The 72,089-nt window shown below is 39.2% G+C and overlaps 2 long non-coding RNA genes across 3 annotated transcripts; both read left to right on the top strand.

The window, feature by feature from the left end:
* Nucleotides 1–25,670: 25,670 nt before the first annotated feature.
* LOC140506391 (uncharacterized) lies at nucleotides 25,671–51,201 on the top strand. Of its 2 annotated transcripts, XR_011967911.1 has the most exons (5): nucleotides 25,671–27,225; nucleotides 34,223–34,349; nucleotides 43,276–43,309; nucleotides 44,115–44,841; nucleotides 47,723–51,196. It is a non-coding gene; the product is annotated as an uncharacterized lncRNA (long non-coding RNA). The 2 variants fall into 2 exon arrangements; XR_011967910.1 differs by having other exon boundaries at nucleotides 44,115–51,201.
* A 2,362-nt stretch (nucleotides 51,202–53,563) lies between these two features.
* LOC140506390 (uncharacterized) lies at nucleotides 53,564–61,912 on the top strand. The gene is made up of 3 exons (XR_011967909.1): nucleotides 53,564–54,091; nucleotides 55,998–56,071; nucleotides 56,868–61,912. It is a non-coding gene; the product is annotated as an uncharacterized lncRNA (long non-coding RNA).
* The last annotated feature ends 10,177 nt before the right edge of the window (nucleotides 61,913–72,089 follow it).

Genomic DNA, 72,089 nt, shown 5'->3' with positions numbered 1-72,089 from the left:
GGTCTTGCTTCATTATATAACTTGAAATATCATTATATTAGTCCTAAGTTTTTTCTTTATTCTTTATATTCTTGACCTTTTGTCATTCCATATGAATTTTATTATTTTATCTAATTTTATTAAGTATCTCCTTAGTAATTTGATTAGAATGGTGTTAAATCTCTACGTTAATTTAGGCAGACTCATAATTTTAATTATTTTGGTGTGTTCTAGCCATGAACATCTTCCTTATTATTTAGATTTTCTTTTATTCCATGGAAATTATTTTATAATTGTATTTATATGTCTTCTCTGTGTCTTGGTAAGTTAAAACTCAAATATTCAATGTATTTTTGTTATTATTTTAAACAGAATATCTCTTTCTAGCTCTTCTATCTTTTGTTATACTAAAATGCTGATGATTTTTGTGGATTTATCTTCCCATCTTACTACTTTTTGGAAGTTAGGGTTTCAATTCTCTTTTTGTTGGGGCTCTCAGATTTTTAAAATAAGACACTACATTTTATGCAGATAGAAATATTTTTTCTCTTTGCCAATACTTATTTCCCTTAGTATCTGTGCATGTATGTGTGTGAGCTTATAGCTATAGCCAGCTCTTCTGATATTACGTCAAAAAATTGTGCAGACATTAGTCATCCTTGTAACATCCCTATAAAGTTTGGTAAAGTTTTCACTCTTTCTCCATTACAAATAATACTAGTCTTGGTTTTAAATAAATATTTTTATCACATGTAGTAAAGATTCACTTGTTCTTATGCTTCTTATGTTCTTATGGCTTTTTTCATTTTGTTTTTATTTTGTTTTCTTTTATGAATTTTTAACATAAATGAGTGTTGTAACTTATGTTAAGAGATTTTCTCCATCAGGGATCAAATGAAGAGGTCTCACAGAATAGTGCTTAGAGAGGTCTCAGAGTCATAGAAACCAGGACAGAAAGACTGTTTCTGATGCAGATTCATTGCATGACTCTGGGTAAGTCATTTAATCTAGCTCCCTCAATAATTCTCTAAGATTATTAGTTGTATTTGAAAGGTTTGAGAATTCTAATCGACATAACGATTTACCACAATTCTAGAGGACTTAAGATCGAGGCTCTAGATGGAGACATATACTTTTTTGGATATCGCCAATGCAGGAATTTATTTACTTGAATGTTTATATTTCTTACAAGAGTTTTGTTTTTTCTTTTCCCTGCGGGAGGGGGGAAAGAAAGGAGGGAGGGTCTATTTTGTTCATTGGTTAAAAAAATTTTTTTAAGACTATGTATTGTAGGGTAGTTACCAAACTGTATTGGTAATGGAGTTTTCTCACAAAGATATTCTTATACCAAAGAAATTATAGGTCTGGAAAAAAAACAAACAAACAAACAACCACTTTTTAAAAAAACATTATCACACCAATAGTTTTGTCATTAATACAATCAGTCATGCTAATACTTTGTAATATTGAAGTATTTTTGCATTCTTGGTATGAATTAATCCTGGTTCAGATGAATAATATTTGTATATATTACTACAACATCTTTGATTCTATTTTAGTTAACATTACCATAAATACATATTAGTAACATTGATCTAAATCTATCCCTCTGTTTTAAACTACTGACCATATTTTCTTCTCAGGAATATGATGATTCCCTCTCCTCAGCCTTCCTTTTTTTTTTCTTCTATTTTTAAGAAACCTTATGTAGTATAGAGGTTATTTGTTCTTTAAATGTTGGACAGAATTCCACTGTAAATCCTTGTGGACTAGGATTTTTTTTCTTTTGGAGTTCTTTTATAGCTTGTACAATTCCTCTCTCTGGGGTCTGGCTCTTTAAGATTCGTTATTTCCTGTTTTGCTAACCTGAATCTTCAGATCCATTTCATTTTTTGTTGGCAATTAATTGAGTACAATAATTTTTGATAATTTGCTTTTTGCATTTCCTTCCTATTCGTTTTTATCTTTGTAACTTGTTATGTGTATATCTGTCAAATTAACTAATGTTTTTATTAATTTTGTTAGCCTTTTCAAAACAGAGATTTATTTTATCAGTTTAATTGTGTTTTTATTGTACTTATTTCTCCTTGTTTCTTTTTTGTGAAATCAAATGAGATAATATTCATTTATTTATGAAATAAAATAAGCAGTTTCATAACACGGTATAATAAGAAGGATGATTACATATGAAAGTTCAAATCTATTTCATATAACTCACCATATAATAAAGTTATCATGTCAATTTCTTTTTTTTCTTTCTCTCTCTCTCCCTTCTCTAGAGATAGCCACCATTAGACACAAATAGGTACGTATATGTAAATTTAGTCTATATACACTTCTATTTATCACTTTTTTCCTCTGGATGGAGATGGTATCTTTCTTCATATGTCCTTACAGTTAATTTAAGTATTTATAATAGTCAAAATGTCTTATTCACCCAAAGTCATTCTTAAAACAATCTTAAAGCTCACTGTATACACTGTTCTTTTGGTTCTGCACATTTTGCTCTTTACTATTTTGTGCAAATCTATCCATGACTTTCTAAGATCATTGAATTCATCATTTATTATAGTACCATAATGTTCCATCAAAATCATATACTACAGCTTTGGTTTTTAAATTTTCATTTTTTAAATCTCTGCTTTGTTTTGGGATTGCTAATGCTTTCTAATATTTTTGATTACATCATCCTCTTTTGAGTATTTTTATTGCTAGAAAGCTTTTCATTACCTAAAGGTTAAATTTGCCTTGTGCAGTTTCTTCTTCTTCTTATTAGTTCTCACACCAAACAGAAAAACATTAATTTCTTTTCCAAGTGACAACTCTTCATATGCATGAACATAGCCATCCTCTATCCCCTCAATGCTATCTTCTACATAACTTCCTTCTTTATCTTTTTTCAATGTCTAGAGAAGACACACTAAAAAAAACTTAAAATGATTAACTTAATGTCTAGGACCTTTCTATTTCTGCTAGCTTCTCCTTAAAGCATTTCATACTCTGATTTATTAGATATGTATGGATACGTACATATATACATGGAGAGAAATATTGTTTCATCACTGATAGTGTCTATAAGTGCAATGTAGGCTTCTTTCATTGGTCAACAAACATTTATTAAGCATCTATTGTATGCCAGGTACTCTGCTGGATATTGGGGGTATAAAAACAACAGCAAAAAGATAATTTCTGCCCTTAAGGACTTTAGATTCTGTTTGCAGTATCTATACAGGGAAGTAAATACAAAACATATACAATGTCATTTAAGGGGAAGCATACTAGTGCCTGAGGAAATTAGGCTAAGTTTGCTGTTGAAGGTGGCCTTGGTTTGAGATTTCAAGGAAACTTGAGATTCAATAAGGAAGATATGAGGAAGAAGATTCCAGGCTTTCACACCTGCTCATGTCAATCACAGATCTGGACCATGGAATGTAATCTACAGGGGATATATTTCTTTAGAGGATCTATTTTTATTATTGCTTCATTTGAAATTGTAAGTACTATTCCCAATTATTTTTATCTAGCTCAAACATTTTAGTTCCTCACTTTAATTCTACATATCATAGGTATGTTTCTTTTATGTGGAAAATTCTGGTTGTCTGTTTTGGAATACATTTTACCACTTTTTTTTTTTCCATTTTGTGGGCAAGTTTATTTAACATTCAATCTATTTTTTCTGTTTTCTCCATAAAATCCTAGGAGTTTTTTTTAAATCAGAACTAAATATATGGGATTTTTTTCTAGAAACCATATTACTCCAGACTCTATGGTACATGCTAACATCACCTTCTTTCCCTCCCCAGTCCAGACTCAGATGTTTGAATTCTACTGGTATATATATATTTTTTTATATTTTCCTCAACAAGCCCAGATAAAAGCAGAGTTCAAGAATTCACCCTCTCCTCTTCCTGCTCTGAACTCTCCACCCTCTGTTTGAATGACTTCCACCTGTGGAGGCCTAATTTTATAAAATAGTAATTAAAATTTCCCCATGTTCTATCCAACTTTCACATAGGATACCTTTTTCCCCAATCATCCTGAATGGGAATATCCCACAGCTGTACTTTTGTTGTGCCCTCAATGACTGTCAGACCAGATGAGACTTCTAAGAAATAGATTTGTCTCTTTGCAGCATGTAAATAAAAATTCTCACCTTATTAGCCTTTTCATTTTGTATAGATTCAGTTTTCTTTATTAAGTTTCTTTTAGTTTGTTTTGTCTTCATTAATTTCTGTTTTTAAAGTCCTATTCACCTTTTTTTGAAGGAAAAAATTTAAATTTGTTAACCTGTCAAAAAGTTTATGTTTTTTTCATATGGAAGTTTTCATTGGTTTTGCTGTATATACTACTTTAGGATGCAAGTCTATTTCCTTTACTTTTCAGTATGTGATATTTCAAGATTTTCTTTCTCTTCTTATCTTCAGTAAATGGTCTCATGTAATTTGAACTAGCTTTCCTCAATATAAAAGATGTGTGGCTGCTTACAAAATTCTCTCTTAGAAACTGAAGTTCTGGAATTCTGTTGATTACATTTGTGGATCAATTAAATTTGAGATTCACCTATGAAAAGATTCTATGTATTCCCTCAATCTCTGTGTATTTTGCATCCCCTCCCTTCACTGCTTCCAAGGAATGTTATGCACGGTTTCTCACAATATGTAATTTAGGGTCTTTGTTTTTTCCTATTTTTTTTCTAAAAGAATAATAATTTTCATACTGTTTTGTCATCTTTGATGTGTGGATACTACAAGTATTCTTCCAAAATTGCTCTTTAATTTTTTTAAATGTTCTGTTTGTTGCATCTCTGTATCTAATTCTCTCTATCATTTTCATTTTCAGATTGTCTACTGCTTTAAAAAAGTTTTTTACCATCTGTTCCAAACTATTGATTCTCTTGTCTTTTCTCATTTTTCTTTAAGAACTTTAGTTTCCTTCCCTCTTCATTTATTTATTCTATCTGGTTTCTGACCCCATTCTGGAAGATCTTCAGGCTTCTCGGTTTTCATATCTAGTACTTTTTCATTGTAGTAAGACCTCTTTTGTATTAGGACTCTTATCCATCTTTTCCCCTAATTGAATGCAATAAACCTAAGGACTCATGTGGATGAAACTCTAGTAATGGGATTAAGTGGTGGAGACAGAAGCCGCAATAGCTTCAGGTCAAAAGCCAGGGACGGTAAGGGGACCTGGAAACTTGTCAGGAAAAGACTACAGGACACCCCTGTGCTAACACTAGATGCAGGATCAAACGCTGTTTGTCAATTCCATTGCCTACACCCAATTCTGGGTCATAACTCAAAGGAAGAGAGGAGCCGGAAGAGTCAAGATGGAGCAGTAACCCTAAGGGGCAGTACCACTTTCTGTCAGAAGAGAGGAAGACCTCTCAGAGCAGTATTGATTGAAATCTCAAGGGATCGGGTGCCATTCCTGGGTTAGGACCAGAGTGATGATTAAGAAAGCAGTGACCACACCTTTCCCCAAATCACATCACCTTGGAAGCACCAAAAACTTCCAAATATTGAGAACTAGCTCCGAAAACAGCAGTACAAAAAAGCCTGAAATTTGAGAAAGTATAGGGAGCCCCCTGTACCATAGCAGAAACAGAACCCAATATTAACATAAAGTTCAAAATCAAGAAATGGGGTGCAAAGTGATCAAACAACAAAAAAAGAACCTGACAATAAATAGCTATCCTGGTGATAGGGAAGATCAAGACATAAACTCAGAAGAAGATAATTAAGTCAAAACAGCTATAAGCAAAGCCTCAGAGAAATATATATACATAAATACATATATATACATATATGCATATGTGTATTATGCATGTGTGTGTGTGTGTGTGTATGTGTGTTGTACGAATTGGAAACAAGGCCAAAAAAAAATTCCTAGAAGAGTTAAAATTATTTTCAAAATCAAATAAGAGAGGTAGAGGGAAAAAAACTTTAAAAATGAAAGCAAAGGAAGAAAATTATGAACAGACATTCAACAACTTGGTAAAAGAAGAGCAAAAAATATTGAATAAAATATCACTTTAAAAAAACAGAATTGGGGTGGAGCCAAGATGGGAGAGTAACAGCCTGGACTTTCTAGAGCACTCCCCCCAAACTCAGTCAAATACCTGTAAAAAAATGGCTCTAAACAAATTTTGGAGCAGCAGAACCCGCAGAATGATGGAGTGAAGCAAAGCTGCAGCCCAAGAGAGCCTGGAAGGTTGGCGGGAAGAGTCTATCATGCTATGCTGAGAGCAGAGCACAGTTCAGTGTGGGCCACACCAGCACAGACAGGACCTGAGCAGGACTTTGGAGGACTGACTCTCTCACACCTATGGTGGTTTCCAGACTTTACAACCCCAAAATCTTGAGGTCAGATAAGAAGGTTAGTGGAAAAAACCTATCAGAACTCTGTGAGAGAGTAGAGTGGTCGGGCCCTAGCTCCAAGGTGGCAGAGGGGGTTGGGTATGGAGGAACCCTCACAGCCACAGCAGCAGCAGGGGCAGGGGCAATGGTAGCCACTGTTTCTAGAGCTCTAGGTCCATAGACTGTGAGGGGATCGAGTGGCTGACCCCCAATGGAAGCAGAGAACTACCAAAGAGCTCAAAAGTCAAGTAAATGGCTGGGGAAATGAGCAAAAAACAAAAAAAGAATCAGACTATAGAATCTTACTTTGGTGACAAGGAAGACCAAAACATGCAAACAGAAGACAGCAAAGTCAAAGCTCCTCCATCCAAAGCCTCCAAGAAAAATATAAATTGGTTTCAGGCCATGGAAGAGTTGAAAAAGAATTTTGAAAATCAAGTAAGAGATGTAGAGCAAAAATTGGGAAGAGAAATAAGGATGCAAGAAAATCATGAAAAATGAGTTAACTGCTTGCTAAAGGAGACTCCAAAAATATGCTGAAGAAAATAACACTTTAAAAAATAGACTAACCCAAATGGCAAAAGAGACCCAAAAAGTCAATGAGGAGAAGAATGCTTTAAAAAGCAGAATTGACCAAATGGAAAAAGAGGTTTAAAAGCTCACTGAAGAAAATAGTTCTTAAAAATGAGAATAGAGTAGTTGAAAGCTAATGACTTTATGAGAAACCAAGAAATTATAAAACAAAACCAAAAGAATGAAAAAATAGAAGACAATGTGAAATATTTCATTGGAAAAATAACTGACATGGAAAATAGGTCCAGGAGAGATAATTTAAAATTTTTTGGTCTGCTTGAAAACTATGATCAAAAAAAGAACCTAGACACCATCTTCCAAAAAATTATCAAGGAAATCTGCCCTGATATTCTAGACCCAGAGGGTAAAATAGAAATGGAAAGAACTCATCAATCACCTCCTAAAAGAGATTCCAAAAGGAAAACTCCTAGGAATATTGTTGCCAAATTCCAGAGTTCCCAGGACAAGGAGAAAATATTACAAGCAGCCAAAAGGAAACAATTCAAATGTTGTGGAAATACAGTCAGGATAACACAGGATTTAGCAGCTTTTACACTAAAGGATCAAAGGGCTTAGAATATGATATTCCAGAGGTCAAAGGAGATAGGATTAAAACCAAGAATTCCCTACCCAGCATAACTGAGCATAATAATACTTCAGGCGGGGAAATGGAATTTCAATGAAATAGAGGACTTCAAAGCATTCTTGTTAAAAAGACCAGAGCTGAATAGAAAATCTGACTTTCAAAGACAAGAATTAAGAGAAATGTGAAAAGGTAAACAGGAAAGAGAAGCCTTAATGAACTCATTAAAACTGAACTGTTTACATGCCTATATGGAAAGATGTTATTTGTAACTTATGAGATCTTTTCTCAGTATTAGGGTAGTTAGAGGGAATATATATATATGTAGATGTATATGGGCATGTACGTATGTATGTGTATATTATATATATATGTGTAGGTATGTATATGTACATAGGTGTATGTGTGTATGTATGTGTATATATACACACAGCCTGAGGGCACAGGGTGAGCTGAATATGAAAGAATACCTAAAAAATAAAATTTACTATTAAATGGAATGTACTAAGAGTAAGAGAAAGGGAGAAGTAGAATGTAGAAAATCATCTCACATAAAAGAGGGAAGAAATATCTTTTACGATGGAGAAGAGGGGGGAGATGAAAGGAAATAATTGAGCCTTACTCTCATGGGATTTGGCCTCAGGAGGCAATAACACACAATTGGATATGGAAGAATCCACTAATCACCCCCTGAAAGAGATCCCAAAAGGAAAACTCCTAGGAATATTGTAGCCAAGTTCCAGAGCTCCCAGGTCAAAGAGAAAATATTGCAAGTAGCCAGAAAGAAACAATTCAAGTATTGTGGAAATACAATCAGGATAACACAAGATCTAGCAGTTTCTACATTAAGGGATCACAGGGCTTGGAATATGATATTGCAGAGGTCAAAGGAGCTAGGATTAAAATCAAGAATCACCCACCCAGCAAAACTGAATATAATACTTCAGGGGAAAAATGAGGACTTTCAAGTATTCTTGATGAAAAGATCAGTGCTGAATATAAAATCTGACTTTCAAACACAAGAATCAAGAGAAACATGAAATGGTAAACAGGAAAGAGAAATCATGAGGGACTTAACTAAAGTTTCCTACTTGGAAAGATAATACTTGTAACTCTTGAGATTTTTCGCAGTATTAGGGTAGTTGGAGGGCATCTAATCATACAGAGAGAGGGCACAGGGTGAGTTGAATAGGAAGGGATGATATCTAAAAAATAAAAACAAGGGGTGAGAAAGGAATATATTGGGAGGAGAAAAGGAAAAATAGAATGGGGCAAATTATCTCTCACATAAAAAAAGCAAGAAAAAGTTTTTTCAATGAAGGGGAAGGGGGGAGGTGAGAGGAAAAAAGTGAACTTTACTCTCATCACATTTGGCTTAAGGAGGGAATAACATGCACACTTAATTTGCTATGAAAATCTATCTTACATTGCAGGAAATTAGGGGAGAAGAGGATAAGTGGGGTTTGGGGGGATGATACAAGGAAGGGCAAATGTGAGGAGGGGGTAATTAGAAGTAAACACTTTTGAGGAGGGACAAGGTCAAAAGAGAGAATAGAATAAATGGAGGGCAGGGTAGGATGGAGGGAAACATAGTTAGTCTTTCACAACATCACTTTTATGGAAGTCTTTTGCATAACTACACAAGTATAACATATATTGAATTGCTTACTTTCACAGTGGGACGGGTGGGGAGGGAGGAAGGGAAATTTAATTAAATAAAGTACTTTTAAGCTTTTCTAATGAAAGGACCAGAGCTCAATAGAAAATATGACTTTCAAATATAAGGCTTAAAAGAAGCACAAAGAGGTAAATACAGAAGAGAAATTATAAGGGACTCAACAAGGCTAAATTGCTTACCTTTCTATGAGGGAAAATGATATATGTATCTTCTAAGAACTTCATCATTATTAGGGCAGTAAGAAGAATTCTACATAAAAGTGTGTCAGAGTGAGTCCATTATGTTGGGACAATGTGAAATATATATACACACACAAGAAAGAGGGATAACCTGGGAGAAGGGGGAAGGGTGAGGAAGAATGGGGAAAATTATCTCACATAAAGGAGGAAGAGCTTTTTACAGAGGAGGGGCATGCTTGAACCTCACTCACATCTAAATTGCTTAAAAGATGGAAAATACACACACACATACACATACACACACTCAATTATATATGCACAGTCAAGAGACTGCTAGATTTTAAGTCAGAGAATTTATGTTTGAATCCAGACTCTGTTACTTATACTTTCTACATGTATGTATGTATGTATGTATGTGTGTGTGTGTGCATGCCCTCATATCCTGTGTGTATACACACACATATACATACATACAGGTAGTAAGTATAAGTGTATATGTGTGTGTATATATATATAAATAGATATCTTTGTGCATACATACATGTGCATTTATGTATACACACACACACAAATGGTAATGGAAATCTGTCTCACCCAACAGAAAAGTAGTAGGGAAAGGAGAGGTGATAAAAGGGAGGGCAGATAAAAGACCATGGCTGTCAGGTAACAGGGATCAATGAGATAATCACAGAAGTCTTCAAGAGGGCATGACATTTGAGCTGAGTAGTTGAATATGGATAGGATTTGAATAGACAAAGTGGTAGTAATATCCACATTTACATATTCCTTTAAGGTTTTCAAAATGCTTTACATTAAAAAAAAAAAACCCAGACCAGCAATTTAACTGGCATAGAAAGGTTCTGGGGGAACAAATTACCTCCATCAGTACAGATCAGCACCTGTTCTGAAACTTGTAGTGTTAGAGAGTTACCTGTGTCAGGAAGAGGTAAATTAATTTTACCTAGATTCAACCAGGCTGCATATGTCAGAGACTAGATTTAAACACAGGTTTTGCAGGCTCTGAGACCAACTAACTATCCACTGTAATGCAGGGTTTCTTAAACTTTTCCACTCACAACCCCTGCAGCGTTTCTTAAACTGTGGGTCATGACCCCACATAGGTATAATTTACTACACTTCTTTTTTTTTAAAAAAAGTGTTTTAAACATAGTAGGATATGTTAAATATAAATGTGATACCACATTTGATCATCATAGCAGTTCTTTTAAGTAGGTTCTATTGATAACACTATGGATGAAGAAAAAACAGGCTCAACGAATTTAAGTGGTACAGAGAATAGAGAACAAGACTTGGACTCGGGATGACCTGAGTCAAGGTTGATATACTCAGGATTCAAAGACAAAAAAATTAATCTACCCCTACTAGATAGGAACAATTTCCAAATTCAATAATGAATATTTTATTAAATACCTACTATGTGCAAAATGTTAAGTTCTAAGGAGGCACCGAAGGATGAAATAAGAAATCTCCTGCCTTCAGCTAGCTAATAAGAGGAGAAGAAAAGATATGTATACATTTGACTTTCAGCTCTAAATTTAATGACCTAGTGTATGTAAATAACAGTAATGTGAAGCCTGTTAAAAATCTTTCCTTTTCCCCACAAAGTCACTGGTACATGAATATTTTTGAATCAGTTTTTCCTTTCTGTTTGCTTTTCCTTAGGGCATACACCCAGTAGAGGTGGGGCTGCTACAAGAAAGGAAGGGTAGCAATTTGGTCCCTTTTGTTCTATGATACCAAATTGAAATCTGGAATGGATGATCATTTCACAGCTTAAACATGAAATACTAATCTCTATGGAATGAAGTGAGACCTCAGCTGTTTTGATTTGTATTTTCTTTACAATGATTAGAAGTTTGATTTCCCATAACCTTTCATAGTTTTCAAATATTCTTCTGAAAATCATTCATGTCTCTTGACCACTTATTTGTTGGGAAAATGGATTTAATAAAGGTAATAAGTAAATAAATGTAAATGGCAATAAAGATTTGTGTCAATTTCCTGCAGAGGAAAATCTTTCTCTTTCTTCAAGGTGCAACCTAGGTACTACTCCCTCAGTGAAGCCTTCCCTAATGTCCTCCAAGAAGAAAGCCATCTTTTCTTCTTCAAATTCCCCAGAGCATTTGTTCTGGGGCTCCCCTTCCTCTGTATTTTATCGTATTCTACTTGTATCAATTATTTGCATATATCTCCCCACTGCCAATAGAACATAAGCTACCTGAAGGTAGATTTCTTATTTCATTCTAGCTTGACTCACATCTAACATATTTTACATACATCATGTGCTTTGTAAATATTTCTTAATGAACTTGAAGATTTTACAATCAGAGGGAGACTGTTTAATGTTTGTCTTTGTAGTTTATCTTCATTACGTAAGTCCGGGAACACAGTAGGCACTTAATAAATGTTTCTTGACTGATGGTGGAGGGAACTTAGATGGGTATACAAAATGTTTTCATATCCTAAGTGCTTACTTCAGTGCTTGTCACTCAGTGGCCTCTAAAATTGTATAAGGCAGTATAAGACAGTTAAAAGAGTGTCAGAGTCTGTGTTTGAATTCTAGCTCTCCTACTTATAATTGCTACCTATGTGACCTCAGGCAAATGGTTTAACCTTTCTATGTTTTAGTGTTCTCAACTCTAAAATGGTAGAGTTGAGGGGTAGATTAGAAGACCTCTGATGTCCCTTCTAACCCTATATCTATGATCATGAGTCCAAAGTCCAGACAAAGTTCTATGAATGAATTTGGCAAAGGGGAGATCATATTTAGCTGTGGGGATCAGGGAATATGTTGCAGAGGAGGTGACCAGGACTGTTCTGATTTTATTCTTATAACTCTGATACCCAATACAATACCGTCTTGCAAGCCCCACCATTTTTCCAGTCACCTTGGCTTAAAACTTGGGTATTTTCCTTGACTCCTCACTCTCTGTCATCTCCCATATTCAATTAGTTGCCACATTCTTCAAGAGTCCACCTTTTGTAACATCTCTAACTGTTTCAATACTGGTACCTCCAACACCCAGCACAGTCCCTTACACACAGGAAACACTTAATTAAAAAAAAAAAAGCAAATCAAATTGAATTGGAGTCAAATTTAATTGACTGAGCACAGGGGTTATGTGAGTTAAGTCTAGAACTGATTATTCCCTTAACTCCTCATTTTCTCACTCTTTTACCTGTATCTAATCAGTTACAAATGCTATGTCTGATCATTTCTTTTAATTAGGTCTATTTTTGCTTTTGCTTTGTTTGAGATCATGATTGCCACCTCTGCCTTTTTTTCCTTTACTTCAGCTGAAATATAATAGATTCTGCTTCATACTTGTATTTTAACTCTGTGTGTATCTTTCTATTTCAAATGTGCTTCTTGTAAATGACATATTGTTAGATTCTTGTTTCCAATATATCTTGCAATCCTCTTCCATTTTCTGGTGAGTTTGTTCTATTCACATTCATAATTATGATCAGTAAATGTATATTTCCCTCCATCCTAGTCTCTTATACTTATTTTTCTCTTTTTTATCCTGTTCCCCAGATACTTATTGGCTGGGCAACTGTTTGCCTCAGTTTCCTCATATGTAAAATTAACTCAAGAAAGAAATGGCAGTATCTTTGCCAAGAAATCCAGTGTCTTTGCCAAGAAAACTCCAAAGTGGGGTAATGAAGAGTTAGACGCAACTGAAAAAGCCTCAACAACAAAAATTTTTCAAGTCTGTTTTACTTCTGACCACTGCCTTTCTAATTCTGCCCTTCTTCCTATCCTCCCTCTGCTGCCCTTCTTCTAACCCCTTTCTCTCTTACTTCCCTGTTAGGTAACATGAATTTCTCTAACCAACTGGGTGTGTATATATATATTCTTCCTTCCTTGAACAGGTGCAGATAAGAGTAAGGTTCAAGTGTTGCTCTCTTCCTGCTCTCATCTTTCCCCTCCATTGCATAAATTCTTCCCTCCATACCCCATTTATATGAGACAAGTTTCCCCATCCATCATTTTCCCAGTGCATCCCTCTTTCTCATCTTTCCATTCTTCTTTTGAAATCATCTCAACATAACAGAATCACACCCAAGCCCTCTGTCTAAGTAGACTCCCTCTAATAGCCCTAGTGATGATAAAATTCTAAAGGAGTACATATATCATTTTCTCATATAGGGGTGTAAGCAATTCTATTTTGTTTAGTCCCTTATGATTTCTTATTCATGTCTACCTTTTAACAATACTCTCGAGTCTTATCTCTGAATGAATGTCAAATTTCCTATTCCACTCTCTCTTTTCATCAGGAATGCTGGAAAGTCGTTTATCATTTTTCCCTTGTAGGATTATACACAGTTTTGCTGGGTGGATTATTTTTGGTTGCAAACCTAACTCCTTTTCCCTCTGGAATATCATATGCCAAGCCCTCTATCCCTTTAATTTTGTAGCTGCTAAATTATTTGTGATCCTGGCTGTGGCTTGACAGCATTTGGATTATTTCTTTCTGGTTGCTTGCAGCATTTTCTTCTTGATCTAGAATTTCTGGATTTGAGCAATAATATACCTAGGAATTTTCATTTTTCATTTCAGGAGATTATTTGTAGATTCTTTCAATTTCTACTTTGTCCTCTGGTTCTAAGATATCTAGGCAACTTTTATATATAATTTCTTGAAATATGATTAAGTTCTTTTACTATTCATGGCTTTCAGGTAGTCAAATGATTTTTAAATGATCTCTCCTCAATTTATTTTCCAGTTCAATTGCTTTTCTTACAAGATATTTCACCTTTCCTACTATTTTTTGAGTTTTTTATTTTGTTTTATTGTTTCTTGATCTTTCATGGACTCATTAGATTCCATTTTGCCAGTTTTAGTTTTTGAGGAATTATTTTCTTCAGTGAGTTTTTGTACTTCTTTTACCATTTAGCTAATTCTGATTTTTATAGAGTTATTTTCTTCAAAAAACTTTGTACCTTTTTTACCAAGTTGTTAATTCTTTTTTGCATAATATTCACAATATGGATCTAATTTCTTTTACTATTTTTTCTACTATTTTTGATTATAAATTTTTTTATATATCTTTAACTCTTCTAGGAATTTTTGTTGGTCTCATGTTCAATCTGCATTTTTCTTTTAGAATTTACTTCTAGATGTTTTCAAGTCATTTTCTCATGTATCTTAAGCTTCCCTGTTTCCATAATAGTTTTTTATGGTCGTTCTTCTTTTTTTTGTTTGTTTGCTTATTTTTCCAGCCTATCTCTTGACTTTGGACGTTATGTTAGTATTACATTCTGTCAACATCTGGAGAGAATCTTTGGCCTGAACTTCTATCTTCTTATGTCCTTCTGTTGCTTTCCCAGATCAGTTTGGGAGTCTGTAAATGCTCATTGCTTCCAAAGTAGTGTGATTTGGGGAGAAGTCTATTCACAGCCTTCCTGGTCTACAAATTCCTGTCCTGGTTTGCATCTGTTGACTTATGTGTAGTTGATTTTGCATGGATTGCTGCTGGATTCACTCACAGTTAGCCCTCTGTGAGGCTCTACAGGTTCAGAGTGACTAGCTCCTGTTGCCTTATTTCCTTCCATTGAAGGCTTACTTGTGGAACTAAAAGTTAGATCTGAGTCCCCTATCTGCTCTTGGGCTCACAGCCACACAGTTATGTTCCTGACACTTGTTCCTTACTCTTTAAACCATTAGAGCCCATTCCCTCAAGAACACAACCATTCCTGTCCACCCTGAAACTGTGATCTGTGATTGTGTATGAGATGACACTCAATCCTACTCTCACCATTGGTACAGAAGTCCTCAGGGGTCTCTTTCTGCCCAAGTATTTAGTCTCTTTACTATCCTTGGGCACTTGCCTGCTCCCACTATTGATATTGCTGCCACAGACTGTTGCTGTTTCTGTTATGGTACCACTGTTGCTCCTGTTCTGTGCTCCTGGACAGCCCCTACTACAGTGTCCTAAAACCTTTCTGTCTGTCTTCCTAAGCTGCCCTGGGCTGGAAAAATTACTCACTGTGGCTTTCCCAATCAGAATTCAGTCTGATATTCTATACTAATCATTGTAAGGGAGGATGTAAAAGTGCTAAGTCAAAATTTCTAGCTCTCACTCTGCCATCTGGACTCTGACCCCCCATATCTTGTCAGTTCTGCTTTTGCAACTAATGTCTCTCATATATATCCACATCTCACCTCTGATACCACCACCACCTTGGTATAAGCCCTCATCACTTTGTACCTAGACAACTACAATTATTTTCTGTCTGGCTTCCCTGCCTCAAATCTTTCTGCTCTCTAGGCCATCCTCCAACCAGCTGTCAAATTGATCTTCCAAAAGCACAGATCTGACCATATCACCCTTTATTCAGTAAATTCCAGTGGCTCCTAACTGTAGACAGTTCTCATTTTATGTAAATTTAAATTATGTAAATTTGACTTTATGTAAAGAATTTCAGAAAACAAAACAAAACAAAACAAAACACCTATTAACTTTACTATACAGTACTATGGTCTCTCTCTCTGCTCCTGCTCCTTAGTTAGGTGGTCTGTGGATCACCCCCACCCCCCACACACATACACAAAAATCTAGAAAATACCCTAAAAAATCCTCCCAGTGAGAGCTGAAAACACAAACAAGTAGAGACTGCCCAGTCCTGCTGGATGGGGACTTGGCTTGAGACCTCCAACACTGAGAGAGGAAACCCTTGCCCTGCTCCTCCCACTAACTCATGAGACTGACAAAATGTCTATCTTCCCTCTCTCCCTGCTAGGGCATTTCACATTGGTTCCTAGATCTGCAGGCCACCAGTCCTCTCCTGCCTGTGTCCATGTCTGATCCCCATTGTCTACCCCCACCTCAGTTCAGGCCAAGCCCCCTTGTGGCTGGTCTGACCCAGCATTCATCCTCCTGCTCTCACTTCTCTGTTCCTATCTTCCATGTTTCTGTGTGCTGACCCTTCCCTCCACAGGCAGAATGTGGCCCCCTTCTTGCCTCCTTCTCTCCCTTCCCCAGGTCTGGAGGCAAGTTCACATTACCTAAAAATTGCTTTATGTAAAGGTCTACATAATGGTCCACTTATGTAAAATAAGAACTGTCTGTGTATCCAAGATCAAATGTAAAATCCTCTCTTTGGATTTTAAAGTCCTTCATAACTTGACCCTTTCTTTTTTTCAGACCTCTCCTCCACTTATTCAGCTATCCAGCAATATTTGTTGTTTAGTAGTTTTTCAGTCATGTCCAACTCTTTTGGGGTTTTCTTAAAAAAATACCAGAATAGCTTACCATTTCCTTCTTCAGCTCATTTGACAGATGAGGAAACTGAGGCAAACAGGGTTAAGTCCCTTTCTCAAGTTCACACAGCTAATAAGTGCCTGAAGTGGGATTTGAAGTCAGGAAGATGAGTCTTCCATATTCTAAGCTCTATCCACTGTGCCACTTAGCTACCCCTTCTAGCAATGCTAACTAATGACATTTTACCTCTTCCCTCCAGGCCCCTCACCTCTGCATCCAGGTTTTCTTGGATTCCTTCAAGTCTCAGTTCAAATCTCTTCTGCAGGAGGCCTTTCCTGGTCCCTTCACACTTACAATACCTTCCTTCGATATCATCTAATAATCACATTTTATATATGTTGTAGATATGTAATCATTTGCATCTCGTTTCCTGCATTAGAATGTGGACTCCTTGAAGAATTCCTTGAGGAACCATGTTTTTGTCCATTTTTGTATCTTCAGTGCTTAGCCCAGTCTCCGGTATATAGTAAGAACTCAATAAATACATGAGGCAGCAGCTGGGTGATACAGATATGAGAGTCAGGAAGACCTGAATTCCAATCTGTCCTCAAACACTAGCTCTGTGACCCTGGGCAAGTCACCTAACCTTATCTGTCTCAGTTACTTCAACCATAAAAGAGGAATGATAACAGTATCCACTGCCCAGTGTTGTCGTATCAAAGGAGAAAATATTTGTAAAGTGCTTAGCACAGTGACTGGCACATAGTAGGTACTTAACAAATTCGTTTGCCTTATTCTGTCTGCCTGAAAGTCACACAGTCAGTCACAGGTGAAGCTAGGACAAGACCCTTAGGTCTCCTTACTCTTAGTTTGGTACTGGAAGCTAATTCTTTGTTAAGTCGTTAATTAGAACAGAGAGAAAAAGTAATTAAGGATTCATATCTCTGCTGAATGTCACTTGAACTAACAATGAAAGATTGTAAAGGACTTTCAAAACTCAGTCTGGGTTTTAATTTTTTTAATAGCACAAGCAAAATCGATTCTTTTTGCCCTTGTTAATGAGACAAATAGCCTCAGACAATAGGTTCTAACAATAACTAGGGGAAAGATTCCAAAGACTTTTAAAAAAGCTATTTAGAAAATCATTTAGAAGGCCAAAAAAAAGAAAAAGTCTCTGTAGCAAAACCACCAAAAGCTCTCTGAATCCTGGAGTTTTTAGCTTGTAGTGAAATGCTTGTAATCTAATTGCCCATGAGCAAGAGTTTAAAACAATATTTATGATGTGGAAAAATAGCCCATGATTTGATTTGTATAGAAGAAACATGGCTAATGAATAAATTAGATTTCCATTTCTGGCAGGAATACTGTAGGGAGGGATGGGCTCTTTGAATGGGGAGGGGAGAAAGGAAAATGCCCAATTTCACAAGAAGGGAGGATCCCACTGGGGGCCTGGTTTTGCCACCCAGCAAAGTGATGTCATTGGCACCATGTCTACAGCCTCAGCTGAAAATTGGAGTGCTTCAGGCCTGTGCAAAAAAAAAAAATGCCTCCTCCAAGAGGCACCTCCTCTCAACCTAGTCATGTGTGGAGCCTCACCACCTTCTCTGAGATTTGCTCAGCTTCCTCCTACATGAACCTTCTTGGGCCCACACCCATCTCTCCACTCCCTGACCTCCTGTGGCACTTACTGTCTACAACATATGTTGGGTGCCTGATTCTATTACATTTAACACTTGATTATGCATATGCTGTCTTGTATTTTTTTTGCTTGTTATTTTCATGTGTATAAGTCTTGTCTCCCCTACCAGATGGTACACTTCTGTGGGAAAGTGCCTGGGTTGTTTTTCAACTGAATTAGGACTCAGTCCAGGCTATGCCATTTTCTTGATCTGAGACCTTGGGCAAGTCACAGAACCACAGAATTATAGATTATTGTTACTATTATTGTTGATAACGTTGTTATTACTTAGTTATTTTCAGTCATGTCTGCCTCTTCGTGATTCCTTTTGGGGGTTTCCTTGGCAAAGATACTGAAGTGGTGTGCCATTCCTTCTCCAACTCATTATACAGATGAGGAAGCTGAGGCAAACAGGGTTAAGTAGTTGCCCAGAATCACTCAGCTAGTGTCTGAGGCCAGATCTGAACTGAGATCTTCCTGCCTCCAGACTTGGCACTCTATCCACTCTACTACCTAGCTGCCTGTTGTTAATAACAAGGGCCAGCATTTATACAGTGTTAGGTATTGAGTTAAGTGATTTACAAATATTATCTCATTTGATCTTTACAACAACCTAAGAAGATAGGTATTACATTATCATCCCCCTTTTATCACTGAGGGAACTAAGGTCATACAGCAAGTAAGTGTCTGACACTGGATTTGAACTCAGGTTTTCCATCTCTCTGACTGCAGGCCCAGGTTTCTACCCACCTTTGAATGTGAGACTTTAGAATCCAACTCCTCTACTTTACAAATGAGGAAACTGAGAACCAAAGAGACCATCACATGGCTTCTCTAAGGTCCCACAGCTATTACATGGAGTCACCTTTTGGGGATCTCAATTTTCCCATTCATCAAAAAAGGAATACTTGCCTTCCCTATTTCACCATTCTTATAAAGGGATGAGATCTCTGAATTCATGGCTAGAGAGAATTCCCTTTACCAGTATGCATCAGCATCTTCTTTGAAACAGTCTTACAAAAATTACCTAGAACACTGAAATTTTATATGACTTGCCCGGAGTCTCACAGCCTTCATTTCTCATAGGTGGGACTTGAATCCAGATCCTCCTGGCTTTGAGGTCATTTTCTGTCCACTCTACTACTCTATCACTTGTAAAGATGAGATGAAATATTCATGAAAACCCTATAGAAATGTGAGAGTCCTTTTCTTGGTTTCTCCCGTGGGACTGAGAACAGGGGTGGGAACATAGCTGGCAGAAAGTCAGTAAATATTTCTCAAAATGAATTGAGTACAGAAAAGATCTTAGAATTAGAATACTTTCCAGATACCCTAGGAGGAAGACTTGAAAAACAAGAGTTACTTTCAGTGACTAAATTGGCAGTAGCTATAAAGATAATATTAGGGATGGAATTTTGCCACCTTGCATCTAGGTGAAGGGCATACTTGAACTCACCCCTGCCAACTAGTGTGGAGGGTTTCTTACCATCATGGACTCTTAGGGAGGCAATCTGGCTATTTCAGGGCCTGAAAGAGAGATGATAGAGACTTTCCCATCAGAGTATAGTAAGGGTGCTTATGCATATTTGTGTACAGTAGAAACACACAATGATTTTCAAAACTTTTACAAAAAAATATAGAGGTTCAGTTCAGTCATTTCTGGCCAAAGATTTAGGACTATTTTAAATTCATTATATGGGGTGTTAAGGGAGGACCTCTGGTGTGAGGGCCTGCTGAACCCTTTCCAAGACTGCTCATCATCCACTTTCGGTATCCACCTTAGCTCAACTTTCACTGTGGCTCCAAGAAGTTGTAATATGCACAATGGTCACATCCCAACAAAACTGTTTTGGCATATGGGTTAAGCCAGGTTGTTGTGTTTGTTGACGAAGAAGACCATGCCATTAGAGAAATGAGAACATAACTTGCACTTGACTTTGTTTTGAGTGAGGGAGGGCTGTGCAAGGTCACCTCTTAATCCAGTTTAAGAGTAACTGACAGACCTCAAACTAGTTGGTGAGTCAGGAAAGTGTTAAGACTTCTCCCAGCAGAATGAGAACAATGTGGTCCAACAGCTATGAAGGCAGCTGAAGCAGGTGTTGCGGAGCACTTAAAGCTTGATCAGACATCAAAGACACCAAGGTCATCCACTGCATCCCAGGCCATTGTCAGTCATCCCAACATTTGTCTTGCCACTAAACTTTGATGACTCTAGCAGAGAAGGTGAGGCTGACAACTCTGTGCAATTCTGCCTCACTTAAATACAATTTATGCACAGGTTAAGATAGCATCTCATGATGTCATTGATCCTCTTTGAAAATAAAGGATAAATAAAGTTCTTCATACTATACCTGCACATTCTTCTGACTTACCTTTAAAGGACCCTGTTGGGCAGCTAGGTGGTGCAGTGGATAGAGTACCAGTGCAAGAGTCAGGAGGACCTGAGTTCAAATGTCACCTCAGACCCTTGACACTCACTAGCTGTGTGACCTTGGGCAAGTCACTTAACCCTAATTGCCTCATCCTGGGTCATCTCCAGTCATCCTGATGAATATCTGGTCACTGGATTCAGATGGCTCTGGAGGAGAAGTGAGACTGGTGACCTGCACAGTCCTCCCTCACTCAAAACAAAGTCAAGTGCAAGTCATGTCATTGTTTCTCTGATGTCATGGTCTTCTTCGGCAATGAAGGATGAACACACACACACACACACACGCACACAAAGGACCCTGTGGACATTGTTATGGGAGTGCAAATTAGTTAAGGGAGCATAGTTCTTTACCCTGAGAAGAAGAGGTGATAAGAGGCAATACTCCATTTATTTTGGTGTGGTATTAGTATAGTATTTTGGTGTAGTTTACCATCTTTTCATTCATAATCAAAGTCATAACTAGGGTGGAGTGACTAGAACTCTGCTCCAGGGCTCTGAATTTAGAGGACACAGAGCACTTTCATTCCTTCTTGCAACATAGACACAACAGACCTTAGCACTTGAATAACAAAAGTACTTAGATAAAATTAAAATATATTTGTCCTGTTGTCAAAGAGGACCAATGACATCATGGGGTGATGTCTTGACTTTTCGGTGAATTGAATTTAAGTGGAGCAGATTGCACCAAGTCATCAGCCTCACTCTCTCTTCCTGAGTCATCAAAGTCCAATGGCAAGACAAAAGTCAAGATGACTTACTATGTCCTGGGATGCAGTGGATGACCTTGGTGTCTTTGATGTCTGATCAAGCTCTAAGCATCCACAGCACCTATTTCAGTTGCCTTCATAGCTGTTGGAACAAATTGTTCTCATCTGCCCATTCTGCTGGGGAAGTTTTCACATGCTTCAGATAGATGCCCACCTAATTCCTTGAAGGATTTGATGACTTGAGTTACCTTCAACATAGTTTAGCCCATCTGCTGAAATGGTTTATTGGAGTGTGGCCACTGAGCATCCTATAGTTTCTTGGAGCCACAATGAGAGTTAGGTGATAGGTGGACACCAAGAATAGAATTAAAAGAGGAAACTACTAGATGCCAGGCTCAAGCCAGAGCTAGGTCAGAGTGACAATCCTTGGGTCTTACATGTAAAGGCACAATTTCTATAATGAAAGGTGTGCAGTTCACCCTTCTCCTCCCAGTATCAGTCACCTGAGTGGCTCCCTCACCTACTCTGGGCTACCATCACCCTACCACTATTCTCTAGGATATTACGACACTGAGTCTGAGGAAACACAGAAGAGATCAGGATAAAAAAAAAAGTTTTCCTGGAGTACTACTGGAGCATAACAAACAATTATATGATTCGCTAATTTACATTTACTGTTGTTCAGTCATTTCAATCATGTCCGACTTTTTGTGTTCCCATTTGGTGCTTTCTTGGCAAAGATACTAGAGTGGTTTGCCATTTCCTTCTCCAGCTCATTTTACAGATGAGGAAACTGAGGCAAATAGGGTTAACTGACTTGCTGAGGGTAACACAGCTAAGTGTCCAAAGACAGATTTGAACTCAAGAAGGTAAGACCATCATTTCCCTCTCTCTAATCCCTTCTCCTCACTCCCAATCATCTTCTCTTCCTGATTGGCTGATTTCTTTGAAAGGCACCAACTTTGCAACTATCTTTAACTTCTCTCTTGGCACAGCATAAACAATTGATCATTTCCTATATATTCTACCTAGGCAGTATTTCTCTCATTTTTCTCTTTCTTTCCAGACTCTATCTCCTTCCTACATCAGATTCATGTTACTTTTCATTTGGGGTATTACAAGTTCCTAAGTGTTTCTCTCTCTCTCTCTCTCTCTCTCTCTCTGTCTCTCTCTGTCTCTCTCTCTGTCTCTCTCTCTATGTCTTTCTCTCTTTCTCCCTCTCCACTGTCCATTAATCCTACACAAGTAATCTTCTTAAAACATAGCTCTCGTGTCACCTACCACCCCCTTCAAAAACCTTCCAGTTGTCTACCAGTTAAACCAAAACTCCTTATCCTGACATTCAAAGCCTTCAGTTTCTAGCCTTATCTTCTACCTATGATCTATGTTCCAGATAAACAGATCTACTTGCTGTTCCATTAATACCTCTCTGTACTTTCCCACTACCAGGCCTCAAAGGTGGCCTTTGCTCAGTTATTGTACAGGAAAAGCCCTTGTACAGGAAGGTCCTAAGCACCTAATAAGACCCCATTCCTGCTTTCTGGAATGCATTCCTATCCACTCTTCATCCATCAAAGTCTGACCTGTCCTTTGAGGTCCAGGCTAAATGTGACTTCTTTTAAGAAATAATCCTTGATGATCCTACCTGAGGGAAAGAGTGTTCAGGTAAATGATTAACAAATGGCTTTCCAAAAATATGTGTGAAAAACACGTTTAAGTTTAATTTATCTTATTAACATTTTCATCATCACTTTCTTAAGTTTAGACAATCAATAAAGCAATAAAATAAGTGTCAATGTGTAGCATGTGATGATTTTCAAGGCGTGAATGCACACTGGAAATTCAACAACTAGCTCTCACGAGCCCTCATTTATATATCTTTTCAAATTTCTCTAAATCCCTCTGCACTTTGGGGCATAAAAATGTTGTTATATTCAACATATCATGATGTTTTCAGCCATTCTCGACTTTGTGGGCACCCATTTTGTTTTCAGTCTTTTGTCATCATAAAAGTAATGCTTTGAATATTTTATTCTATATGGGACCCTTTTTATCTGGAGGGCTTTGACCTTTTTGCGGTGGTCAGTAAAATTTATTTAATTGAATTATTCTGAGCTTAATATAGGTTTCTTCCATTTTTACTGAGGCAGTGAGGAATTGTCAAGCTTTCACAAGGTCCAAAGCCCTATGCTAAGTTCCTGTACACCTTGAGGAGTTTGCCACTTTTGTATGAGGAAGGAAGGAAGGAAGGAAGGAAGGAAGGAAGGAAGGAAGGAAGGAAGGAAGGAAGGAAGGAAGGAAGGAAGGAGGGAGGGAGGGAGGGAGGGAAGGAGAGAGGGAGGGAGGGAGGGAAGGAGAGAGGGAGGGAGGGAAAGAGAGAGGGAGGGAGGGAAGGAGGGAAGGAGAGAGGGAGGGAGGGAAGGAGGGAGGGAGGGAAGGAGAGAGAAGAAGAAATTAAAAGAAGAGAGGAAGGAGCATGCAAGCAAGGAAGGAAGTATTAAATATTATAACAGCAATAGTGCTACTATTGCCAGGCACTGTACCAAGTGCTAGGAACACAAATTCAAACAGACAAGACAGTGCCTGACTTCAAGAAGTGTACATTCTAATGGGGGAAGGAAAAACATCAAAACATAAAGGGGAACTGGAAAGTGTGTGTGTGTGATGTAGGGGTGTGGGGGGAAGTGGTTGTACCTGAGCAGGAACATGGTAGCTAGTAAGCAAGTGGAGGAGTCTAGTGAGCAAGGCTTGGGCCCTCATGAAATGGTGGTCTACTCTGAAGAGTTATCAACCAGGAGAGTGGGCCTTAGGCAGGAGGTTTTTCGAGGGTGGGAAGCAGCTGGCAAGGAAATGGAGAAAACCATTCATGGAATGGACATGACATTGCTGTAGTCTCTGGCTGTCTCCTCTGAGAGGTCTCCGCATTGCCAGCTGCACTGAGGGCCACAGCAAACATCAAACGGAGGTTTTCCCTCCACAGGGACAGTGTTGTCAAACTGCTATCCAAAAGCACCTCAAGTACTGCAAGTAGCTGGGCTCTGGGAGCTGGTATTGAAGACTGCAGCATTTCAGTGAAGTTGTATAATTTGGACAATTCCTAATTCAGAAAACATTCCTGTATGGATCTTTCTGCTTCCCAATCTTGACTCCATTTCAAGGGTGAGCTCGAGCCAGCTTGAATTGGCTCCCAAGAGCTGACTATTAAATTTTCACTGTGAGCATTTATACTTCAGAAATTGGCAAATGCTACAAATCAGAGCTTGATTTGTGGTTTTGCTGATTATCTAGATTTAAGAAAGTAATGGAGAATGTTAATAATGAAGATTAAACTTAAAAAAGATTTAAACTTAAAATCTGTCATACAGATTCCCCACCTACCCACCCAGAGAGTCAGTTGTTAATCTCCCAGCATATCCCTGCCCCGCTTCTACTCTACCTCTTCACCCTTTGAAGGACTAGCCACAGAGAAAACTGAACCAGATAATGGTTTGACGAGTGCAAAGTATGAATAAAATTATTATCAACTCCCTAGTCGTGATACTATGTACTTCTAAGCAAACCTAAAGAAAAAATAGTTTTTTGGCTTCCACATCAAACAGTTAATTCATATTGAGCTTGGAGCCTACTAAAACCTCTACATTTTGTACACAAACTATTGTCTGGGCAACCTTTCCCTGTTTCCTATTTGTGTGCTTAATGTTTTGAACCCAAATATATGATTTTACATTTATCTCCATTATATTTCATTTTATTAGGACCTGCCCATCATTCTAAGCTATTGAGATATTTTTTCATTCTGACACAATATTTGCAATCCTTCCCAACATTGCTATAACTGTAAACCTGGTGACTCCCTGGGCCTTATATGTAGCACTGATAAAAATGGTGAACATGGGGCTAAGGACAGATGCTTTCTACTTTTCTTTTTTTTTAATTATTTTTTTCTTTTTTTTTTTAAATTTCATTTATTTTATTCTGAATTTAAGAAATAAAACAAGTTCCACAAGGTAGTAGAATAGAAAAAACATGTTTGTACAGAAAACTATAAATCTATTATATACAACTTGCTATTCCTTTAAACTATATAATAAAGTTATCATAGAATTTTTTCCTTCCCCACTCCCCTCTTGCTCTAGCATTAGACACAAATATATGTGTGTGTAAATATGTATTTATATATGCATATATATACATATTTACACACACAAATATATATGTGTATATATATGTGTGTGTGTGTATGTGTGTGTGTGTGTGTGTGTGTGTGTGTGTGTGTGTGTGTGTGTGTGTGTGTAAAACCATTCCATACATACTTCTCCTTATCAATTCTTTCTCTGGATGCAGATAGCAGCATCCCTCATCTTTCTTACACCTTTCTTGCCACTCTACCCTCCTCCATTCGCTGCAATCCAGTGACTCTGATCTCCTTGTTGTACCTCTCACAAGACACTCTATCTGCAGATTCTAAACATCCCCACTGGCTGTGCCTCATGCCCAGAATTCTTTCCCTCCTCATCTTCACATTCTGTCTTTGTTGGATTATTTCAAGTCCCAAGTAAAATCCTACCTTCTACAAGAAGATTTTCCTGATACCCCTTAATGCTAGTGCTTGCCTTTTGTAGATTATATCCTATGTATATATATATGTATGTATATATGTATTATATCCTATGTATGCTGTTTCTCTCGAGTATTGCCTTCTTTTCTATCTCCAGTATTCGGCACAGTCCCTGGCACATAGTAAGTGCTTAATAAATGCTTATTGACTGATCAGTTGGCTGGCCTTCCACTAGAGATCTCACTGCAGGTAAACATGAGTCCATTAATCACTACTCTTTGAGTTTAGTCATTCAACCAATTCCAGATATACCTAACCTATATCTCACCTTGTCTATAAGGAGAGCATAAATAACTGTTTTTTTTGACATGAATTATTCTTATTGAACCCATGCTGGCAGTTGGCAATCACTTATTCTCTTTCACTAAGTTCAAAAACCATCCTTCCAATACTTGTTCTAGAATTTTGCCAGCTAAAATCCTTGGGCTAAAAGATTGATAGAATACTTCCCTTTTGGAAGTATCCATATCCAATCCTACAAGCACTTCTATTCTCCATGACTGTCAATGACAGTGAGTCCTCCTTTGTATTTGCTCTTATTTCAATTCTCATCTAGGTCTGCTGAATTGAATTGACCCACATTTAAATCCCGTCCTCATTGGTAGCAACTAAGAACTTTCTTAAACTCTCCTTGGAACATGTGTCTGGTCTTTAAGAACAGCCACTTGCATCTGGATCGTTAATGAAATGGGATCTTGAATGATCATGATCATGAATGATCTGGATATTTAGGTTATTTTCCTATGGAAAGAGAACAGGACTGGGAATTGCTTTGCCCAGGAGTTTCCTGGTAAACATTTAATAATCATCTTTCTGGGGGAAAATATATATGACACACTTTTAAGTTTAATATGAGCTATTAACATTTTTTGCCATTGCTTTTTAAAGTCAGGCAGTCAACAAAACAGTAAGCCAAGTCCTGATTCAGAGCATTTATTGATTTCCTAGATGTAAATTCTCACACTGAAAATTTGGTAATATGCTCTTGGGAGTCCCTACAAGCTAATTCTAGTACATCCTTGAGTATACCTTGCTCCTAGCTCTGCCATTAACTCCCTACATGATGTCATTTGAGTATCTCTCTAGGTCTCAGTTTCCCCAAATTTAAGATGAAGACAGGAACATCTGCCTGATCTACCTTGGAGAATTTCTGAGAGGATCAAATGAGATGGCATTCATGAAAATACTAAGAAAGGAAAAAGTGTCATAGAAAGGTAAATGATCATGATGATGACAACTGTCTTACTCATTTTTGTTTCTCCAAAGCATCTAGCACAATATCATAGTGCTTAAATTTAATATAAGCTGAATGAACAAATGAATGGCCATGAAGATATCTGAATAAGATCATAGGATTATTGTGTTGGAGTTGGACAATACAGGCCATCAAGTCTAATTCCCTTCTTTTTACAGATGAGGAAAGGGAGGTACAGATTGACTACTTAATGTTCAAAAGACAGCACAACATGATACATAAAGTGCTGTACTTGGAATTAAAAGGCCCATGTTCAAATCCTGCTTTCAACACTTCTTAGCTGTGTGACCACAGACAAACTCTATGCCTTAGTTTTTCATCTATAAAATAGGGAAAATAATACCTGCAAAGCCTACCTCACAGGGTAGATAAGTGTAAAAAGTTATCCCTTCCACATCACTGCTCTCCTCATCACAATTTCAACATATCAAAAGTCAGAATAAGAAATTAAAAGGGAATTTTAGGGGGAGTTTTGCAGAAGCTGCAGATGACATGTGAAGGTCAATAGAAGACAGAAAAAATTTAGAAACTCAGAAATGCATAAAATATGTGTATAATATCAAGACATTTTATCTTTTAATACCATAATAATTCAGACTTGTCTGGTACAAAGGGAAGGCCAAAAATTTTGTGCAGATTTTCCAGATCATGGGGAAGCTGCACCCTTAACCCCCATGATGTGGAAGGGATAACTGCATATTGATATAAAAATCGATATAGGTATAGATATAAATGTAGATATAGATACAGATACAGACAGGTAAGTGATACACTGGATAGAGTGCTAAGTCTAAAGTAAGGAAGACCTGAGTTCAAATCTAGCCTTACTACCCTTATTAGCTGTGTGACACTGGGTAAGCCATTTAAGCATAAAGAGATGCCCCAGTTTCTTCACTTCAGAATGGCACCTACCTCCCAGGGTTTTTTGTGAGGAACAAATGAGATAATATTTCCGAAGTACTCAGCCCAGTGCCTGGCACTTAGTAGGCATTGTATAAGTGTTAGCCAGTATTATAGTTGCTGTTCTGCAAACTTTAAAACACCTCCAAAAAGAATCAGCTAATTCTAAGTTGATCTATGACTTGGTGCTCAATTATCATGATGATTGACTAGAAAAGATTCAATCCCCAGATTGCCACTTTGTTGAGCAGTCTTTGTTGTCCCTCAGACCCTGATCAGACCAGTTCACAATTCAGAATGAACGATTTCCCTAGCCCCACTCCTGGTAGACAAGCTTTCTTTCCAAGAATGGATGTTAAACTTCAAAGACTGTAATTCACCATCTCTTTCCTTCCCCTGCGCAACTGACAACCTCTAAATCCCCCAAGAAAGAACAACATACACTTACATCAGTTGGTCAGCACTTAACATGGGGCTTAATTAAAGGAAGCCTTGCTTTTTGGAAGGAGAGTGAGGAGGAGTCAGCAAGAAAATCCATAGCACCAAAGACACAACCATTAATAAAGCCCAACTCAATGCTAATATCCCACTTGAATTCAAAACATGACAAATAATTGGAAATCTGACCAGGGATGAGTGGCAGAGCCAGTGGACCAGATGAAAGATTGCTCCTACAGCTGCAGGGTGAGTTAAACAATGGGTTAGTGAGCATCGTTAATGAAGTCAAGATTATAGGTTCAATCCCAGTACTCATCGGTTAGTTTACAGTCACAAACTAAACCCCTAACTGGCCAAACAGCTTACAAATATGTGCCATTGATTATAAGGGAGACTGGAGAAGAGCCAGGCTGGTTCAGTGTAAATTGATCCCTTCTACTAGGAAGAAACATTAAAATTTTCTTTCTATCCATATTTATGAACTGTATGGATATAGGAAAAGCTTTTTGTCTCAGTGAGCTTCAATTTATTAATCCACAAAATCAGGATAATACTTCAATGTCCAGAGCTGTTGTAGGGTCCTTAAAGTACTGTACAGATATGTGATGATTATCATTATTATTTAATAATAGCTAATATTTATACAGTACTTAATACTCATGGTGTTGTTCAGTTGTTTTTCAGTCGTGTCTGACCCTTTGTACCCCATTTGGAGTTTTCTTGGCAAAGATATTGGAATGGTTTGCCATTTCCTTCTCCAACTCATTTTATAAATGAGGAAATTGAGGCAAACAGGATTAAGTGACTTGCCCAGAGTCACACAGCTAGGAAGTGTCTGAGGTTGGATTTAAACTTGGAAAGATGAGTCCTCCTGATTCCCTGCCCGGTGCTCTATGTGCTGTGCCATCTAGCAGACTAAAAAAATGGTACTGGGTCAGTATTCAATGGTGATTAACATAGGTATAAATTGTTGTCATTCAGCCATTTCTGACTCTTTGTCACCCCATTTGGGCTTTCTTGGCAATGATACTGAAGTGGTTTTTGAGGTAAATACAGTTAAGTGACTTGCCCAGCGTCACACAGTCAGTAAGTGTCTGAGGCCAGATTTGAACTCTTGAAGATGAGTATTCCTGATTCCAGGTCCAGTGCTCTATCCACCTCCCCAACTAGCTACTTACAGTGAGTGAGTAATATCTTTGTATACAAAGTATTATTATTGTCATTGAAGAGGTACCTTGCTTTGTGAGATAGGTGACCTTGAAGATATGTTTATAAATAAAATTTTGAAAATCTGGAAATTTCCAAGGGATTCCTATGGTAAACTATTTTATAAAACAAGTTATTATTTGGTGGGCAGTGAAGAAAGAAGCTGGAATTTAGATCTAGGTTTTAGTCTATCTCAGCTGTGATTCTATTTTCTGAACCTCAGTTTCCTTTTCTGTAAAACAGGGCTAAGACTTGTGCTATCTATCTCATAGTTTTGTGACAAAAATTCTTTGTAAGCTGTAAAATACTATGTGAGTTAATGTGAGCTACCATCATTGGGAATCCCTTATAGTTGTCAACCATTATTAACTGTTAGTAGTAATAATAATTACCACTAATAACAGCAATTATAATAATGGTAATTAGTAGTAGGAATAGGGGTAATAGTTGCTGACTCAAGGTGAAGTTCACCTGAATGAGGGGAAAAAAAGATCGACATTTACCTCAATGTTGTGGTTATTTCCAACTATATCCCAGGCTCCAGAATGATCTATCTCTCTGACCCTTTATTCTTAAAACAAAATAAAACAAAACCTTTTTTAAAATTCCCTCTTTGAGGCTGTTGGAAAAATCCAAACTGCAACATTTGCATTTTAAAAGAGTAAACTAATTATTCAAATCCCTCTCTAGTGGGAGAAATTCAAGAAATGTGTAATTGATTTTTGAGGTGGTGCTTTGAATGCTTTAAAGGATACCACAAGTGATCATCTAACCAGAGGTTTCCAAACTTATTTGGCATATGCTCTCTTTAAAAAAAAAAAAAAATTATTCAGCACCTTACTAGGTTTAGGTTAGGTTAAACCTTATTTTTATTCAATATCATCCCCAATTGCACCCAAGGCAACTACCACCCCTCCTCAAACCCTGCCCCCCTATCATTCCAGTGTGCCCCCCCTCCAGGGAACATCACTTTGGGAACTTATGACCCATTTACGTGAGACTAGATCTAGCACTAGGTTTATGCTAAGGTATGAGATTACAGAAGAAATTGGACTAGAAAGTTTTTGAAGATTTTCATGTATTTGATCATTTGTTTTCTGCCCTCACCACCATCCTTCCACTTCCCCACATCTACAATCTTAAGGTCATTCTCAAATCTTTGCTCTCCCTCATGGCCAGTTTCCAATGAAGTGCCAGTCCGTATGAACTCTACCTCCACACCAGCTCTCTCATCTCTCCCCTCTTATCTCATCATGAGGCTGCTTCAAGAACCATTTCAAGTACTCATTTGCACTACAGCAAATATCCTCCAAATTAGTTCCATCGTTTCAAGCCTTTTCCCTCTTTAATCTGTCCTCCATACAACTGTCAAAATAATCTTCCTAAATCACATGTCTGAGCATGCAACTTTCTTATTCAAAAATCTTCATTGGATTCTATTGCCTCTAAAAAGACTCAGCCTAGCATCAAGAACCCATCACAACCTGACCCCAGTTGTTCTTTCCATAACTATTTCACATTACTTCCCTTCTTGGCTCTTTTCCCTTGTGTATCTATACCCATGGCATTTGAGGGCAGAAACACCTTTGAGGTCACTTGAGTCATTCTATATCAATTAATCAGCAAGTATTTCACAAAAACCCACTGTGTGTAACTCTGTTGTAGGAGTTGTGGGAGATAGGAGAGAAGAAGGCCTTATCCCTGACCCCAGATAGTTTACACTCTAGCTGAAGAAACATAACTAACATCGTGAAATGACTACAGAACAGTGCAAGATGGTAGACCATTGTGTGGTGCCCACTGGGAGCACTCTAGGTGATCACTAAAGGAAGGATTCAGTGTGAACTGAACTGGAATCACTAGGAAAAACTGTAGGGAGCGAATAGGATTTGAGTTGGGACCCTGAAAGCTAGATAGATATTAAATAAGTAGTGATGGGGGCGTTTTAGGTGGAGAAAAGAGCATGAGTGAAAACATGTTAAGCAGACATGAACAGAGACTATATTAGCACCACAGGGAGACTGGGATTACTAGAGTGAAATTTGGAAAGTCATGAAATAAGGTTTAATAAAAGAGGGCTTTAAAACCAAGCAGAAGAGATTGATACAACTAATACAGGGAGCTCATTGAAGGGGTGGGGAAGGATCACATGAGGAGTGGCTTTTAAGGATGATTAATCTGGCAGATCCTGACAGGACAGATTGGAGGGCAGTGAGGCAGGAAGGCCAACACATCGGTTAGAAGTCTACTGTACTAGACAAGGAGAAAGGTAACAAAGGCTTAGGCAACACTTAAGGTATCTGGGAATGAAAAAGAGGGGATGGATAAAAACCTCAAACCAGTTGCTTACTTTAACCTTCAGTGACCTACAATATCTGGCCCCAACTTACCTTTCTAGCCTTATTTTTCACCAGTCCTCTACATGAACCTTATATGGTCAAAATGGGCTACTCAATGCTCTCCAAAACTATTTTGTTCACTCTCATTTTTGTGACTTTGCTTATACTTAGGCCTAAATCTGAAACACTCTCTCATTTCCTCTCTGGCTATTTAAATAATACCCATCTTTCAAGGTCTAGCTAAAGTTTCACTATACTGAGAAGTCTTCCCAGTCCGTGACCAATTCACAGTCATCTTTCCTCTCTCAGGATTCTCTGAATTCTTATAGCATCTTTTTTTTATCTGTATGAATCATCTGTCACTTATTCTTTTCTGTCTTAAGTTGCCAATTATTCTCTAATTGATCTGTAAGTTGCCTAAGAGGAAAGATGAGGTCTTCTGTTTATCTTATACAACTATCCTAAGTACAGTTTCATATATATGTACGTTATACATATGTTACAAGTATATGTATACATATATTAGGAACTCAATGAATATGTACTCCTGACTGATGGATAACTTCCATCAAATAACTTCCAAGGCCAGTCATGTTCTTTCTCTTTTTAAAAATGTGTATAGTTTTTTCCTTTCTCCCTATGAATCAAACACGTAATTAGTTCTCCAAGTCTCTTAGGTCACATTTTAGAACTGGTTTTGACAGAGTTTGTTATCACTACAAGACACTGAGGAAAGACAACATGTCATAAGAGATAGAGAGCTGACCTTGGGGTCAGAAAGGCCTGGATCCAACCTCTGACATGTTCTAACTATGTAATCCTGGGCAAGTCACTTGACCTCTGAGTTCTCTCCCAATCTCAGACAACTCTCAGACTGTAAGAGTCAGAACACTTGTCAGTCTTCATTGGTAAAGGAGTTTTCTTGTCAGGAATTTCCTATACCAATAAATTCATAGGTCTGGTGAAAAACAAATAACTTACAGCTGCCATTAGTTACTGGAGGATTTTGAACAAGATAGATCATTTCACCTTCCATCTTATGCAAAACAACATTATAATATTAGTCAATTAGAATTCTAGAATCTTGAATCTGGAACTTTAGAGGTTACCTAATTCAACCTCTCTCTCCATACATGAATTTTGTCTCCCATAGCTGGGCTCTGCTTACATACCTCTGGTGATGAGGAACTCACCAATTCTTAAGCCAACCTGTTTTCATTTTAGTCAGCTCTAACCATAGAAAGTTTTCAGTCTATTAGGAGGCAGTTAGGTGGTGCAGTGCATAGAGTGCTGGGGCCTGGAATCAGGAAGACCTAAGTTCAAATTTACCTTCAGACACATATTAGCTGTATAGCCTCAGTTTCCTCACCTGTAAAAAGGGGATAATGATGATACCTTCCTTGTAGGATTATTATGAGGATCAAATGAGACAATAATTGTAAAGTGTTTAGCACAGTGCCTGGTACACAGTGAGTACTATAGAAATATCCACTATTTTTATCTACCAAGCCCAAATCTATGTCTCTGCAGCTTCTATCCTCCTTGTTCAACTCCGTGGGGCTAAGTAGACTAGATATAAACCCTCTCCTATAAAATAGTAGCTCACATATTTGAAAAGAATCATCAAATCCTTCTCAAGTTTTATCATCTCTAAACCATGTGCATTCCATCAGTCAATCCTGGTAAGATATGCTTTTGCATATTCTCACCATGGTGGTCCCCTCCTCTGGACCCCCTGTAGCTTCTCCGTGTCTCCTTTAAAATGCAACATCCAGAACTGAACATGATACTCCAGAAATATCCTGGCTGTTCAGAAACAGCAGCCTCTCTTCTCCTGGAAGCTACACTTCTAGGACTGCATTAGCCTTTTTGGTAGTCATGTTACACGGCTGGCTCACACTGAGTTTGTGGTAAATCCCCAGGATTTTGCCACATGAATCACTCAATCAGCTGATCCAAATGCAGAATTTTTAATTATTTTTCTTAACTTGTGAAGTTTTGTATGGGTACTTTCAGTCTCCTCTTCCATGATCTCACTGAGATATTTTTGAAGCTTGATTTTTTTTCTCTCAGTTTTGTAGCTACCCTTCCCAGCTCGCTACAACCTACAAATCTGATAAACTCACCACTATGTCAACATGCATGACCTTGATAACAATGTTGAAAAGAGGCCAAGGCCAAAGACAGAGCTCTGTTGAAGGTATTGTATGTCTATACGCACACTCCACGTGTATGTATATACATATACATGTGTGTACTATGTATGTATATTTACATATATATTTAATGCATGTGTGTATTTGTTCATTCTTGCCTATGACTTCATCAGAATGGGGAGCTCTCCAGTAATGAAACTCCATTGTAGATGGACAACTGTACTATAATGTATAGGGAACTGATTGGGACACTGAGAGACTTAGTGACTTGTCCAGGGTCACAGAGCCAATGTGTGTCAGAGCTAAGACTTGAACTCATGTCCACCTGACTTTGAGGCTGTCTACCTTTATTCACTCTGCCATACTGCTTTTCAGTGTATGTATTATTACCTCTGATATATGGATGAAGTATCTGAGGCTCAAATGTGATTTGCACAACGTCATACGGCTATTAAGTCTCAGATTTAGAACTTAAATCTTTTTCTTCTGATTGGCAACACTCCCAATATTTCATTGAGTCTCTTTCACCTTAGAGACATGTACAGGTCTCCAGTTTTATGGAAAGGCCTTGAATTCCTTCAAGGAAAAAAAAGATTTGAGAGGCAACTCTTTTCCCATTGGAAAACTCTTTTCCCCATGGGCTTGAACTCTCCCTTCCCTTATCCTCTCCAAAGGAAGGTAAATTTTGATGGCTAGAAGCTGCCCAGTTAACTTGGGGTTTACTTGCTAGATTTCTTTTTTTCCTCCCTCCTTCCTTCCTTCCTTCCTTCCTTCCTTCCTTCCTTCCTTCCTTCCTTCCTTCCTTCCTTCCTTCCTTCCTTCCTTCCTTCCTTTCTCTTTTCTCAAAGACCAGCCCTTAAACCTATTTCACAGTGGAGCTCACACATTGGACCACAATAGGTCCCTGCCCAAGCACCACTTAATGGTTATATTTTGGGCCCTCTAGGCTCCCGGTGAATATCCATAGTAACTGTTTCTCTTTAGACCAGCAAACCTGAGGGTCTTCCCTTCCAAGTCTGATTTTTTTTTTTTAAATTAAAGGGGCCATTCCTTGACTCATTTTTTAAAGAGGCCCACTCACTGAACCGGTGCTATCTCACTCAAAGTGAGAACCTGAAAAAGCCTTAGTCTAAAAGGGCCAGGGTCTCCCATTGCATCCCAGACCATCTCCAGTTACCCTGATGAATATCTGGCCACTGGACCCAAATGGCCCTGGAGGAGAAAGTGAGGCTGGTGACCTTGCACAGTCTTCCTTCACTGAAATCAAAGTCAACTGCAAGTCATGTCATCATTTCCCTGTTGCCATGGTCCTCTTTGAAAACGAAGGCCAAACACAACAACACAGAAGTAACAGAGAACAAAATTCAATTCTTTTACTCCCATAAGTCATATCTCAATCTTTGCTGCTCCTGCAGCTTCAGGGCCTACAAGCTTGATTCTCCAGTCCCTACAAAGTTGAAGTAAACATATATTCTTTATTTCTTTCCAACAAAGCAAAAGGTTAATCACTTTTAGCAAAAAAAGAGATTCCTGAAGAATATTTCATTTGATTTGGTCACCATGCTAGTGTGACTCAGAAAGCTGTGAATGTTCCCTACTCTTTCTCAATACAGTGGGATCTCCTTACAGAATGATCTTGAGAAAGCCCAGGGACGATATTAGAGGTTTTGACAACTTGAATTTCATTTTCATCATGGGACTTTTCGACAGCAAAATCATCACTCTAGGCCAAACTAGGAAGTGGAAATGGCCTAGCCAAAGCCTGAGAAGTACCAGAAAAGTTTTAACTCCTCATTTGCCCAGTAATTCATATTCATTCATACGAAATTGCCAATCAATTTTTTGTTAAGGAAAAACACCTCAGCACAAATGGCTTTCATTACATTTAGCTGTAACTGTAAGAAAATTTAATCATCTTAACCTGTTTAGTCTTTTTTCCTGATGAAAATCATACGTCAAATCCAAATTTGAGCCAGTTTGAGACTAGCCCCTGTCATCACCTCTGTTTATGATACTAAATTATAGGCATGAAATGAGCTAAAGGAAGAATTACAGTTGAAAGTCTTAAGTGTATTATGTTAACATGGTCTCCCACAGGAAGAGGAAGGCTGACAGGCTAAAAAATTCATAAATGAGTGCTGTGTAGCTTTTTCTCTAAACAAAGAAATATTTTCTACCTATCATGAAGGGTATTTCTGAGCTCCAGAACAGCTCTTCCTATGGACAATGCTTCATCTATAAAATGAAGGATTTGGATTAGATTCTATCTAAGGTCCCAATCAGGACTATGAATCTATAACAAGATTTATCTATGACTTGAGAAATGAGAAGAGGCAGAGAGAAGCAAAACCACCTTGCCCACCAATTTCCTTACCTAGAAGGCCTATCTAAATTTCCCTGCTCTCTTGGAACACCCAAAGAAAAGAAAGCAAATTCAAAGGAAATTAGTTTACCTCTGTCCTGTCCTCTTGGGCTGGTTTTCAAAAACAGGAATCTTCTCAGTCCTGTTCCTTTCCTTCCCATCCCAATAAAACAGAATTTTCTGTGAGATCTTATCTGAAAAGTCTACAACTAATACTTTTCCTCTACCCTTTCTAGTGATCATGGGACTATCATGGACTTTACCTCATGGGCATATGGTAAGAGTAAACAGCACCAAGGACCTGAGATGGAAAATGATCAATCACAATAAAATATGGAGGTCTGTTTATTACAATGCTAGATTTTGCTTTGAGACAGGAAATGAAAGCCAGATCTTCAAACCAAATTAAAAAGGCTGAGCCATGCTTGTGGTGGTCATCAGATAAGACTGCTTTCACTGGACATGCCTGAGTCTGGGATAGGATCATAGAATCGTAGATCATAGGATTTAGGTTTGGAAAGAAGATTTGTATCCAACCATGTCTTATAGGCTCAGAAAGAGATCCTGGAGTAATAGGGGTTAACAGATGAGTCCTCCTGACATTTTGGACCTTGGCCACCTCCAGTGAGAGAAAGACTTGAAGCTCAGTGTTAAAGGACTTTGCATTTTGAGATGATGACCCATTTGCCTTATTGGCCTCTGAGGGAGGAAGAGGTGCCCACTAGATAGATTTCAAAACAGGGATAACTTCATCCTCTCTCTCTCTCTTTTTCCTTTGAACTCCCGCCTCCCCACTCAGCACATGTCAGCATATACTTAGGTCTTAGGACTGGCTGCCTTTTCTGTTTGCATTTTCTTTCCCCTAATCTAAGTGACTCAACAGCAATCTTGAGATGGACTTTTTCCAGCCTTGAAGGGAACTTTCTGTGCTTCTGGGTCTCTTTGTTGGAGCTTACCGGCAACAAGAGGTGTCTAAAACTATACCTTTCTCAAAGAAGATAGCAATGAAGGGATGATGAGTCCTATTCCCTAGTCTGGTTCACCATAAAGAATGGATCTTGCCTGAGGGAGGTGATCAGATAGTGCACATTCAAAATGGAAGGAAAAAAGGCCCATTCTATTTTTAAAAAAGTATTTAACAGCTTCAGGTGTTGCATTTAAAAATGTTTTAAGTATCAACTTTCCAGAAAAATATAATAGGAGTAGCACATTACGGTGTCATTCTTTGTCAGTATGTGCTTTGTCAGTATGTGCTTATGAGTCTTGATTTAGGCATTTCTTTTCTGTGGAAGAAATAAATTGCTGTTGTATTCCTACAATGCACATTGAATACTTTTCTTCTCCCTCTCCAGGAGACTCTAGACATGCTATACATAACACTTTAAGTGATTTCCTCCATGTCTCTGAGATGGGGTATAAATAGCCAGAAGCAATTTTTAAAATTTTTTAAAAAGACCTTATCCCCTCTTTTTTATTAGCTCCCCACCTTCCTACCCCCCAAGAACTAAACCCAGTGGTCTAATGAGTCCAGAGCTGGGACCTCTTTGTGAGAGAGGGTGCTTTATTCTCTCTGAATAAAGCAAGGGAATAAGCATTTGTATAGTAGCTACTATGTTCCAGGCCCATGTTAAGCACTTTACATGCATTAACTCATCCAATCCTCATAACACTGGGAGGTCCATGCTACTGTTCTCCCCATTTTACAGTGGAAGAAACTGAGGCAAACAAAATTTAAGTGACTTGCCCAGGGTGATGCACTCAGTAAGTGTCTGAGGCCGGATTTGAGTTTCTCTTCCTGACTCTAGGCCCTGATTCTAGGGTTCTAGCCACTGCACCACCTCGCTGCCTATAAATGTCAGTGAGTCTACTGTTATGAACAAATATTGGATGTTTAGTTGGTTGGCCATCTCTAACTCCCTTGACATGAAGATCAGAAGAAAAAGTTTCACAGAACATGTTTCGGGGAGAAAAAGAAGACAGAATGAGAAAATAAGTGGCCCAGAGCCCCAGATTAAGGGAGACTCTCTTGGTTACCCCGACTATCGTAGGATGGTGGAGTTAGGGCTGGAGGGGATCCTCTGACATCTTCCAGTTCAGCATTCTGTTTCACAGATAGGGAAACTAAGCCCAGAGAAGTAAAGTGCCTCACTCACAATCTCTGATGTAGGGAGCGGCAGAGAGTTGGAATTTATTTCCTGCTACTTCCCCATCAGAACCCTCACATCAAGACCATTCTCAACTCTTCAACTTCTCCACATACTCCCCTTTCATCACCTAGAATGTCCTGGCAATTGTCCAGGCCCACTCTTTCATCAACAGTTACTTCCTTCCATTTTATTTTATTCATTCTATGTCCATAGTGGATAGATAGATCTCTGGACCTGGGATCAGGGAGATTGGAGTTCAAATCTGACCTCGGAAACTTCCTAGCTGTGTGGTCCTGGGCAAGGAATTTAAAACTATGTCTGCCTCAGGGTTTTTAATCTGTGAAATGGAGAAACTAATAGCACCTACCTCCCAGAGTTGTTATGAGGTGAAATGAGATGGTATTTGTAAAGTGTTTTGCAAACTTCAAGGCACTCTATAAATGTTATGATAATATAATGCTAAATAATAAAATAAATAATAAATATAATACCAAAATAATTATTCCTATAAATATTATAGTTATATTTTATTTTATAATAATAATCATCACCATGATCACTTCCATAATTATCCTTATTATTGGCATAGTAGATAGAGCCAGATGGGAAGCCTAATAGACACACCCTTGGACTTGGGAGTCGGGAAGATCTCACTTCAAATCCTGGCCCAGACATTCACTAGTGTTGTCCCTTAGCCTCAGTTTCCTCCCTTGTCAAAGAGGGATAATAACAGTACTCACTTCATAATAAGAATCAATTATGTAATAATGATTACGTAATAAGAATACCATTTAAATACCATTTAACACCAATTAAATAATAAGAATACCATATGCAAAGTGCTTAGCAAACCTAATTAATATTATTCTATTCTGTTCAATATAATTTAACGAGCTTTCCTTTATGGGCTGTTCCAGCTCACCTTAATTTCCTCATCTCAAAACTCTTCTAATCACAATCTATTAATTACAATGTAATTACAAGTTATTAATTTGCTAATTAGCAAATGAGTACTTAATCCTACATGGCACTTGGTTCTCTAATTCATAGTATTACAGAATCATGGCGTGTTAGAGCTAGAAATAGCCTTAGAGTTCATCTTAATCAACTCCCTCATTTTTATTATTGGTGTTGTGTAGTCTTTTCAGTTGTGTCCAACTCTTCATCACCCCTTTTGGGGTTTTCTTGGCAAAGATAGTGCAGTGATTTGCCATTTCCTTCTCCAGATCATTTTCCAGATGAGGAAATTGAGGCAAACAGGGTTAAGTGACTTGCCCAGGGTCACAGTGTCTGAGGTCAGATATGAAATCATGAAAATAAATTTTCCTGATTTTCCACCCAGTGCTCTATCCATTGAAGCACCTAGCAGACCCTAATTTTATATATTAGGAAACCAAGACCCAAGGAGATTAAGTGAGATTGAAGTTAAGATATCTCTGTACTCATTATTTTTCTCTACAGAATGTAAGACAGGCACTGTTTTATTTTTGTCTTGGTATCTTTCCCTTAGGGTAGAGCCTTACATAATTTAGGTATTTAATAAATAATCCTTGAATTGAGTTGAATTGAATTGGCCAAGGACATGGAGGTCAAAGCTGGGACTTTATCCCAGCTTTCCACCTATACCATGGCTACTTCTACTGATTTACCCTAAGTCACGGACACCACTAGTGAGCCCTAGAGCAGGACTGGAACCCAGGTCTTTTGGTTTTAGTTCAGAACTCATTCTCCATGTGTTGAAGTATTTTCCTCCAAGTTAGATCTTAACTCCTCAGGGATGGGGACTACTAGCTTAGAACAAGACATACACATAGACTGTACTCCATAGATACTGATAGATTGACTAACTAGTTGATTATTGTGGATAAGGTATGTGTGTGAAAAACATGATTATTTTGTCTCTGATAAGGCAGAAGGAAACTGTGCTTAAGGCCCTGAATCCAGCCCTCACTCCTCTGGGTGCTCTCAGAGGTGTTCCAATGCCTCCTGTCTTTTCCAGCAGGAAGTTGGAGAGCTGGGAGTTCTCTGAATCCGGGAAGATGTTTTGTTTCCTTTCATGCCAGATTGGTAGCCTTGTTTCAGTACACAGTGTCACTGATGAGAACAGCAGTTCTCCTCGGTGAGAACCAAACCCCCTTGCACTGTAACGGCTGTGATAAACGTCGCCTCTGTGGTTTGGCCAAACCAAAATAACTTCATGTTTATTGAGCAATTAAATAGCGGGTTCACCCTGAAGAAAGGGGGCTGAGATAAGAGGTTGGCAGCTGGGGCAGGTCAGCTTTCTGAGGAAGCCTGGGTCCCATGGGAATCAGAGCATGGCTGAACCTAGGCTGATAAGGCCAAGGAAAATGGGAACAGGGCCTTCCATTTTGGAACCCAGACCCCGATGGCTTCATGAGGCCATTTACCTTTCCCCTCATTCTAAAAATGAAATGGAAAATTTTCATCAAAAAGTTGCAATGAAAACAACTTTACTTTGGTATTTGAATATTGACTAGAGGGGGGGAAATTGTTTTAAAGGTAAGAACATCCCAGAGAAATTGTTTTGAGAATCATATCGTAGGGCTGTAGATTTAAAGGCAGAATGGACCTTAGAAGCCATCTAGTTCAATGCCCTGATTTTCCAGATGAGAAATTGAGACCCACAGAGGCTAAATGACTTGTATGTTGAGTACAGAGTAGAAGAGATGAGATGGGGACCTGGTCATAGATTTAGAACTGAGGAGATTAATAGAACCATCTATCCCAACAGATAAGGAACTGCTGCCTAGAGACCTTAAGTACCTTGCCCAAAGCCAGATGGAATAGCTAGATAGCTCAGTGGATAGAGATCTGGACCTGGAGCCAGGAAGACCTGAGTTCAAAGTCTGGCCTCAGACACTTGCTAGCTATGTGACCTTGAACAAGCCAATCAACTACTGTTTGCCTTAATCCACTAAAAGAGGAAAAAGTAAACCACTTCAATATCTTTGCCAAGAAAACCCCATGGCAGTACCACCAGTACTGGTGCGCTATGGTCCACGGGTTCCAGAAGAGTTGGACAAAACTGAACAATAACAAAGCAGAGGCAGGATTTGAACGTGGATCCTCAGACTCCAATCTAGCAGGCTTTCCACTACAATATGCAGCCAAGGTCTACAAGCCACCTCACCTTTCATTCAGATAGGAATGATATAATCATAAGGCTGATAATAAGTTGAAATATGTATGATGTGCTTTTAAAAGCACATTCACATGTATTATATCATTTGATTATTATGACCACATGGTGAGGTAGGTAGGCTGGGCAGGTATCTTGTGCCCTATTTTAGAGTAAAAGGAAATTGAGGCATTAAGAGAGACCACCAGGTAGAATATCAGACTGTAAAGGCTGGTGAGGGAGATAGTTTTGGATGGGGGGGTGGGGCTTTCTCATAGCTCATCAAATCATGACAGAATTATAAAAAATACCTACTACTTTGGTTGTTGTTTCATGAGACCTGTGATTTCATTCATAACTGGGCAGCTTTCAGCCATCAAAATTTACCTTCCTTTGAAGAGAAAGAGAGGGAAAGGGAAAAGGAGAGGAAGAGGATGAGCTAAGTTACCCAACTGGCTGGGTCCCCATTTAGGCAGCTCAGACTACTACTCGCTTGTTGTGTCCCTTACAGTCTTAGAGAGTTGCCGAGATCACTGAGATCCTCAACAGTTTGCTCAGGGTCACAGTCACTATGTGCTGGTGAATGGTAGGACTTCCACCCAGGTCTTCCTGAGCCCATGTCTCTATTGATTGTTCCAGACTGTGTATACCTAATTATGATTTCACAATAATATTGAATTATTTGTCAAAATCTGTGCTTTCACCAGAATGAGTCTCTCCCATCCTTAAGTCCTTCCTCTCTCACATAGGCTGACTATGTGACCCTTAACTCCTATGTGCCTCAGACTACAAATGATTGGTAGAGAAGATTCCTCACAAGAAGCTGCCCATACTAGCAAAATCACAGGTTCAGTCAAAATGAAAAATAAAAGAACTTCCCATGTTGCTGTTTCTATCAAGGTAGTTGTGTGGTATACTGAGAACTTTGAGGATCACGCAGTGATATGCATCAGAGGCAGCATTCAAACTCAGCTCTTCCAAACTCCAAGGATACCTTGCTATCCACTAAGGCATACTGCCTCTAAAGTACTTGATTAAAACTCATTTATTTTGATACCTGTTTTTACAGAAGCTGTATTTTCAGTTTGGTAGCTTAATGACTATATTTTTATTTTTACTAATCTTTAACTGAAACTTAGTATTTCCTTCAATTTTTAAAATTTTATTAATTTTGTTCTGAACTTAAGAAATAAAACAAGCATTTCCATAACATAGGAGAATAGGGGGAAAAATGATTATACATGAAACTGCAAAGCCATTATGTATAACTTGCTATTCTTTTGAATTGTATAATCATTATCATTTTTTTCATTTTTTTCCAGGGAAAGGTGCAGACTTCAGGGGAGTGTGAAAGAGGTATGTGGTACACATATGGTTAAAAATCCTCTGCTATTACTAGTTTCAGTAAAAAGCTAAGCTTCTAGACTCATTGATTCTCTCAAATTTGGGTTTGAAAATGCTATGGGATTGATTTCCTTGCCCCTCTCATTTGTAACCCGCTTCCTATCTCTAGAAGTCCCCCATCATCTCTTATTTCCTCATGATGGCTGGCTTCCTTCCAATGCAAGGAACATGGCTATTTTCACCAAAGCTGGGACAAGAGATGTAGCTCCTGGTTCTCATGGAAAACCACTGTGGAATGGGGGCTCTGTTCTCACTGGTTCACAGAGCTATAGTTTTTCCGTAATATTCCTGATTAACCTTGGCCATTAGGGGCCACAAAGGCCATGAAATGTATGTCTGATAGAATGTCTGATTGCTTTAGTAAAAAGTTCAGGCTTGTTTACATCAAGCCACACAGCTCAGGTTCTCGAGTTTCAGAGTTTGGCTGAGACCTTGGGTCAATCTGGCACCTGCCCATATATGGCTGGGAGAATAGAAATTCAATTTAACTTGGTATTGCCCCAGATATGTCTTCTGGCTTCTTAATTATTTGGTTTTCATCCCCTTTTCTTAGCCATCTTTCCAGCCTAAATAAGATAATCAATTCATTTGCATCTCTATCTTTTTTTCTATTTTTGCATTTAAATTGGTTACTTTAGGACAACTGCCTTATTTTGTAAGAGGTGAAAGGGGAATACAGAAAGGGAGGAAACCCAGATACCCTGTTGCCAACTTTGAAACTTTGCCAAGGCTAGCCCTGTTTATCTCTTTCTCACAGGATACTAGGTAGAGAATGTGCCAAGTCATAAGGTCCTAGTGTCCCTTTTCTTGGGAGAAGTTTTTCCTAAAGCCTTTACTTGATGGGTTTTGCTGCAGTTGTGGGAATGGAAAGCACAGTGTGGCTTGGGATGGACAAAAGATACAGAATATGTGTGAGTATTTTGGTGCAAATTAATTCGGTAGATCTTACTTTGTTGTCCAAATCTGTGATTTCATTTGTGGGAACTCCCCACATGGAAATTGTCTCCACTGCCACAGAACCTCCTCATCTGCCCATGAAAGTCCTAGAGGATTGCCTGAAACAGGGAAGATTAAGTGACTTCCCCAGAATAGCACAGACAGGACTTGAACACAAGTCTTCCTAACACTGCTACACCAGTTTTCCTTTCCTATAGATCTTTATCAAGAGCTATTATAGTATCCAGAGAAGCTGTGTATCATTGTGGTTAGCCATGGAGTTGGGGAGACTGCCTCTGATGCTCATTAACTATATGACTGTGGGTAAGTCATTTAACCTTTCAGTGCTCCATCGAACTGTTCTAGACTCTAAGCTACAGAAGAGTTGCTGATTTGAGTTGCTGTACCAGCAGAACATAAGCTTTAACAAAATACACATAGGTGGAAGGGTTCTACGTATGAGTGGACAGCGGCATGATGTACAGGTGTTTGTCATCCAAGGACCAGCCTAGCTTGGAGAGGCTCATCACCCAAAGACTGGTAACCAGGTGATAAATCATTTCCCCATAGCAATTCACAAATACCATCTACTAAGATAGTAGTTTAAGGTTTACAAAGCACTTATGTGATGTCATTTGATCTTCACAACAGAGAGGTTTTACAGATGAGGATACCAAGGCTGAAAGAGGTTAAGTGATTTATGCAGAGTCACATAGTAACTAAGTATCTGAGGCAGGATTTGAACTCAGGTCTTCCTGACTCCAAGTGCAGCACACTATCTCTGTGTCAGCCTCATCCTCTTCACATTCAAGCAGAAGCACAACAAAGTCACGGTCTTACAATGTCATAGGGATTTCCCATCTTCCTTTACATTCCTAACTTCTGCATTTTTATTGGTAAGCACTATTCATTTGCAGAGCCAGAACTGGGGCAGAATTATTGGAGGTTTTTCCCTGGCACCAAGATTGAGAACTCAAAAAATGTAAAATGATGATTTTAAATGATTTTGCAATTTTAAAATGCATGACATTTATATTTTGACAGCTCAATTAATCCATTAGTAGTGTACCCCAAGTCCCAGATCCCTTTGGTAGGGGACTTTGACCTCACTGGTGGAGATCAATGCCCAGAACCTGCATGAGGGGCAGAGCAGAATTGATGAGAATTGGGGGGGAGGAGATACTCATTTCTCTATGAGCTCAAGATTGTCTTCCTGTTTCTTTGGGCTTTCCAATCACTACAGGTACTTCTGGCTTCTAGCTTTGACGCAAGGCATGGATGATATCAGCCGTACTTCACATTGTTGAAGGAAAAGACTCCGAGAAAAAGCTAGCAATCTCCATCAAGTCTTTGTCTTCAGCTTGCTATATTAGACACTTCAGGGAACTTTCCTTGGATGAAATCTAGGACTCTTTCTTAGTTGAAATTGGTTACCTTGTTCCCAATGGGAGTGCTCCTTTCCTCTTTATTGTCTGGTATTATACTCTCCTATGCACACTTTCTCTGATTTCTGTTTTGCTATTTGGATGAATGGATTTCTTGGCTATTTTTATGTGTGTTCATCTTGGAACTTGTATTTGGTGGGAAAGGGGTCAAACCTTAGATACTGAGTTTGGAGTGCTGCTTCCCGTATTAATGAAATAGTGATCAAAAGTTAAGTTGAAGCTGAAAACCATATCCCCTTGCCTAACAATATTTATTTAAGGGAGCATTTAGATATAATTCTACCATGGAACCCCCTGAGGACAGCTGAGTGGCCATGCATCTGACCCCAACCTCCTGCTTCCCGTCCTAGAAGGAACTAAAGTCTCCCTTGGAGAAGGGGGGAGGAGTGGGAAGAAGTGGCTAGAAATCTCTATTTTGTCTCCCTTTGAGCCACACGATGACATTGTCATCCTACATGTGGGGGACTGCCCTGGCAACATAGTACAAAAACTAGTCAGACTAATTAGTTAAATTAGGAAGTTATAATATATTTTACATGATTTCACATGTATAATCGATATTATATTGGATTCCTTCTCAAGGAGTGGGAGTGGAAGAAGGGAGAGAGAAAATTTGGAACTCAATATTTCAGAAAATGAATTTTAAAAAATTATGTATAATTGGATCATATTTAACAAAATAAAAATATATTGGGAAAATAAATCAGGAAGTTATCAGTTGACACTCTTTCTTCCCTTTCAAGCAAAAGCGCACCCAATAATAGCTTTTTAGCATCCTGGGGGGTTTCCCAAATGGGACAATCAGTGTCAAGGATCTCTTACCCCATTTGAGGATACATGGCATTTACTTAATTCCCATTCTTTGTTCATAAGCACACAGGTTTACAAGGCTATGAATACAAGTAGTTTTATTTATAAGTTAATGGAAACATAGGATATAGAAATCTAAGTACATAGAAATGTGAGTAATCCTCTCCCTAAAGACTTATATGATCTCTATAACTTACAGTATTGTCCTGGATGAGGCTCCAATCAGGAGCAATTGAAGTTTATTCTACAGCACTGGGGCTCCCCCTACACAGCTCTTTTTCGCGGAATTGCTTGCTTCCCATAATTCTTGCCTCCCATCTTTCAGCAAGCGTTGCTCCATTTTTGTTCCCCATCAATGTTCACAGTCTATCCATCACCTTCTGCCATTGTATGGTAGCTTCCTTCAGGTCCCAGCACATGGCACTTGTTTACCCATTGGTATAGTCTTCCACAGTCCTGCCTTCTACTCCAGTCTCGTTATGGCAGCTCTTTATTCTTCCTGGCCCAGGGTGTTGACCCTATGCCTCAGCAGTTCCCCTTTCTTCCACCAGATGGTGCTCATCACCAACATCCTTGGCTTTCTTCCTCTACTCTCTGAAATTGAGCTCTCTGGAAGATAGCGGTGGGGGAAGCTAGGTGGCACAGTGGATAGAGTGACAGGCCTGGAGTCATGAAGACCTGAATTCAAATCCGACCTCAGACACTTAACTATCTGTGTGACCCTGGGAAAGTCACTTAACCCTGTTCACCTCAGTTTCCTCTTCTGTAAAAGGAACTGGGGAATAAATGGCAAACTACTCTAATATCTTTGCCAAAAAGACCCCAAAGGAGCTCACAAAGAGTTCAACATGAGTGAATAACAAAGACAGAGTTTATCTCCTTTCTCAGAGGACCAGCTCACTTACCCACTTAAATGACCTACATCGGAAATGATTCTCTGAAACTCTTTATTATACTTAGTTTTTTTAATCTCATGCCTTTCTTATTTTGAGCCATCTTTTGTACATGATTCCTATAGTCCCATAATAGATCTGTTTCACTGGGATAGGAGGAGAGGAGATGGCAGGGGAGAAGTAAAAGAATCCCACCATTTTGTATCACTTAAGCAAGTCTGTCTCTAATGTCATGAAAGCTAATGATGAATCAATGTCATTCATCCCCTCTGCCTCCCCAGGGTCTATGACTTGTATCAGCACTTCTCTACGAATCTCAGCTGGAGCACCCCTTCAGTTTCCCCAGATGTCCCTCCATTCTCCTTCCCCTATGATTACCGAAGGCTACAAGGAGAACTGCATCGCAGATGCTGAGGAGAGGGAGAGAAGCGTAACACCTGCTACATTTGTTACCAGTGGATTGATTAGCAATCTGGGGGTTTGGACTTGATGGGAGGACACAGTGGTAAGAAGCAGTCATAAGAACATGAATTCCCTTTCATGTGTCATGAAAAGTAGAAATTACTGAGTTTTGAATTCCATATAAAGACAAGTTTTGTAACACCTAAACTGTCCGAAAATGGAAAGCAGGGCCTGCTTTCTGAGTGAGTTTGCTTTCACTAGAAGCATTCATGCAGAAGATGGATGACCACAGCTGGCCTAAAGGAAGTTCTTATACTGGCCAGAAAATCAATTTAATTAATATTAATTAATTAATGTGTGTTGAATTATTGAATGAGACATTGAAGTAGATGACCTCTAAAGCCCTTTCTAATTGTAAGATTCTATGGCTCCATGTTCTCTAATATTACTCATGGTCCTTCGCATAGTGTTGGCACATGGGTCTTTAGTAGATATTTGATTGTTTAATTGATTGAATGACAAGCTAATAATCCTACAGTGGAATCCAAGTGAATTTTCTCTCTTCCTCCTTCTTGTGATGTTTCCATCACACTCCTTCTCTAGGAAGGACATCACAAGTCATGGGCCAAAATTGAATTGAGCACTTCTTTCTGCCCTCCAGAGTCTTCCTCATAGCAGAGGGGAATTATGCTGCCTCCTTTGCATTAGATAGGTCCTATTTCTTTACAGTCTCAGATGTTGCTCTAGTACCTGACCCAGGAGGACATGAAACAGCTGATCTTGAAATTATAGTAAATTATCAACATGGAACCTGGCCAGTCTTGATCATTCAAACCCCTTCTAGAGTTTAAAGGTTTAGCTCTTTGGATTGACTGATAAATGAAGCTGTCAAGTAAGCAAACATTTATTAAGCACTCACTCCATGTCCAATATATTTGCCAAGAAAACCCCAAATGGGATCACTAAGTCATTTATTGGGCAGCTAGGTGACACTGTAGATACAGTGCCAGACCTAGAGTCAGGAAGACTCATCTTCATGAGTTGAAATCTGGCCTTGGACACTTACTAGCTATGCAACCCTGGGCAATCCACCCACTTCTGTTTGCCTTAGTTTCTTCATGTGTAAAATGAGCTGGAGAAGGAAATGGCAAACCTAGAAGCTAGAGGTGTGTTTGCCAAGAAAACTTCAAATGAAGTCCCAGAGAGTCAGACACAATGGAAAAATGACTGAACAGCAACAAATGTGTCAGGTTCTGTGCCAAGCACTGGGAATACAGAGAAAGGGGGAGAAAATTGTTCCTTCTTTTAGGCTTACAGTCCACTAGTGGACACAACATGCAAACAATTATGTACAAACATGATATAAATAGAATAAATTGGAAATAATCTTAGAAGGAAGGCATAGGCTTTAGGTGGACTGAGAAAGGCTTCTTGCAGAAGACTGGATTTTTTTCTTAGACAAACAAGAAATCAGGGAAGTCAGGAAATTGAGAGGAGAAAGGGAATTCTAGGCACAGTGGATAGCCAGAGAAAATGTGTACGGTTAGCAGATAGGGTGTTCGTGTGAATTGAACAGCCAGAAGGGGAGTGCCTTTGGATCCCAGAATATAAGGCTAGGAATAAGGTATAAAAAGATTAGAAATATAGAAAGTGACCAGGATATAGAATGCTTTAAAGACAGTAAGATCATTTTATATTTGATCCTGGAAGTAATAAAGAGTTTTTATTGACTTGGTTTTTATTTATTAGGGAATTTTATTGACTTGGTCATTTTTCAGTCATGTTCTACTCTTCATGACCCCATTTGGGGCTTTCTTTGCAAAGTAATTTGCCATTTCCTTCTCCAGCTCATTTTGCAGATGAAGAAACTTAGGAAAACAGGGTTAAGTGACTTGCTCAGAGACCCACAGCTAGTAAGAGTCTGAGACTGGATTTGAATTTCTGACTACAGACCTGGTGCTTTATTGCACCACCTAACTACGGCTGACATAGTCAGATATGTTCTTTTGGAAAATCATTTTGATGGTTAAATAGAGGATCAGCTGGAGTGGAGAGAGACTTAAGGCAGGGAAATCAACCAGCAAGCTATTTCGATAGTTATATTTATTTATTTATATTTCAATAGTTCATGTAAGAGTTGAAGGGGACCTTGATACAGCAGTGATCTCCTGTGCCTTGCTCATCTTCTATGTTTTCCCCTCTAGTGACTTCTTTCCATCTATTTATAACATGCTCAGGGCTCCCCACATCTAAGAAAACCTCACATCTCTTTCCTCTCCTTCCTCTCCTTCACTGTAAAGCATCTTGAAAAAATACCTGATACCTCCACTTCCTTAATCTTCTCTGCCCCCCCATGCCCCCACTCTGAATTTCCAAACTCAAATCCCCATTTTAGACCTCATTTTCAAAGATCCCTCAACAGCATTTGATATTATTATTCACTTCCTCTTGCTACTACCTTTAGACACTATCTCCTCTCGTCTTCAGAGACCCCACATTCTGCAATTTCTCATGCCTCTGTAACCACTCCTCTACTGGCTCTTTTGTCCTCTTCCCAACTGCTTATTATGGGTTTTCCCCCAAGGTCTATCCTTGTCTCTTGCCTCCTCTCTGCAGTCTGCCCTTTGGCAATCTCATTCACTCCAAAAGCTTCAAATACCAAATGTACAGAGATTTTAACCTTTGTTTCGTGTTTCATGTCTGTGTGTGTGTGTGTGTGTGTGTGTGTGTGTGTGTGTGTGTGTGTGTGTGTGTGTGCATGAATCTTTCTGGCAATCTGGGGAAACCTATGGACTCTTCAGCGTAATATTTTTTTACTCATAATGGAAAGAAATGTTAAATTTCAGTTACATATCCATGAAAATAAAGATTTTTTTTTTCCCATGCAGACTCCTTGAAATCTTTCCATGGACCAATTTAACATCTCATAGAGATAATTCCCAAGCTTATAACTCGAATCCTAGCCTCTTTTGATAGCTCTAAACCTGGAATATCTCCACCTGGATGTCACAGCAGGACATCAAATTCAACAGTTCCAACAAGAATTTTATTAGGTTCTCCCTAAATGTTCTCCTCCTTCTAATTTCACTATTTCTGGCTGTAGTACCACCATTCACCCAGTCTCCCACATTCCAAGCCTTGGGGCTAACTTTTAGTTCTTCTCTTTCCCCTCATGTCCAGTGACTCTTGAGTCTATCTCTTCCCCTCTTGTCTCACTTCCACCATGTCATTGCCGTTGCCAAACTCTTACTGCCAGTGGTCTAAACTATTTCAATAGCATCCTAACATCCTAACATGTGCTCCTGTCTCCATTCTCTATCCCTTTAGTCAGTTCTCCCTTAAACAGACCAGGTTCAAGCCCTTTCTCTGTCTTCTAGGAGTAAGGAGGACCTGAGTTCAAATCTCACCTCAGACACTCACTAGCTGTGTGACCTTGGGCAAGTCACTTAACACCATTTGCCTCATCCTGGGTCATCTTCAGTCACCCTGATGAATATCTGGTCACTGGATTCAGATGACTGTGGAGGAGAAGTGAAGCTGGTGACCTGCACAGCCCTCCCTCACTCAAAACAAAGTCAGGTGCAAGTCATGTCATTATTTCTCTGATGGCATGGTCTTCTTTGGCAACGAAGGACCAACACACACACTTATGTGACACTGGACAAGCCACTTCTCCTCTTTGGATTTCAGTGTACTCATTTGTAAAATGAAAGATTCCAAATAAATGACATTCAAGGATCTTCTAATTCACATGTTCTGTGATTTTAGAATTATTTGATTTCCTGACCCACTTCTCTGAGTTCCCTAAGAATGGAGCCAAAGAAGAGATATTGTGAGCAGCTCTTTTCTTTACCATCAAAACCAATGGGAGCCAAACATAAGGACTATGTTCAGAATATATTCTTGGAAGTTGCTTCAGCCAAAAAGTCAAAGAGCTATATTCCAGCCCAGGGGATGGTAGATGACTCAGGTCCTGAAGCACAGAATGATTTGTCATCCAAAAGCCCCCAAAACATGGCAGAGAAATCTTGATGAGTAGATCATGGAAGATAATGTGAATTTTCTGGCATTTGGTAAAGACATTTTCAGTTTAATGATACCATAGCCAGATGTTATGCCCTCTAAAAATAGCTGGTGCTGTAATCTTCCTCCAACTAATTGTTTTAAGAGATCACTGAGTGCCATCTGGAAGTTGGACTTGTCAGTGTACCAGTATGTATCTCCAATTATCTCCAGGACATTTCTCCAACGCAAACTCCACAACAGAGGAAGCAGCAGCTGTCTTCATTTACTCGCTCTCTTTCCTGGGGGTGAGCTGCTTAGTTGTTGGTTAAAGACTAGCTCAAAGAATTGGGGGTCCTTAGCTTCCGCTTGAAGTACACTGTGCTTGTGAAATGGAGAAAACTGACAGTATTTGAGGGAGAAAAATTCTTGGAGATGCTTGGGAAGGGAGGTGCTTGTGGAATGAGAACTATTATCCTCTCTCTGGCAAAGGGAAGACAATGAGAAGAAGCAGATAGATGCGTTTCTTTATTTTCATCCAAAACAAAGCCATGGGCCAGGTCACGCCACTTGGAAGGGAGTGGATGGATGCTGGCTTGGGCCATGCCTCCACAGCTCTGGGTCCTCGTTAAATTCACCTTGGCTAGAGTAGTCAATGCTGCCAGAGCATCCTGGACAAGTCCCACTGCTCCTCAGCTATGGACCATGCCCACTATTTTCTTTACACTCTCAGTTCCACTGTTTCTTAAGAAGTTCAATGAACTGCTAATGTAAAGAGCTCTTGGAGACCACGCAACAGTGATAAGGGCCACATGGGTCTCCTCATGGGTAAGTGAAGCATGGGAGAAAACAAAACAAAAAAGCACCAATCTAAAATGTTTGTTGGAAATGGAAAATAGTTATTTATTTTTATTCTTGCTTTCTCTCTCTCTCTCCCTCTTGAGTTGAAAAGGGTAGGTTAAAGGAAATCACTCTTTTAGATGAGTAATCCAGGACACCAAGACAGTCCAAGTCATTAGAATTGTAGCAATGGAAGGATCCTTAGAGACTTAGTTCAACTCCTTAATTTTCAAATGAGAAAACTGGGACCCTAAAAGGCACAGTGATTTATCCAAGGTTGTAGAAATAGTAAATGGCAGAGCTGTGTCTAAGTTCTTTCCTCCCTAATCATGCCTTTATTTAACATTCATATATGTTCTGAACTATTTATAGCAGCTCTCTTTGTGGTGGCAAAAAACTGGAAATGTCAGGGATGCCCATTGATTGGGGAATGGTTGAACAAGTTGTGGCATATGATTGTGATGGAATACTGCTGTGTTATAAGGAATGTGAGTTCAATGATCTTAGAAAAACATGGAAAAACTTGCATGAAATAATGAAGAGTGAAATGAGCAAAACCAAGATAACACTGTATACAGTAACAGCAATATTGCTATAGGAATGACTTTGAGTGAATATGTTATTTTGACTATTTATATTTACATCCCATGTATAAGATATATATACCCATATAAATGTATGTATGTGTTTGTATATATATCTATATATTTTATATATATTTATATTAACTATAAAGGACATATGAAAAAAGACACAATCTTTATCCAGAGAAAGAACTGATATATAGAAGTATGTATGTAATTATTTTACACATATATACCTATTTATGTCTAATGGTGGCCATCTCTAGGGCAGGGAGGGGGGGCAAGGAAGAAAAAGAAAAAAAGAAATTTACATAACTTTGTTGTCTATTTAAAATGAATATTAAGTTATACATAGTAGATTTGAAGTTTCATGTGTAATCATCTTTTTTTGTTATACCTTGTTATGGGAATGCTTGTTTTATTCCATAAATTAAAAATAAAATAAATTTTAAAAAAACATTTTAAGACCACTTAGACACTGAACCACAAAATCTAGAACCTTGGAAGATCATTTAATTGTTTAATGTGCATGAATCCCATTTCTTCAACTAGATTGTAAGCTCTTTGACAGGAGGTTCTATACCTTCTTTTCTAGTCTCCTCCTTCCCTTCCCCCCAGAACCTAGCACAGAGGTGGGAACATAGTACAATCTTAGGAAATAACTCTCAGACAACTAATCAACTGTTTTATGATTACTCTCATTTGGAAATGCTGAGTGGCAGGTATTGAAAATGAAAAAGAATCTTGGCCTGATTTCAACCTACTCTGTGCCCCCTCAAGGTGAAGAGAGAACTATTTAGCAACCATATGATTTGAAAAAAAGTGAGTATAACTCAAAGCTGTAACTAGGAATTCTGGTGCCTGGGTCAAATTTAGTTGAGCAGAATGTTTGTGGGATGGGGAAGGGTGGAAACGATCCAACTAAGTCAGGTATAAACCAGAGGCAGCTAGGTTGCTTGGTGGGTAGAGTGCTGGATATAAAGCCAGGAAGACCTGAGTTCAAATCTTTCCTCAAATACTTTCTAATTCTATAACCCCGAGTAAGTCATTTAACTTCTCTCATCTTCACTTCCTCCATTTTCGAAATGTAAGAGGTTGGACTTGATGGTCTCCATCCAAGGTCTTTTCCATCTATAAATTGATGATCTTCTTATCCATTTTCTGGATTCTGTAGTATGGATGATCATTCCTAACTCCTCATTGGAAGAGGTGGGAGGTTAGGGATAGACAGTAGAATAGAGGAAGGGGGATTCTGGGAAAAAGATGTTACACCTGGTAACCATAGCAAGTAGTACCAGGGCCACAGGGGTTGAAGAACACTTCAAAGAGCTGAAGGTCTTCCCTGATGTTAGAGCCCTGGGTCAAAGGTCAGCCTAGTTATGGCTCTAGCCACAGGTATGCCAGCACACCTGAACACACACCTAGTCTGTGCTCTATGCATACTTATGTCTCTAGCACAACTCCCTCTTGGTACCCGCTGTTCCTCCAAGATCTCCTAGCTCCTTACACAGGACCTGTAACTCCCTCCAAGGAGCAGTTTGCCTATGTAAGCTCTCTGGTTTATTAACACACTGAATTATTCCCTCTGTAACCTTGGGTTAAAGGAAAGAGTACATACCTCTGGTTTGATAAGTAATTGAGTACATGTGCCAACTAATTACTGGCCATCATTTTCCCAGGTAGAATGCTGTTAGACTGGCATCCAGTTATCAGCTTGGGTGATGAATGGAAATATTAGAGTTAACATCTTCCCCCAGTTCTCTAACAGATTGAGCAAAAAGCCTAAGCCTGACCCCTACTTCAGTGAGGATGGCAAAGAAATGTTTTTTGTCAGTTAGAAAACTGATATATTGACTAAGCTCACTCACAAACTCTAAAGTTGCTCTAGAACAGTGACATCAAACTCCAATAGAAACAGGGGCTACTAATCATGCATAAGAATCCCTGCTAGTAGCGCATTGACTTAGAAAACTATGTTATCTATAATTATCTATATTTTATTGTATTTTTATTTACGTTGTTAAATTTTTTCCAATTACATTTATATCTGGTTCCTGGAGTATTGTGGGCCACCCATGTCCCCCACGTTTGACGCCTCTGCTCTAGGAAACCCTATACTATCTTTCCATGCCTCCTTTCCCAAGAGACCACTTTTTTGTTTTTAAATAAGGCCCCGTTTTCTGGTTTCAGTGTTGGTCTTTATTTGGTCCTTCTAGGACAGGAGTTCTTAAAACCTTTTTTTGTGTCAGACACCCCTTTGGCAGTTTGATGAATCCTATGGATCCTTTCTTGGGATAATATTTTTAAATATACACAATAAAACACACAGCACTACAAAGGAAATCAGCTATACTGAAATACGCTTTTTAAAAAAGTTTAAGGACCCCAGGTTAAGAATGTCTGTTCCTGACTCTAAGTATACCCAGGGCTGAATTCAAGTGAAAAACACTTGCCTCATCCCTTAATAATTGCAATTTGTTTCTGGAACCAGAGGTGGCCACTTTTCCATAGATAATCCCTTTTCTGTGAACACTACATATTGGAAACTAAGAGAAAGGAAAAGGTAGAAAAAAACCTAACAACCCAACAGTATCTTCCCCCTGTACTCCTTAAGCTTAGTGTATCCATAGACAGCAGAATCGTGGGAAATGATATGAATTCCAAATGAAAGAGAAGCACGTGGTATAGTTAGCTATTCTGATCAGATTTTGTCTTTTCTTTCTACCAGTTTGGAGCAGACTTACATTTCAGATTGATGAGAAGTTATGGTGTAATATAAGAAGAAAACGCCTAATGGTGAAGGTAAGCTTATATTTGTGGAATGTCTTGCTCTTTCTCATATATTTCAGAAAGTCTATGAATTTTTCACTGTAGGTACTTCCATAACCAGCAAAGACCCAACTTCTTGGTGCCTTTAGTAGATGACTTTAACATTTATGCCCTACCCACTCTCAAACTAACCCTTCCACCCAAATTCATTGCAGAAATAAGAAAGTGGGGTGGAAGAGTTAGCTTGGAAAGATGATGAGTTTGATTTTGGATGAGTTGATTTTTCAAGAGTTCATGGAAAACCTGAGTGGAAGTGTCCAGCAGGCTGGTGGAAATGGGGATCTGTGACTCAGAAGAGTGATTGAAGTTAGAAATATAGATTTGAGGTCTTATATGCATAGAGGTGCCAGTTGAAGTTGGGGGAGTTCAGGAAATTATATAAGAAGAGACAGTGGGAAAGAAGAGAGAAGAGAGGATGTTCCCACTGTTTAGGTTAGTTTAAGCTAAAATGATTTTAATTAAGAGTCAAATAGGTGACCAGCAATACAATGTGATCTAAGGAATGCCATAAAAATCTTCTGGTCCAATGCATCCATTCCCCCATATTGTACCTAAAATTCCACCATTAGAAATTCATTTCTTAGAGTTAAGACTTTGTCTCCTGTTAAAATATTAATCTTCCTAGGAGTAGTAATGCAATAAATTCCTAATACTTCAGTGTAAGTTAGATTATCAGAGCCCATAAGAGGGATTTGAAGTAGCATTACTTTTTTAGAGAGAAATATCCATATCCTCTCCTAACCCTAGCTGTTTTTTTACTATTTTCTAGCTCAGTTCTGCATTTCTCTTGGAAATTCCCACTCTCTCCACACCACATGGTACCCAGCTTGGTTTGTATTTTATATCAAATCATAGAATCATGGAGTCATAGTTCTAGATATTGAAGGCACCTTAGAAGTCATCAAGCCCAATCACTTTGTTTTACAGATGAAGAAACTGAGACCCTGAGAGAATCACTGACTTGCCTACAGTCACATAAGTAATAAGCAGCAGACCTGGGATTTAAGTTCTTCTGCTACCAAGTCTGGGATTTAATCATAGATTGATCTTCAAGTCCAAACATTTTTAAGTCCTACTTAAGAGTCCACTCATTTCAACTTTTATTCCACACAACCACATCTAAGACAATGAAAAATTTTGCTCTCTCCCCCAGAGCTCATTTTTATGTCAATAATCAATAGTAATTGATTCAATAATCATTAACAATTAACAAGCCTTTACTGATCCCCTGCTGTGTGCCCAATACTAAGATAGGGGAATAGGGAATGTATAAGACAAGGTGCCCTCAAGATGCTAACATTGTGACTGGGAAGGCAAGAAATGTATTTCTGAAACAATGGTTGCCAATGAAAGCAGGGAATGATCACTGGCAAATGCGGGATAGAGAGAGAACCTGTAGTGCTGCAAAATATCAGGGGAAGGAGAGATTACTATAGGTTGAAAAGATGGGGAAAGGCTTCCTATGTTTTCTACCACCATCCTGGATGAATGTGAATTCCTTGAGATCAGGGACTATTTTTTTTTTGTTTTTTTCTTTGTCTTTTCAGTCTTTGTCTTTTGTCTTTGTATCCCTAGCACTTAGTTCGTTGTCTTTCCTGTCGTATGTGTTTAAAACATGCTTGTTGAATTGGAAATGCTTTAATTGGATTGGAGGATGTGGAGTACGATTTCCTCTTTATTATTTTTATTTGGTCCCATAAAAGGTTCTTAGCGGTCAACATCACCAGTTTTATCTGGGCTTAAAGAGAAATTGTGTAGAGTTGTTTCAGAAAATTCCTGACCCCATTTTGGGGTTTTCTTGGCAAAGATACTAGTGGTTTGCCATTTTCTCCTCCAGCTCATTTTACAAATGAGGAACTGAGGCAAACAAGGTTAACTGACTTGCCCAGAGTCACATAACTACTAAGTGTCTGAGGCTGGATTTGAACTCATGAAGATGAGTCTTCCAAATTTCAAGTAAACTGCTCTATCCACTGTGCCACGTAACTGCCAAAATAGGGAACTAGTTCTGTGTATTTCCTTCTTTACAATACCACAACACCTAAGATCTAGATCCAGTAGATAGAAGTTGTTACATTTATAAATTGAGGAACTAGGAAAAGATCTTACATCCATCCTTTTATAAGAATATCTCCTCCACTGGCCCAAGGTCTAGTACATTTGCCATTCCTTTACGTTAAAACCTTGGAGAGTTCCCTGTTAAATGTAAATGTTACTAGGGATGGATAGAAATGTAATGTAGCCATTAACGTCCTGCTATAAATTAATTTTCTGCTTTGCTTCAGGTACTGTATAGGCTCCTGAGGAGACAGAACATAAGACCAGAACTGTAACTAGGAATTTTGGCATGTAAGGCAAGGTGGATTGAAGTCCATTGGAACTCATCAGGTGTGCTGATGGTGGTGAGGTGGAGGAGGACACATTCCCCATGACACAGAGAAGTGCCTATGCTTCTCCTACTGAGGGAAAAGGGCTAGAAATGTGTCTGGGGCAGGGGAGGAAACAAGCCCTTTGGAAGATTCTGTGGCATCCTGAGGCAAATCCCCAGTTATTCCCCCCAGCTTTGAACAAGAACATAAAGTTTTAATGGAAGAGGCAAGAAGGAAAAAGAAAACACAGACCATTATCCAGAGAAGGATATCAGGAATCAAAGTGAGGACTCCTAGGCAGCCAGGCCAGCATGAGAGAGGTCACTAGCTCCTACGCATTGGAGATTGAAAAAAGGCAATGGGAGGGCAAACTTTAGTAAGGAGAAGCATTGAAGACAAACTTTCCCTCCTTTCTAATTTTTTTTAGAGAGGCCCTTCAAAGTCTGCTCAAAGTCCACTTCTACCACCAAGTCTTGTTCTTACTGGTGTTCATTGTTGACCTCTGCTCCAGTCCAGACATTCTTCTCACTCTGCCCTCCTAAGTGTCCTACACATTCAGACCTCTAGGCCATGTCTCCCATCTCTCCACCTCTCCAAATTCCAAACATCCTTCAAAGTTGTTCTGACCTGCATTCTGACTGTATTCCTTTTGGACTTGTAGGTCATATTCTTAAGAACCTCATCATCCTGCAAGATAACCTCAGCCCTGGTACTCACACCTCATCAGAAATCAGTTAGGTGAAGTGGTCATGATTCAGATGGGCCTTGAGTCAGAAATCTAGCTTCAGATACTTACTAGGTGTGTGACCCTGGACAAGTCACTTCAACCTGTTTGCCTCAGTTGGGAAAATGATAGCCCTTAGCTCATAGGGTTGTTGTGAGTATCAAATGAGAGAATATTTGTAAAGCACTTAACCAGACAATGGTACATAGTAGGCACTTAATTAATGCTTGTTTCCTTCCTACCCTCTGCCCCCGAGGGCCCCTCTGATTGGAGGCTGGAGTGGAAAGTTCTTCCCAGAAGCTCCATTTAAGGAGGGTGCCCAGGTCAGTTACCTTTTCAGTTCCCACTTGGCTATATGCCTTTCCTCTATCTACTGAGCTCTGGGCTCCCTCCCTTCAAACTCTTTTTAGTTTCCTTCTGTGTGTTCCTTTCTCTGATTAGATTGTAAGCTCCTTGAGGCCAGAATTTTTTTTGTATTTCTACATCCAGTGCTTAATAGAGTATCTGGCGCATAGTAGGCACTTAATAAATGTTTATTGATTGGTTGTTCATGAAATCAACTAGGAAGCCTTCCTGATAGTTCTTACTCATGATAACTTCCCTTTTCTAGGGTAAAATAGCAGTCATATTACTTATTTCCTTTCCACTCATTTTGGCACTTGATGATTAATTCAGCACTTTGTGTATGTACATAGTTCTCCTCTAATTCACACAAGTACAGAATTTCAGGGTTGGGGAAGGAAACAGGTGTTTATTAAACACCTGCTCTGTGCCAGGCACTGTGCTAAGTGGTTTACAAATACTATTTCCTTTAATTCTCACAACAACCCTACAAAGTAGGAGTTATTATTATCTCCATTTTCCATTTGAGCAAGCTGTCATATATAGAAGTTCCATGACTGGCTCAGAGTGACATAGCTAGCATCTGAGGCAGGATTTGAACTTACTGACTCCAGGCCCAACACTCTAGGCACTGGGTCACCTAGCTGTTTCTAAGTCAGAAGGGATCTCTGAGGCCAATCTGCACCTAGTCCAACCTGAACCTAAGCAAGATCTTCTCTATAATATGCTTAACAAATAAATGGCTGTCCAGCCGTTGCTCAAAGACCTGTATTAAAAAGGAACCATCAGTTACAGAGATGACCCAATCCACTTTGGGGTAATTCTGACTATTTGGCAATATTTCATCATGTCAAGCCTAAATTTTCTCATTGCAGCTTCTGTGTCATTGATCCTTAGTTCCATCCCTTGCAACCAAGCAGGCCACATGGTGGCCCTTCAAATACTTTAAGAAAGGTATCACATGCCCTACTAAATGATCTATTCTCTAAGTAAAATATTACCAGTTCCTTTAATGGACCCTCATTTGGCATGCTCACAGGTCTTTTATCATCCTACTCAGCACCCTATGTTGCCCAGCTTATCAATGTCCTTCTAAAAATCCAGTACCTAAAACTAAACCACTGCCAGGGTCTTGGAGGCATTTTCCCATAAAGGATGTTATTTCAGGAATGTTGATACTTTCTCCTTTACTACATGGAGAGGCTACCAGAGGGCAGAGATCCTGCCTTCTCTTGGAGCTATGATGTATGAAATTTCTGGGCAATTAATCATTTTATTAATTATGCTAACGTATAATTAATAAAAGGGGTCGATGGCACTCTCAAAAGCAAAAAATCCCTTATGGAGCCCACTCAGCGCTTATATGCCCTTAGAAGAAATCAAGTTCCTGAGGGGGCAATCAACTCTGATTAGTTAACAAGTAATGAAGAATGAATACTATAATAAAAGGTATGAGTTTATTCTAATGACGGTCTGGGGGACATGACTGATCACTAAGTCTGGGACAAAGAAACTTATCGCTTATCTAGACTACCCTCACCTAGGACAATCTAGACAAAAGGATTTCCAGTTCTACTAAGAGATGGCTTTCTAAAACACAGTAGGTCAGATTTCATCACTAGAATCTCTTTGGAAGATTTTTCTAGTTATCTGGGGCAACAACTCCACCTTGGTAAGATGGTCTAGGTGGGAAAAACTGGGAGGCAAGTTCAGAGATCTCCCCAATAATTTGTTATTTGATAATCATTTCTCTCAGAGCTAACACAAAGTTGGGCACCCAGTCAGCCTCATTTATCTAGTCTAACAAAATGAATTATAATTATAGCATGGAACTTTGACCCTCACCTGGGGCCCTCCAAGGGGCAGCTCCAGCTTCACTTCAGACAGGGATAGATACTGGAACTGTGATTTCATTGGAATAGGGGATTCTCTGGTAGGGAAGCTCCCTCTGCCAGTGTGGGTCTGTATCTTCTCTACAGCTTAGAGCACAGCCTGGGACACTGAAATGCCAAATGATTGATCCAGATTGTCATAGTCAGGAGGTGTCAGAGGCAAGGCTTGAAGCCAGGGCTTCTTAGCCTCAAGGCAGCCCCAGGCTGCCCAGCTTGTGGCAGGGACAGATTGTATGGGCATGGAGTGGGGTACACATAACACTGGCCCTTCAGCAGCCTACTGCCCTACCATCCATCCATCAATTCAAGCATTCCAGCTCTGTGGACCTGGTTTTGCAGCGTGCATCAGTTTGCTATGTAAAGATGGCAATTCATCTAAGGACCTGGGGGGAAAGCCTTAAGTATGAGAGTCCAGCCTCTGCTGTCTGCTGCTTTTCCTAGATCATATCAGATCAAAATACTTGCTTTGCTCCTTTGATTAAAAAAAAAAAAACCTCTGGACCTGTTTTGCGTATATTTTATTGTTCAGTCCAATTAGCTTAAATCCCTCCCTTTCCTCCCCCCCACCAAAAAAAATCTGCTCCCTTCTCTCTAGGACTCAGAAGTTTAAATGCATTTGTATGCATGTATAGGTATCATGCAGATGCATGTGCATATCCCTGAGGACATTCATGTATATGTTTGTATACACATATATCAAGGTGCATATATGTATGTGTGTGCTTGGGTAACTCTGTATGTGCTTATGTATGTGTGAGTGTGTGTGTGTGCACATGCACAGCCCTACTCTATAGTCCTCCTCTGCTTCCTGGATGGGCACTGACCCATAACTGTGAACAGATGTGCTTCTTCTCTGCTAGGAGAGGCTGCAGCTGCGCGGCTGCCAGAAACCCAGTTGGGATTCAGGGGCCAGGAGAAGAACTTGGAGCACCTTGACCCAGCGGAGGAACACCTTACTCTCTGCTTTACTGTCCTGCCAGGTTTTTCTTCCTTTCCTGGCCTGTCATTGCTGCAGCAGGGAGTGGGAGAGACAAGGCCAGGGCTGTTTATCAAGCCCTTTGAAATGTCCTGGACTGGAGGCTGCCAGCCAGGCCTGTGGGAAGCATGTGCTTTATTGGCCTGACTCAGCAGTGACCTCTCTGCTCACTCCCCTCGAGAGACCGTTCTGATCTTCACCTCCCACCCCTTCAGCCCTCAACTGAATGGCCAGGCAGCCTGGGAGCTAGGAGCCACATGATGACTCTTCTAGCTTTTTATGCCCCAATGGGCTCATATAGAACAGAAGCATCCCCTGGTGGATTAGGGCTATGGGAAGGGACTTTATCCCCCTTTTCCAGGTATGAGAGAGGGGAGGGCAGTTACTTTCAGAGCAGCTTGAATCCCACCTCACTCTCCTATCACCTTTCCCAGTAGTTTTCAGATCAGGAAAAAATTCAGGCCCATTCAAAGGGAGAAAGACAGTAAGACAGAGAGACAAAAAGTTAGACACAGAAAGACGAGAACAAATAATGAGAGGCAAAACGAAATAGAGTTATGTCAGGAAAGAAAGAGGGAGGTTGAATGAGCAAAGGAGAGGGTTATTTTGCTGAGGGAGAAGAGAGCCCTGGGAATATAGGGAGGCAAGGCAAAAGATGAAAGGAAGAGATGAGAGGAGAGGGGGAGAGAAAGGAGGAGGGCTTTGCTAAGTTTCTCAACAGTACTATTTCCTTGGAAAGGGGAGGTTCCTGAAGGATTTAGTTCACTGTGCCTTCTCCTACCCCCAAATGCTTTAAGCCTGGGCTATCAGGGAAATCGGGAAGGCTGACACCCTCACCTTTGAGCCTAATTGATCCTTATCTTTGACTTTCTGGGGGCAGTGGGATCCTGTGGCAGTTAGTGGGGGCAGCCTGGGAATCTCGAGATCCAGGCATTAATCCTGTCACTGACCTACCCTGGTCCTTTGAGCAAAACTCTTAAATTCTCTGAACCTTGGTTTATTGTTGTTGATTTTGTGTGTGTGTGTGTGTGTGTGTGTGCATGTCCAACTCTTTGTGAACCCATGTTAGGGTTTTCTTGGCAAAGATGCTGAAGCGGTTTTCCATTTCCTTCTCCAACTTATTTTACAGATGAGGAAATCAAGGCAAACAGGGTTAAGTGATTTGCCCAGAGTCACCCAGCTATTAAATGTCTTAGGTTGGATTTGAACTCAGGTCCTCCTGACTCCAGGCCCAGTGCTCTATCCAGTAGCTGCCCTTGGTTTATCCCAGCTAACAAATGAGGACAAAACACCTAATCCATAAATCCAAATTATGGAGTGACCAAGGACTGCCTCTTCTTGGGCCAGGTAACAGAGGAGGGGAGCTCTAGAATACCTGGAAGCTTATTAATTTATATATAAATACAAAATAACTTTCACATGTTATCTCCTCATTGGATCCAATGCAGACCTGTCCCATCCAATCCAAACAAATCCAATCCAATCAGCATTTATTAACAAAATACTATATAGGAGGTACAAAGCTAATCTCAAAGAATATAAAGGCAAAAAAGGAAAACATTTCTTGCCCTCAAGTGGCCTACATTCCATTGGGAGAGGAGGGGCTATAAAAGGTACAATAAATAAGTACATTTGAGATCATTGGGTCTTTTTGAAAGTAACGTTAGCCCCATTTCATAGATGGGAAAATTGAGTCTCAGAAAAGGTAACAAGGATACTGAGCCAGGATTCAATTTTAACTCTAAATCAGGTCCTCTCTCTACTCTTTTATTTTCCACAAGAGGATGCAAGAGAAGGAAAAAAGGCAAAATCCTCTGTCTCCTGACCGGAAATATCAGAGCAAAACACATGAACTAGAGAACATTTAATTGTGTGTCAGAACTATCATAGCAGGAATTCAGAGAAGGGAGAGGCCAGTCACGGGTAGTCAGCAAGGCTTCAAGGAAGGTATGAGGCTGGAGTCTGGGCTTCAGCAAATGAGAATCCTAGAAGGCTATAGTGAGAACAAATTGCACTATGTATAAGGAACATTTGGAAAACAGAAATTCAAGAGTCTTTTCTTTCTGTTTTGTTTTGTTTTTGTCATGGAGGATGTCTTATCTTACAGGTACCCACTACGGGCTCTGGTGTCTGTTTTATGGTAGCCTCTGGCCCTTCAAGGCTCCTCTTTGCTTTTTTTTTGTCCATATCAAACAAGAATGGACCCCCTCCCTGCAAACACCTTCTGACATGTGTGGAGGCAGCTGAGACATGCTTTGGCCATGCCTGCCTCATTGCATTAGGCTGCCTCAGCCCCACTGCACCGAGCATAGGAAATTAGAGCAAACAAATGTGACTGAAAAGCAACAGCTCCCTCCCAACGGTCCTTGGCCATGGTTATTAAGCAGTCCGGCAGGCTGGGATTGGTCTGAGACCACAAACAAAATGATCCCTAATGGAGAACAGAACCATGTACTCACACGGGATTGAGGAGGTTTCACTCTGCACATAGCTGGCCTCCTCTCTGGACCTTGACCATGGCCCAGCCTCCTCTCAGTCCACATTTCTGAAATTCAGAACCAGGAACACTGAGGGCAGAGACGAAAGATGCCAGTGGAGAAGTCACTAGCTTGGGGAGGTCACCTATGTTAGCCTGATTCCACAGAGAAACTCAGCTATTGAATGGAGTGAGAGCTGGGGGGTCTTTGTCGATGGATGTGGACCCAAAAGAACACTGCAGATGCAGGACACTGATAGTCTGTGGTTGATTCCTGATCTCTTTTTATCACAAAGTAGAAATGTGAGTACCTCTTTTGAGGGACTTTAAAGACCATCAAGTCCTCCCACATTTAGAATTGGGGAAAGAGACATAGAGAGGTTAAGCAATTCCTTGGGTCACCCAGCTAGTAAGAATCTGATGTAAGATTTGAACCCCAAGTCCTTCTGACTGCAAGTGCAGTGCCACATCCACTGCACTAGATTAGTTCAAGCAGCAGTGAAGTCAAACAACCCAAGAGTGATGGGGTATTGGTCTCCTGGAACCAGAGAGAGGGAAATCTGTATCTTTTCCTTTCCAGAGCATTTGCCTTCCCCTGAATAGGGGCAGAAGTTCATATTTATCCATTCCTTTTCCTCAGAGATTTGATATAGAGCAGGAATGCTGCTGTCAGGGAAATTTCAGAGAAGGGTAATAAGTCTGTGAAGTCCAATCTCAGTTTGAACATTCCCTGGTGATTATCCTCAAGATTTTTCTATATGGGCCTCCAAAGTAAGCCACCTGAGTGCTTGGTGACCAGGTAGATCCCCTTCTGAGTGCAGAAAGGAGATGTCTGAGAATCAGGAGCCTCTGGCAGACTTGGACTTTGTGCAAAGCATCTGAACAACTCCCCCAGAGGATTTGGATTAGGCATGACCCCAGATGTTCCAATTCTAGGCCAGATGTTTTTGATTCATTGATAATCAGCTCGACAGATGCCTTCCTGATCATGGTACTTCTGTAGGGTCTTTAAAGCAATTCCACAAATAATAACATATATCCTACAGTTGTTAATTCTCTGGACCAGCATAGCAAAATGAGACCCAAGCATCCACATAGAAAGTGATCAGTCATTTAGCTTTCAAAATGTTTGGGATAGTCATGGGGCAGTAGTGTTAGTTGGCACAGTGAATAGAACCCTGGCCCTAGAGTCAGGAAGACCTGAGTCCATATCCAGCTACAGATACTTACCAGCTGCACGAAGCTAGACACATCACTTAACCTCTGTTTGTCTCAGTTTCCTCAACTGTAAAATAGAAATAATAACAGCACATACTTTGCAGGATTGTAGTGAAAATCAAAAGGGATATTTGTTTTTTTTTTTTAAAGTACTTATCACAGTGCCTGGCACATAGTAGGTACTATATAAAAGCTTATCCCCTTTCCTTCCCTCCCTCCCATTCCACTTGTTTAAGGCAGAGTAGAGAGCAGATAGAGTTCCTTATCTTTGGAAGTTTATAGTCTAATTTAATATGTCCTTCTTCACTGATCTTCCCTGCTAGAAAGGATGAATTTCTTCCATTTCCTGGTCCTGAGTGGGAGATGCCTGTGGCATATCTTTATGATGATCATCCATATAAAAAATGAGATTGCCTAGATAAAGCATTTTGAAAACTGTCAAGTACTGTACAAATGCTAGTTACAAGGATGCCCTACTAAACTCTTTTTGGTTCCACAAAAAATAAGATATTACTTTACTGAGTAATATCTGAGATACAACTTTACTAAGGACAATTAGTTACATAGTATATAGAAACATTGGGCAATAGACTGATGCTACATTACAGAAGGGTTCCAATGGGGCTGGGCTTATAATGCATCAATGATGACCTTGTGAAATGATATTCATTGGGATAAACTCCTCAGGGGATGCCTGAGGATGTTAACTGTCTAGACTCCTAACTCTTTCTGGCTTCTTGCGCACTCCCTTTCTCTAGCTCTGTGAATCTTCCAATCATGAGTTAGGTTCCTCTGAGGTCTATTTCTTGGATCAATCAATAAACATTTATTAAATACCTAATATGTGCAAGGAATTGTGCTAAGCCTGGACTCATTGAACTACCTTTTAAAGTTCACCTGGAGAGAGAGTCTATCCATTATTATTCTTTCTATGTTGCTTCTGTTCTGATTCACTTAAAGGACTAGTCCAAGGGTGGGCAACCTATGGCCTCGGGGTCACATGTGGCCTTCTGTGTCTTTGGGTGCAGCCTTTTGACTCAAGTTTTACAGAACAAATCCTTTTATTAAGAGAATTTGTTCTGTGAAGTTTGAATTCGGTCAAAAGGCCACACTCAAGGACCTAGAGAGCCACATGTGGCCTCGAGGTCTCAAGTTCCCCACCCCTGGACTAATCTGTACTTCACAGAAGGATCAATCACCTGGGTCCCAACTTAGGCATGGCAACATATTTACACTTAGTTTAAATGCAAGGATTCTTCGTTACATTTATGTTTGTCATTCATTGGTGGTCTAATGAACCCTATGGACCAGTTTTCAGAATAGTATTTATTATCTGCATTAATAATGGAAGAAAATACTAAATTTCAGTTAGAAGTTAGTAAAAATAAAGATATAGTTTTCCCCAAGTTCACAGATTCCTTCCCCCTTAAATCTATCCATTGAATCCTAGGTTAAGAACCCCTGGTTAAGACCTTGTTATCTGGCCCCTTTTCTGTCACTTTCTGTGAAAAATCTATTTCCTTGTTGTCCCTCCCAAATAAATATATGGTCTCCCTGACAAATCGACTAGGAGTATGTTTGAACATAGATATGCTGTCCATAGTCCCATATTCTGGATAGGTCTCCAGTGGCTGCAGGTCTAAATTACACACAGGGGATATTACAGGGTACATTGTGCAGCAGAAAAAAAAGATCCTTCCATGACTCCTCCTGGAAAGACTACATGGCTCTGGATTCCAGTGAATGGTAAATTAAAGACAATACCAGACTTAGAGGAAGGGGAGATAAGACAAGGGAAGGAAGACCAAGCAACATTTAGATTTAGAAAAGACCTCAAAAATCATCTAATTCAGGGGTTCTTAACTTGGAGTCCATGATGTGAAGAGATTTCAGAGGAGTGGTGAATTTGGATGGGAAAGAAATGTCTTTATTTTCATTAACTTCTAACTGAAATTTAGCATTTCCTTCCATTTAAAAAAAAAAATTATTCTGCAAAAGGTGCCAGAGGCTTCACTAACCTGTCTAAGCAGTCCATGACATAACAGACAATATGTTAAGAAGCCCTGGTCTAGTCTAACCTCAAGGCAGTTAAAGAGAGGGAAATGGTAGTTAGTTGAAAAAGGTCACTTCTCAAGCAGCCTAAAAGAGTAGTTCAGCATGCCTGAGGTGAGAAGCAAGTTAGATTGTGAATGAAAATGTAGGTATTTTGCAAGTCTAGGGAAAGAGTGCTCTGGAACAAGAAAAGGGTTATATTGAGCAGTAAGAGGGAAGCATTCAGAACTGAGGGAGGCATTTCGTAACTAGCACAAACCTAGGCTCAGTATCCTTTATAAATTCTTGTAATTGCCAACCTGGTTATAATTTGTTCTTTATAAAATCCTCACTCCTGAAAGAAAAGTGGTTCCTCCTGTCCTCAAGATCCTTGGACTAAGAGCATTGCTGCTGAGAACTGATTCTGTTGGAAGAGAGGCATGAGAGACAGAAGGAAGAGGGAGACATATATATATGGGCCCAAGCCTTCAGAGGCAAAGTGATTATGAAAAGCAGCCTACATTCATATAAGCAGAACACATAGTCTGGGTTATATCTCCAGAAGCAGAGATGTTTTAGCACTGAGCCAAATCTCTTTTGTCACTCCTCATTGAGAAATAATGTTCCATATTCTCCTCAACTGCTTCCCCCATCACTAGATGCACACATTTTCTTGCTGGGGTTAGGGATATATTATATGACAGAATAAAGCTAAGAGGCTCATGTGGTGATTAAATCCATTCACATGTTCTAATCACTGCGCAAGCCATCACAGACTTGGGGCTAGGAGAGATAATAATCAACAGAAATTTGTCCAGGTGAACAAAATAATGTCCAGGTGAACAAAATAATTAAAAATGCACAGCAAGGTGAGTGTCAATTTCCCAATTCTTCTTCCCACATCCACCTGAAAAAATGCTGTGTTTTTACACTCAAATTCCACAGCCTGGTGAATGATTGTGCCCAATGAGTTGAAGGAAGAACTGACTATGGTGTCAAATCTCATTTTGGGAAACAAAAATAACCTACATATGCACCCTACAGGGTGCTTTAAGGTTTACTAAGCACTGTGTGAAGACACAGCCACCCTGTGAAACAGGCAAATATTATGAGGCTCTGAGACATGAAATGACTTGGTCATGGTCACACAGCCAGGAAATGTCTGAGGTAAGATTTTAACCTGGTGCTTCTGATTTTAAGTCCACGCTCTACCCCCAATAACAGACTACTGTGACAGTGAAAGCATCTCCTGCAGAAAAACTGTCCCAAGTTTCAGCTGATGGTCCATCAGCTTCCCCATATTCAGCACAGTCATATTCTATTCTAACAAAGGAATTCAAACAGTCCCTGCGATCCACAGGAAGAGAACCCAACCTGTACCTTTAAAAACTCTTCTTTCAATCATTAAAGCCCTAATTCTGAAAGATAACACAGAGTGAAGGAGACAGGGCAGCCCATTTCTTTCCAAATAAGGCAAAAATCACACTTTCATTTATTTTTAGTCATGAATTTCCCAACAGCAAGAAGGCACAATTCCATCAGTCAGCCTTATAAAAACCCCACCAGTTCCTACAAAAGTTTTCATCACTTCCACTGTGTCTTTTTCATACTTACTGATGGTCTGTCTTAACCTTAACCTCTAAACAAACCAGTCAATTGATAAGCATTTCTTAAATGCCTATTATGTGCTCGGGATACAAAGAAAGGCAAAAGACAATTCCTACTCTCAGAGCACTCAAAGTCTAATGAAACCATTGCATTACAAATCCCACATCAACCATTACACAGATACACTCTAGGCTAAATTGCCTCTGGTGTAGAGATTGGTGGAATAAATGGTGAATGACTTTGTCTTGGCCTGAATACCATGTATCACTGAAGGAGTGTATATATAATTGAGGGAGCCTGAATAATTCAGAATGATTGTTACTTGATAATTCTAAATATTGGAGGGTAGAGCCAAGATGGCAGAGTAGAAAGATATATATATATATACTCTAGGGCTTTCCCCACAGCCCGTAAAATACCTGTAAAAATGACTCTCAACAGAGTCTAGAGCAGTAGAAGCCACAGAACAACAGAATGAAAGAGGTTTCCAGCCAAAGGTAACCTGGAAGGCCAACAGGAAAGGTCCATCTCATGGGATGCTGAGCATAGCCCTGGCCACATGGCACTGGGAGAAACAGGACTTGAACAGATCTCTGGGCAAATTTCCTAGCGGGGAAGGATTCCTGATACTTCAACCCACAAGTGACAAAGAAAGCTCCAAAGGTTAGTGGGGGAGGATTTTCCCAGCTGGGTGAGAGGGAATGAGGTTTCTCAAGCAATAGGCCCAGGAGACCACAGAGCAGGGAAGCAACTTGGATCCATTGTTCAGGGAGCTCAGCTTAAAGCCTCTGGCAGTAGGGAGCAGCTGATCTAAACCCCAGCCCTGAGTGATGGCCCTGTACCCACTCAAAGTCCAGGGGAACCAAGCAGCTGAGTCTAATCTTTTGACAAAGGATTCAGAGTAACTGGCTGGGAAAATGCCCAAAAAAGGGAAAAAAATAAGACAATAGAAGGTTACTTTCTTGGTGAACAGGGGTCTCCTCTCATCCTTTTGGATGAGGAAGAACAATGCTTACTGTCACAGGAAGTTAAGACCCTTGGCTCCAGGGTCTCCAAAGTGAACTTAAATTAAGCTCAGGCAATAGAAGAGCTTGAAAAGCAAGTTAGCAGCTTACTAAAGGAGAACCAAAAAAATGCTGAGGAAGATAACACCTTTAAAAAGAGGCTAACTCAATTGGAAAAAAGGTCCAAAAAACCAAAGAGGAGAAGGAGGTTTTAAAAAGCAGAATTAGCCACATGGAAGAGAAGTTTCAAAAGCTCACTGAACAAAACAGTTCTGTGAAAGAGAGAATTGAGTTCAGGGAAATGAATGACTATGAGGTAAACCAAGCAGTTAGAAAACAAAACCAAAAGTTTGAAAAAATAGAAGATAATGTGAAACATCTCACTGGAAAAACAACTGACCTGGAAAATAGATCCAGGAGAAACAATTTAAAAATTATGGGACTACCTGAAAGCTATGATCAAAACAAAAGCCTAGACATTATCTTCCATGAAATTATCAAGGAAAACTCCCCTGATATTCTAGATCCAGAGGGCAAAATAAATATTGAAAGAATCCATCGATCACCTTCTGAAAGAGACCTGAAAAGAGAAACTCCTAGGAATATTGTGGCCAGATTTCAGAGTTCCAAGGTAAAAGAGAAAATACTGCAAGCAGCTAGAAAGAAACAATTTGAGTATTGTGGAAATACAATCAGGATAACACAGGATCTGGCAGCTTCAACATTAAAGGATTGAAGGGTTTGGAACAAGATATTCCAGAAATCAAAGGAACTAGGATTAAAATCAAGAATCACCTACCCAGCAAAACTGAGTATAATACTTCAAAGGAATAAATGGTCATTCAATGATATAGAGGACTTTCAAGCATTCATGTTGAAAAGACCAGAACTGTATATAAAATTTGACTTTCAAATACAAGAATCAAGAGAAGCATGAAAAGGTAAACAGGAAAGAGAATTCATAAAAAGACTTTCTAAAGCTGAACTGTTTACGTTCCTACATGGAAAAAAATATTTATAACTCTTGAGACTTTTCTCAGTATTTGGGTAGGTGGAGGGATCGTACATACACACACACACACACACACACACACACACATATAGACAGAGTACAGGTTGTGGTGAATCAGAAGAGATGATATCCACAAAAAAAGAGATATAAAATAAAAATTAATAGGTGAGGGAGGAAAATACTGGGAGGAGAAAGGGAGAAATGGAATGAGGCAGGCTATAACTCATAAAAGAGATAAAGAAAAACCTTGTTCAATGGAGGAGAAAAGGGAGAAGGGGAGAGGGGGAAAGGGAAGCTACTCTCTCCACATATGGCTTAAGGAGGGAATAACATGTTCAC

This window comes from Notamacropus eugenii, chromosome 5, assembly GCF_028372415.1.
Source record: "Notamacropus eugenii isolate mMacEug1 chromosome 5, mMacEug1.pri_v2, whole genome shotgun sequence".
In the NCBI taxonomy this organism is placed as follows: domain Eukaryota; kingdom Metazoa; phylum Chordata; class Mammalia; order Diprotodontia; family Macropodidae; genus Notamacropus; species Notamacropus eugenii.
The sequence above is the reverse complement of the archived record's forward strand: the minus strand, read 5'-3'. Positions and strand labels throughout refer to the sequence as shown.